The 71,294-nt window shown below is 47.5% G+C and overlaps 1 protein-coding gene across 4 annotated transcripts; it reads right to left on the reverse strand.

Moving 5' to 3' along the window:
• Positions 1-271: 271 nt before the first annotated feature.
• NLRP1 (NLR family pyrin domain containing 1) lies at positions 272-49,161 on the reverse strand. Of its 4 annotated transcripts, none has more exons than XR_009222678.1 (19): positions 48,957-49,161; positions 48,300-48,602; positions 47,217-47,390; positions 45,568-45,771; positions 34,196-35,819; positions 30,716-30,886; positions 23,817-23,987; positions 23,069-23,239; positions 20,679-20,768; positions 18,996-19,087; positions 18,226-18,388; positions 17,633-17,856; positions 9,039-9,301; positions 8,369-8,494; positions 5,629-5,770; positions 3,679-3,723; positions 2,922-3,269; positions 2,200-2,281; positions 272-489 (listed from the first exon to the last, which is right to left on the reverse strand). XR_009222678.1 is itself a non-coding variant. In XM_058560004.1 (18 exons), the coding sequence occupies exons 2-17, from the start codon at positions 48,580-48,582 to the stop codon at positions 2,938-2,940; spliced, it is 4,275 nt and encodes a 1,424-aa protein (XP_058415987.1). In that variant the 5' UTR covers positions 48,583-48,602; positions 48,957-49,161; the 3' UTR covers positions 1,749-2,281; positions 2,922-2,937. The 4 variants fall into 4 exon arrangements, 2 of the variants coding, with proteins under 2 accessions (XP_058415987.1, XP_058415988.1); XR_009222679.1 differs by lacking the exon at positions 272-489 and adding an exon at positions 1,749-2,022 and having other exon boundaries at positions 2,204-2,281; XM_058560004.1 differs by lacking the exon at positions 272-489 and having other exon boundaries at positions 1,749-2,281.
• Positions 49,162-71,294: the final 22,133 nt, after the last annotated feature.

Here is a 71,294-nt window from a genome sequence, read left to right on the forward strand (position 1 = left end):
AGAACTTGGAGGACAGTGCTGTGGGCAGGCCCTGAGCTACCGGGCTCCACCTGCAGCTTCCTGGTGGAGAGGATCAGAGATTCCCCTGGGGGGATCTGGGTTTTACCTTGACAATGGAGGAAATTAGAACCAATGAATGGGCACTGTCCTGGATGCAATGTGGTGCCCAGTGCAAGGCAATGGAAGCAAACAGTTTTGTCCTGAGAGTGTTCTTCCATGCTTCTGAGGGACTCACATGAGGGCATTAGCTACTTGGAGAAGAAACAAGCTCTAAGATGAATGCGGCATATTTTTTTTTCCCTTGAGATAGTCGAGCACATCACATTCAGAATCAAGTCATATACCTGCCACATTCAGCAGAAAACTGCCGACACAGGTAGCTGATCTGGAATCCATTCAAATCAGCAAGATCTCTTGTCCTTGGAAGTCGAGGGCCAGAGTCTTGGGTGCAGAGTCCTGATGATATCATGCCTTCTGCACAAACTTATCCTACCTGGGACCAGAAAGCAGCCACAGTCACCTGGATCTTAGGAAAAGAACATCCGTCTCAAGTATGGGTGTCCTGCTAGACTACACTTCCATCACAAGAGAGCTCCGAGAGCTGGGATACAAAAGTTCAGGAACGCCCTCATCCAGAGGAAGGTCCCGAGAGAGTCAGCCAAATTTATTGAACGTGTTAGCAATGTGGCCTGAGCAAAACAGTCACTGGGTCCAGAAGGTGGCAGCTCGGGCATGTGCTGACGAAGCAACTGGGACTGAGGCCACAGGTGTGGGCCCTTTTCTTCTCAATTTTTTTGTTTGTGCACTAACCCTATTGAATTCTCTTTTGGAGTAGTTGTGGGAGGTTGGGATATGCTGCCCTCTCTCTCACCAGTGATCAGTGAAACCAAGAGATTATCTATCACTTGCTGTGTACTTACTATGTGCTGAACGCTGATCTGAGCACATCCACGTATTATCTCATTTAACCTTCAGAACAACCCTCAGAGTCAGGAAGGCCAAAGACGAGACCCCCCAAGGCTGTGTGGTAGAGGGTAAGGGCCGGGGGTAAGGCCCAAGCAGGCTGCAGGAAGAAGTGACTGAGGGAGGAGGGTGACTGCGTGGGGAAGGAGATACAGTCCACGTGTGCTGCTGTGTCTTAGGCAGAGGTAGCAGGAGTGAAGCTTTGCTCTCATGAGTTGAGAACAACATTGGTATAAATGTTTCAGCACCGATGGGTTCAATTCTAAGATTACCGAATCACTGGGACCAAGGGGGTGGCCTACTAACTTGGGATCGTTACTAGGGTGGGCCCTGAATCACATGGATAGTGTGGTGGCCAGGGAGGGAATTAAAGGATGTGTCTAGCGAGAGTTCCTTTACCGTTTACCTATTCATAAATCCTCACTTAATACCCACCAAGTGCCAGGGAGTAAACTGATGAGCAGATCAGACACGGTTCCTGCCCTCGGGGAGCTTGCCTTCCAGTAGGGGAGACCAGCAATGAAGCAGGAGGGACAATGCCATACGCTGAGTGCTCTGATGGGGGGAAGCACACAAGGTGCTGCAGGGCCACAGGGCAGTTGTCCCTAAGCCAGGTGTGAGGGCATGGAATCACTTCTCACAGGAGAAGACATCTAAGCTAAGACCTAGACTCCATTCCCCCTGTGGCCTCCTTCTTCTCCCTTCTCCTGGCCCTAGGAATCCATCTAGACTTCAGAAACAGCAAAGCCCAATTTGGACGAATAGAAAAACCAAGCTCAACATGGACAAGTGAAAAATAAATCTGTTTTTGCCCCTATTTACAAGCCACTCAAAACCCCCAAGGTATCCATTTCCATTGTCTGTCTCCAGCCAGAGGTGGCTAGTCCCATGTTCCCCCCTGCTTCTCCTCACATCTGGATGGCACAGGAAGGGCTCTAGGTTTGGCTGCTATGGCCACCAGACCAGGCTCTTGGGTTAGGCTTCTACAAGGTGTGCAGAGGTCCGCCAGCTCCAGATGGACATTCGCTGAGATACCGTCATTCCATCTGGACAGCTGGCCTGGGAAAGCCAATGGAGGCAGTGTGGGTGCCTGTGTGGCCTTCCTGGGCGTGGACATATAATGCCCAGCAAAGACATCATCAAAGCTCCATAACTTTAGACTAGAAGGCAACTCAGATGGCACCGTGTTGTTGTTGTTGTTGTTTTTCATTTGGTCAACAAATATTTATTAAACACCTACTATGGGCCAGGCACTGTTCCAGGATAACGGGATACAGCAGTGAACAACAAAAGATCCTTGTCTTCATAAAGCGCCATTCTAGAAGAGACAAAATTGAAATCTTACTAACCTCTCAGAATTTCACTTAGTCAAAGACTTTTATCTTGATTTCCTGACTTAACTTCTTTTGATTTTTTTCACCTTGGCTTCCTGACTTAACCCTTTTTGATTGTTTTTACCTACCTTTCAAGCTTTTCCTACTTCTCTAATTCCGTTTATTGGCTTCTTTTTCTATGCTACCACTAAATGCTGAGTTTTGATAGGGGTTCTTCTCTCTTTACTGTACCTTCTCTCCCTCAGTGATGACATCCAGTGCCATTACTTTGAGTGTAATCTAGACTGAGTCAGGAAGTACAAGTAGAAAGGTAATATAACACCTAGACCAAGTTTCACATTCAAGTTCCACTTATCTTTCTTGAACTTGAACTCCTGATCTTTCTCATCAGAGCTGCTCCATCTCCAATCTTGCCCATCACTGTGAATGAAATCACCATCTAGACAATTTCCTTTTTTTTTTTGTGAGAAAGATCAGCCCTGAGCTAACATCTGTTGCCAGTCCTCCTCTTTTTTGCTAAGGAAGATTGGCCCTGGGCTAACATCCGTGCCCATCTTGATGGCACCTTGTTTTGAGATGGAGAAAGTGAGACTTGAAGAGTGGTGAGGCAGAGCCAGGACTCACCGGCAGTGGTCACACCTCAGCTGCCAAGCTTGTTGGGAATCCTCAGGTGTCCTCCATGGCCCCACTTCTCCCAGAGTTCCACAATTAGGTGAGGGTGGATCTCCCTCAGGGCTTGGTAGAATTGGTCCTTGCAGGCCCAGTCCCAGGACTTGCTGAAGTCGAACAGCTTCCGCATCTGATCCGGGTTGGTGGCCTCGGCCCGCACCCTCTCATACTGCTCCTCACTCAGCACCTGTCCATGCAGCTTGTCCAGGATAGGGTCCACCGATGTCACTCGAGCCACCAGCTGCTCCCGATACCAGTCCACGAAGTGCAGTGGGGCCGGGACATCTGGGTGTGAAGGTGAAGCTGCCAAAGAACAAAGAAGGGCTCCCACCACAGCCTCTACCTCCCATCCTCCCCCAGCTCTCTTCACTCACCTCAGCTGCATCCCTGGCTCCTTCTCCCGCTGTAACCACCAGAAAGGCACCTCTGCCCTCCCTCACGTCAGCATCTAGCCTAGCATTCTGCTTGAGCTAGGGATTCATGATGGGGGCATTTGAGGCTGTCCAGTGGGAGGTGCTAGCGCCTCCATGGGCAGGAGGAAGGGGGATGGGGAGGGACTCTGCCCCAGGGCACACACCCCTCTCCAAGGCTTGATCCCTTGTGAGGTTTGCGATGATAGAGTCCCTTCCTTTCTCTCTTCCCTCCCCTCCAGGACCAGATAGTACACTTAGAACTGCCGTGGCTCCTGTGATCTCTAACAGCTGTTACTGACCTAGCAGGGCTGGAGGGACCAGAGTAGCTGCAGGTCTGAGATCTCCTGGAGGAAAACAGATATGAGGAAGCATCTGTAACAGTGCTGGTTATTAACACAAATGATAATCTTTGACACTCCTACCTACTTCTGAGATTCTTTGATTCTGAGAACAAGCCACAGACAAATTCTGATAGAATCTGGAGTAAGGACTAGAAAGGCCTTTAGAGATTATGTAGGTGAATCCCTTCCTCATCATATGGGGAAACTGAGGCCCAGAGGCCATAATCATAGACACAGAGAGAGAGAGAGGGAAGGCATCCAAATAAGCAACAGCAATTTCTTCCTCAGCACTCCAGACATGGTTTAATCCAGTCTTGTCCTGAATGGAACCCTGGTGGAGAAATAACCAAGCCCCTTGCTAGTTAGCTTCAACTATTTGAGATCTTATTCTGAGCAGCAATCTACCTCCCTGTCCTTGTTTGGCCTAGACTCACACTGTTTGTCCTGGATTTTGACGTCAGAATCAAGATCAAGAAAATCTTAGCACTTGGGAGTAATGGATAAATTTCAACAGGAAAAACAACAGCGACAACGACAAATGAAGGGGCTTAAACAACTACTTGCGTAAGGAGAGGAAGGAGGAGTCCACAGCAGCTCATGTGGACAAGGCCTGAGATTCTGAGCAGACCCAGCTTCAGTGTCACCTGACAGCGCGGGGAGGTGGACGCAAGGAGATGGGAGCTCCGTCTGTGGGACTGGGAGCACTGGGTTCATTTGTATGAGGGAAGGAGCGTTTTCCACATTGTTCATGCTGACTGGACAGCAGGGAATCCATCCTGACTCATCTGAAAACTGGAGCATCTACTGAGGAAGCTGACTGGAATGGCAAAAGAACTTAAAACCCAAAATATGAGAGGAACGATGGAAGGAACTGGAGATGTTTAACTTGCATAAGAGGAGACTTAGGGGAGGCCACGCTCACAGGCCTCAAGTGTCTGAAGGGCTTTCCCAGGGGGAAGGAGATAGATTTTTTTCTGTCAGCTCCAAGGGACAGAACTAAGACTGAGAGGAGGAAAAGATTGGCTTAATATGAGGAAAAAGAATAATACTGCTACTATTTATTAAGGGGCACTGCATGAAACATGTACACACATCACTTTATTTAATCTTTCCAACAATCCTACAAGTTAGGCATTATGATCCTCATATACAGAGGAGGAACTCGAGACCCAAGTGAGTTTAGTAATTTTCCCAAGATCACCCAGCAAGTAAGTGCCACAGTGGGTTTCAAACCCAGGTCTGATGCTGGGGCTGGTTAGTTCTCCACCTGTGATTGCCCCCCAGCCAAGACTGAGTAAAGCCCACTCTCTTGCCACCACACCGTGTAGCCTGTTTGTAGCAGCTCAGGAGGCAGATTCACCATATTTCAATAGCTGACAAGGGCTGCTTGTCCCTAAAAGGACTGTTTAGGAGATTTTGGTTCTTGGGAGTATTGGTGCTGGACTAAGACTGTGAAGTTTCATCCATTCTTGAAAGTTCATTATTTGATTCCCTCTTGTGCACCTTGAAAATATCCAAATGATCCGGGTTACAGTATCTGATATTGCCAAAATTGGCTTAATCCATACAACCATATAACCATGTAGTTCTTATTCTTTCATCTCACATCCAAGCTACATGAGAAACTTTGCCAAAGGCCTTGTGGGTGTTGAAATCTGTTAATGCAAGTGCAGTGTGGAGACGCAATGGTGCATGGGAGAGAGCGTGGAGCTTAGAGTCAGATTAACTTGAGTTCAAATTCTGATCATATCAGCTGTTATGTAACTAGAAAAAGCCACATAACTTCTCTGGGCAATTTTTTTCCCATCAGCAAATTGTGATAATACACACACACACACACACACACTTACACTTTAATTGACTTTCTTTCTCTCACCTCTGAGTTCCCTGCACTTGTCTCAACTTTACCTGGTCTCACCAAGGCCTCCCATACCACAGTCCCATCTTTCTTGTCTCTCATTTGCAGCCTGATCCCTGACGCCAAATGGCCAACGTGGAACTCAGAGAAGAGCTGGCATTCCCTGGGGCTCCGATAGCAGAGCTCCAGTTCCTGAGGAGAGAGAGTTGTCATTTAAGAAGCCACTGATCATTGAACAAGTGAGGTCTTTCCCCACCTGACACGCACTTGGCCCTGCTCAACCCATAGGGACACTTGGATGATCGGTACTGAAATTAATCACCACCTTCGGACGCTGCTCTTTTCCTAATTTCCCACAAATCCTGACTCAGAAGGATGAGGACACAGCTGGGTACCCCACAGATGATTCAGGACTCATCTTTTTTTTTGGTGAGGAAGATTAGCCCTGAGCTAACATCTGTGCCCATCCTCCTCTACTTTATATGTGGGACGCTGCCACAGCATAGCTTGATGAGTGGTGGTCTGCGGCCGGGATCCGGACCTGCAAACCCCGGGCCACTGAAGCAGAGCGCATGAACTTAACCACTATGCCACCAGGCCAGCCCTGAGGACTCATCTTTAAATGTAGTGCTCACACATCCTAAACCGGATCCTTCTCCCTCCATCTTGAACCAGATCCTCCTTCCCCCATCTCCCCCATCTTGAATCCAAACCCTCATTTCTCCATCCCAAATCCTGTCTTCTCAATGGATCCTAAACTTGACCCACTTTCAGTCAACAGAAAATTTATATTCATCTCCTTTCCTAGATCACATCCAAGACAGAACTATTGATTCCCTACTGTCTTCCAAACATGCTCTCTCCCCACTTTCCCCAAAGTCAGTAAATGGCACTGCCACCCACTGAGCACTCAGTTTCTGGGTTTGGGCATCATCCTTAACTCCTTCCTTTCTCTCCCCATAGGCCAAGGCCTGTTGGCTCTACCTCCAAAATATGCCCTGAATCCATCAGCTTTTCTCCATTTCCACTGTGACCTCCCCAGTCAGGCCACCATCAATTCCTGCCTGCAGTATTGCAATAGCGTTTCCACTTGTCTCTGTTTCCATTCTTACCCAGCAGCTGGAGGCATCTATATGAAAGTAAATCAGGTCTTGTATTACCACGTTTAAGATCTTCTAAGAGCTTGTCATTGTACTTAGAATAAAATCCAAACTCCCACGAGGGCCAGCGGGCCCTACGAAGCCGCTGCCTCTTGTCTGGCCCATCTTCCTCCTCTCTTTGGCTACGCTCATTAAGCTCTGCCACACTGGCCTCCATTTTGTCAAGTGGAGGTATCAAGCTTGCTCCTGCCTCTATGCCTCTGCACCGGAAGCGCTCTGCCACAAGTCTCCATGTACCGGAACCCTTCTTGTCACTCAGGTCTCAGTTCAAATGTTACCTCCTCAGAAATACTTCCCCTGACCACCCAGTATAAAGTAGCCCAAATCACTCTCTTACATGGCCTGGTTGTGTTTTTCTTACAGAATTTCATGGTTCTTGGTCATTATCTCTTTAATTATTTATATAAGTCTCATCCCACCAGGATGTCAACTTCCCAAGGGCAGGGCTTTGTCCTGTTCACTGAACTCTCCCCACTGAAGACAGTGCATAGTTGGCACTGGGTAAGTGTTTGTTGAATGACTGAATCATGTCTCTCATCTCTTGTTAATGACTGATACAACAGGAAAATCCAAGGTATTCATCCTTGGATGCATGTTTCCCAACTCAAAAAATATATATCACTTCCTCCTAACTCCTGGACGTCTATTCTATCTGTCATTGTCACATGAGATGGTTCAAAGACTCATCTCACAACAGAAGGAGAAAGAAGGATTGACCCTCCTTCAACTACAGACTACCGTTCAGTGGACGCTCTGACTCTAAGCAGCAAAATCTGGGCAGGGTGAGGATTTGAATGTCATGGATGAATGTCCAGTGGCCTGAGGTCATCTGCCTTTGGCCAAAAGGAGACCCCGAGAAAGAACAAAAGGCAGCCCTGACACCCAGAAACTGATCTGATGCTCACAGCTACGCCTTGGTGTAATTACAAACTCTTCTGAGGTTGCCATCCCAGCCGTGTTGTCCTCCTGTTCCACACACACAATCTCACAGAATGTCCCCTCAGACTGGTCACCGTGCAACCCACAAAATGCCAAACATCCCCCCTCCCCACTAAATGAGTGACTGCTACGTAAGCAATTATAGCTTTATCCTTGCCCTGTCTGCCTTGCCTAGAGATAAGATTTGTTGAGGTTCCCAATCTTTGAATTGCCTCTGCCTTCTGACAACACTCAATCTAGAGCAAATCTCCATTTCCTTAGACTTTTCCCCAATTTACCCAACCAAGGCCCAAATCCTATACTGGGTTCTTTCCTACTCTCTTGTACTGAGAGTCCCCACGGTTCCCCATGGTGCCTATTCTCTTGCTGCAATGAGCCATAAACCCAGTGTGTTCAGCTCCAGGTGTGTTCCTGGTGCTTTTGCCTGGAGGGCATTGAAATGCTAGAGCCCAACACTTCTCAGTGCCCCCAAGTCAGACCCCGTCATTGTCCCCGTCCCGAATGTGACCCTCCTTCCCACTAGCTTCCTTTCTCCCAATCTTTGAAAGCATTCCTGCTCACCCCAAATCCTACTTGCTGTCTGCCCAACTCCATTTTGCCCTGTTCCTGGGAAAGCTCTGAGACTTGCCGCACGGGTATTCCCAGGCATGACCTCTGATCCCAGTGAGGGGCGAACATCTGGGCTGCTCACCTTGGGGATTATTTCTAGCGTCTCTGAACTAGACACAGTGTAGCGGGAGCCCATGTAGAGGGGGGCCAGCGGGGGCGGCTTGTGGATTCGCATGAACTGGAACTTCTTTTCTTCATCATCTACGGCCTAGGGAGCATACAGAACAAGGATCAAAGGGTGAGATGTGTCTGGTGTCTGGCGTCTGGCTCAGAGATTCTGTCCTATGGAATCTAGTCTGAATACAGTGAGGTGGTGCTTCTGTATGTTTGTGTGGGAGGAGAGGGGCTATACCACCCCTGCACCCCTCTCCCCCAATGCACTGCTACACAGAGAGCCCACCCTTGGCCTCTGCTATGTTCAGGGTGAGAATTGGGGCATTGCTGGAGAAGAAGTGAGAACTGGGGAAAGGAGACAGTTCTGGGCATAGGGCCCTCCGATCCTTTTGAGTCCTGGAAAGAGGCTGCAAAATGTTGCCCAGAGATGAGTGATGGAGCAGCAAACCCAGGCTGGGGGAGACCTTAGGGAGCCAGGAGACCAGTCCACGGCTGAGCAGGGGGCAAGATTTTCACCCACTTCAAGGTTTGTAGGAGGCCCATCTTCATTCCCAGTTGACCCATCTGGGGGCTCTTTGGCTGCATTTCGTGATTGCCTACAGCCCACCCTGGCCCAGCCTTTCTGGCTCTTACTCCACCTTCCGAATGGAGTAGTCGCTGGGGATCAGGTAGAGGTGGAAAGTGACTCCCTCAGGGTGGAGGTGATAGTAGAGCAACACGGTGGAGGTGACAGGAATGAAGCGCAGGGCAGCGTGGATCACTCTCAGTAGAACTCCCATGGGGGAGAAGCTGGGGTTTTCCAGGACCGTGTAACATGGCTCCACCCTGGCTGGCTTTTCCAGGATCATCCCCTCCTCTTTAAAGTGGGCCACTTGGAACAAGGAGGTGTCCACATGGCCCCCTGTCAAAGAATGGATTCGAGAGACGAGGATTTAGTGCCCTCACTGAGTCAGGCTTGGCTGAAGCAGTGGGGTCCCAGAGTGTAGGCTCAGTGGCCTTCCTGGGGGACCCATCCAGGGAAGGGGGCATGCCTGGGTCTGGGGCCTTTGGGAGCTGTGGGAAATACTGTCTTCAGGGTGGGAGCACTTTAGGAGCCCCCTTGAGCCAAACTCATACACAGGCCCAGGCCCTGGCCCTGAAACTGGGAAAGACACTCACCCCGTGATAACCTGTGCTGATGTGGAGTATGTCACTATGAGGGCCATTGAGTGATGCTGGCAGGTTTGTCTTGAGGCAGGTAGAGAACAAGGAGGAGGGAAGGACAGTGGGAAATGGAGTGACCAAGGGTAGTGTACATTTGTCGAGTGTTTGGCCACCCACCATGCAGACTCTTCCTTTCGGGAAGAACCTCCTTCTCCACCGCGTGTGGCTCTTGGCAGGAGACAAGCTCCCTCCCGCTCAGGAAGCTGCTACTCCTTGGCACAGGTGTGTGACCATGACTTGACTAAGTGGATGCTCCTAACCAAGACCTTGATCTTGAGGGGGTAAAGCACAGATGAAAAGACAGAGATTCTTTTGGCAGCAGCAGTGGGGTCAAGAGTCCAGTGGCCACCATGGCAGGAGGGTCCTGCAGTGGCTGTGTCCGCAACAGAAGTCTCTCCACATTTTTCTTGGTGTGACCTTGGCCACGTTCTTGGTTTCTCAGCATCTTTTGGTACTTCATTTTTTTTTTTAAAAACATGTTGCCAAATCTTTTGTTAAGTCTATAAGCTACTCAAGAATCATCCTATATATTCCTTTTCTGCCTAAATCAAACGGAATTGGTTTCTTTGATTGCAGCCAAGAACTCAGATCTATGCACCAGGTGAGGAAGTTGACACCACAAGAGAGAGCTTGAGGGATGAAGGCTGGCAGTGGGAGAGACACTGGCCTAGAGGTCAGGAGTCCCGGCTCCATCCCTGTGTTGCCAGGCAACTGCTGCAATGCAGGTGATTTCTGGGCAACAGAGGGACATCCAGGAAGCCAGGCAAGGCCCTTAGGCTGCATGGGCACCAATCAGAACATCGCTGAGTGATGTTAATGCCAGAAGGGGCCATGGAGACCATTACTTAAGTTTTCTCATTTATTAATTGCTTTTTTTGGGTGAAAAATAATACCACAGAGGTGTACATCATCTGAAAAAATGTGGAAGAATTAATCTCTGATCTCATTAAACAATACAACTATTACCATCTTTCCCTTTTCCAGTAGTCTTTCTCTGCAGCAACAGTTTTTCACGTTTCCATCGTAGTCAGTGTAGCTTTGTCTCCTGCCTTTCCCGCGTCAGTTTCAATTGTCACGAGCATCTGTCAGACCTTTCTAATGACTGCAGCATACCATGCGTGCTAGTGGATGCATCATCCTGTAATTCACTGCTCACCTCTTGTTTCAGTGCAGAGATTGCTTCCAACTTTTCGCCATGATAGATAGTACTGCAATGCACATATTCCTGCAGAGAGCTCTTCTATTTCCCTTGGGTTATTGCCTTGGAATCAATAAGTCCCAGGGGATGAGAAAAGTGCGTGAAAGGATGTGAACATTTTTATGACTTGCCAGGTTTAGCCAAATTGCTTCTTCAAGAGATGGTGCCACTTTGCACTGCTATTGGTGACACTAAGTGGTGCTCTCACCTTGCCCTCCACAGCACTGGAACGTCCTCACATGTCAGATGGGAGAACTGAAACCCTGGGGGGGGAGGGCTTTCCCCAAGGTCACCGGCCAGCCACAGCCCTAGGACCAGATCCCTGCGCTCTGACCACAGTCGTGGCTCTTACACACAGCTCCGTGCCACACTAATTTTGGCTGAATGCTGGAAGGTACTATGTGTCTCCAGCTCACCTTCCTGCTAGGGTGACCAACTGTCTCGGCTTGCCCAGGACTGAGAGGGTTCCGGGTATGAAGGGCTTTCAGACCTAAAATCAGGAAAATCCCCGGTAAATCGACATGAGTTGGTCACCCTACCATTGCACATATTGCCCTTTCCATAGATTGTAGCAGAATCCCTTTCCCCAAACCTGCTGACTGACAGTATATTTGTGCTAATAGATTGGAGAGAGGAGGGAAGCAACAGAGGAGATCCTGGTCTGAAGGGGAAGAAGCATGAGTGGTGACGGGAGCAAGTGTCACTGGCAGAAAGACCTTCTACCTGGAGCTGCCTTCAACTAGCCTCATTAGAAATATTCAGAACCAGCCACCACGGGGTAGGAGTGATTTTGTGGCAGGGTGTGGGGCCCAGGGACTCACATGCCTTTATTAAACAAAAGTGCCCAATAAACTTTTGTTTACTTATACTCAGTAAATCCAGGCCCCGTGGATGTAGCTGTGAACAGGGGTGACACGGGCCCCGCAATCCTGGAGCTCATGGCCCGACAGGGAAGACAGACAGCAAGCAGAACAATGACCCAAAGCTCATAAGAGCTGTCCTTCCTCCTTTCCAGCCTTGGGCCGCTGCCACTTTCACAGTCCAGGAGCCTGTGGGCTCTCTCTCCCTTAGACCCTGCCCTTGGCCTTGCGGCCTGATCCCACGCCCTGCCCTCCCTGCTGATGTGTCATCAGCACCTTCCAGACTCAGGTGAGCTGTTGAGGGTAAAGTGACTTTCCTGCTCAAGGAGAGACACTGGGGCCCCCACCACGTAAAGGTGGGGGCGTAGAGAGCTGTGGAGCGGAGTGGTTAATGTTATGGGCTGCAAGAATTTGACTCCCAGCAAAAGCCCTTCCTTACCAGCTCTGAGAGTCTGAGCAAGTTACTGAACCTCTCTGTGCATCACCTGCAAAGTGGAGCCAACAACAGCGTCCACCTCCCAGTGTGATGTGAAGACTAAACGAGTTTGTGTCTGTAAAGCACTTGGATAGAAGGGGTACCTGCTATGGTTATGGGTAAAAGGCAGCTCCACCAAGAACATCGTAGCCTGGCTGCTGTGGTTCTTCCTGTTTCTTCTTTAAATGACTTGGCTCACTCCTCCTTGTAACCCTTGGGGTCTGGGAAGGAAAAGATACTACAATCTTTTGAAGATGCGTTTTGCTGAACCTGACTAGTTTTGGGACTCTATTGCTGTACAATTCAGAAGGTGTTGGTTCCAGAGAAGCAACAGTTTTGAGGCATGTGGGATATCATGGTGGTTCCCAGCAATCTAGAGCAGGTGCATTCCTGGGGCAGACACGGAGGGAAGGAGGAGGAGCTGGGAACGATCCCACCCAGGTGTCTGTGTGAGCGCTCTCCTTCCCCATGGGCGGCACAGAGAGGAGTGAGCACACCAAAGTGAGTGAGCGCGCTTTCCCGGAGGAAGGGCTGCGTGGAGAGCAGGGGTCTGTGTGTGCTGGAGGAGATGGGAGGGGGGGATAAAGGACCCAAAAGCACAGGGCCAGCTTCATGGGCATGCGGGCTGTGCAGTCACACAGACCTCGGTGCTCAGAAGGGCCTTGCGCTTGGCTAGTGCTCTACCGTCGCCATCTTGAAACTCTTCCTAATTTTTTAACAAAGGGCCTCAAGTTTTCATTTTGCTCTAGGCCCCACAACTGATGGAGCCGGTCCTGCAGGAGGATGAGAATGCTCAGAGTGGTGAGGTCTGTGAGGCCCTGGGGTGAAGCTGAGATGCTAAAAGCTGTAAGCTCTAACTACAGTGGGAGAAAACTCACTGTGGAAAGAAAATAACTTGATGTAGGACATCACCAACGACAGTGAAGAAGCATCCAGTGCCCAAGTCCTATATTAGGCCCATATTAGGCAGTGAGGTCATTGTTTCCAAGACGACAAACAGTGCAGCCCAAGCAGCAGGCAGCAGGGATTCCTGGAAGGGGCTGGGTTTCCTGACTGGGCGTGGGCATGGGCATGGGCATGGCGAGCTACAAGCAGCCTTTGTGTATTTCGCCTCTTGCTCAGTGTACAGAATCCAAAGGGAACAAGTCCTGTCCGGCCACAGGTGGGGTCCAAATGTGGTCTAGAGAAGGCTGGTGGGACATGGGCTTGGGGAGGCGTGGGGTGGGTGTGGGTGTAGCTCTCATTGTGGAGTTCACAGGACCCAGGTTAGAACCCCAGCTCTGGGCGAGCATCTTCACTTTTCTTTTTTTTTTTTTTTTGTGAGGAAGAGCAGCCCTGAGCTAACATCTGCCAATCCTCCTCTTTTTGCTGAGGAAGACTGGCCGTGGGCTAACATCCGTGCCCGTCTTCCTCCACTTTATACGGGACGCCACCACAGCACGGCCTGACAAGTGGTGCATCAGTGTGCGCCCGGGATCTGAACCCGGGCCGCCAGCAGCACAGCATGCGCACTTAACCGCTACGCCACGGGGCCGGCCCCCAAGCATCGTCACCTTTCTGATCTTCAATTTCCTCATTGGTACACAGGGGAAAACCATAGTACCTAATTCACCAGGTCCTTACGAAAATTGAGATGCTGTTAATACATGTGGAACTGCCTTGCGCGGTATCAGGCACAGGAAGCTCAGTAATTGTTCGCAGTTGTTATTATCAGCCATGTCCCAGGAGCCCTCAAACAAAAGTGTCGCCAACTTGGTGACTTCGGTCCTGTCCAGATCTGGCCTTCAGCCTCGCAGGCTTGGGCCAGACTCCTGTGCACCTGGAGGGTCATCTTTTCCTCGGGCAAATCCCATTTCCCAGTCCTACCAGAAGGATGTACAAGACTGACTAGGGCACAGTTAGGGTGTCCTCACAATGGGGAGGGGCTGGCGTGTCCACCCCTGGGAGCATGGTGTGGAAGTGGAACTGGGAGCAGGAACTAAAGGCACACTCTCTTCTTGGGCCCTGCCGGTGCATCTGGCGCCAGGCCTTGGATGCAGGAGGTGTTTCCTAGGATATCTCGGCACAGCGTGGAGAACGGCAGTATAGCCTCGAGCATCCCAGGCCAAGGGCAGACCAAGTTGTCTCATTGGTGGGCAGAGCTGAACCCACTGACTCCATAGGCCAAGCCGCTCTCTCCCTGGCAGAGCATGAGGAGACCCTCGGGCAAGGTCTCACTTGGTGGAAGGGCAGGATGGCTCTCGTGGTGGCTATGTTCATCACTCTATAGATGGTCAGGTGGGAGGAAATAGCAACCCAGCTCGTGGTCTGAGCCACCAGCGCCTGCTCCCCAGCTTTTCCCCATGTGATGGGCCTCTACAGCCCCCAGAGCTATCTTGCACCTCCCTCCCCCATGCTTTGCTTCGGAATCTTCCCTAGTGACCCTGTCTGTCTGGCCAGGTGCCTCTGGACCCCCGAGTCTTTCCCCTTGGGCCTGGCCTCATTCCCTGCCCTGTGCTTTCCTGCTCGTGTACAGCTTGAATTGTTTACTAAGTCTTTGTGTTCTCAACAAATGACCTTCCCTGGTCCTGGGTGCTGGGCAGTTCCTTCTTTTTATTTTCCTCTTTCTGTATTTTTCTTTCTCCTAGTCTGTAAATTATTCTTCTTACACATATATTTTTTGATTGACGACCCTAATATTTTATTTTATTTATTATTATTTTTTTTTTGGTGAGGAAGATTAGCCCTGAGCTAACATCTGTTGCCAATCCTCCTCTTTTTGCTGAGGAAGATTGGCCCTGGGCTAACATCCATGCCCGTCCTCCTCTACTTTATAGAGGACGCCGCCACAGCATGGCTTGATAAGTGGTGCATAGGTCCGCACCCGGGATCCGAACCTGCAAACCCCAGGCCACCAAAGCGGAGTGTGTGAACTTAACCACTATGCCACCACGCCAGCCCCGATGATCCTAATATTTTAATGTGCATACTTAAAGTCTAATGTAAATCAATACCTTTGCCTAGAGCTGATACTAAATATATTTAACTACTGTGATGGCACTATAAATTAATATATCAGTCAATACATAAATTAAACATTAAAAGTATATCCCCCTTTATTATCTAACTAAACCATATATAAAAGTGCTTACAGGGGCCTGGCCCTGTGGCTTAGCGGTTAAGTGCACGTGCTCAGCTACTGGCGGCCCGGGTTCGGATCCCAGGCACGCACTGACACACCGCTTGTCTGGCCATGCTGAGGCAGCGTCCCACATACAGCAACTAGAAGGATGTGCAACTATGACATACAACTATCTACTGGGGCTTTGGAGAAAAAAAAAAAGGAGGAGGATTAGCAATAGATGTTAGGTCAGAGCCGGTCTTCCTCAGCAAAAAGAGGAGGATTAGCATGGGTGTTAGCTCAGGGCTGATCTTCCTCACACACGTACAAAAAAGTGCTTACAACTGATATAAGCTGTAACACAAATTGTTTATCAAATTGTTCTATCATAATTAAGTGAAGCTGCAGTCCGAGTCACGATCTGACATGGGGAACTGCATCAGATTCTTCTAACTTCTCATTAAATTGATAGACTCTAGGTCCCTGGCACTAGCACTGGCTGAGTGTGCCCCTGATGCTAGCTGTGCCCACATGGCCTGGTGTGGAGAGCCTGTGTGGCAGCCCCTGCCAACAATGTTGCTCCTGATGCCCCCGTCCTGTGCCCAACAGGCTCAGACACTCCTGCCTACCCTGGGCATCTACAGCGATGCTGCCTTTGCCACCCCATTGTGCTGCTCCATGCTCTCGCCCCATTACTCACCTCTATGGCCGACACTCTATGATGTTGTTAGGTCATTTGTGGTCTCAAAAAGTGGAGAATTTCTCCTTTCCTGACCAGTACAGAGGTGTTTCAGCATTTTAACCTGGACAGCACCACTGGTGCAACTTTTACGTTCCTTCTGAACAACACAGAGACCTTAGCATTCTTTAACACTCTTATTTGCTATTGTTGTTGGCATTTTAGTTCTCTCTCTCTCTCTCTTTTAAATCCCCTGTATAAGACATTATTATTGTTGCTTTATCCAGTTAATGTTTCTTAGATTTACCCATACATGTCTCAATATCTTTGCTGATCCTTCCATCTTGCACCTCACACCTTCCATGTGGGATCATTCTCCTTTTGCCTGAGATACATCCTTTAGAATTTCCTCCACTAAGGATTTGTTTGTGGAAAGCTCTCTTGGTTTTAGTTTGTTTTAAAAAATCTCTTTTATTCTCTTCTTAAAAAACCAGTTTTTCTGGGATTACAATTTTTGATTGACAGTTATTTTCTCAGTACATTGAAGATACCATTCCATCGTCTTCTGCCTTCCATTACTGCTGTTCAAAAGTCAGTTGTCCACCTAATTGAAGTACCTTGCTACATACTTTGTCTTTCTTTCTGGCTGCTGTCAAGACTTTCCCTTCAACTTTGGTATTCTGTAGTTTCATTATAATGGGTCTAGTGCTGATTTCTCTCTTTTTTGGATTTTTGAGATTTCTCATTCTGAGAAGTCACAACTTGCAGCAATTCTAGAAATTTCTTGGCAATTCTCTTTGAGTATTGCATCTTCTCCATTCTCTCTATCATATTCTTCTGGATTCCAATTAGATGTATGTTAGGGCTTCTCATGCTATCCTCCATGTCACTTAATCTTTTTTTCCCATATTTTCTGTAAATTAAGTTTGTTTCCAGACTCAATTTATCATTTTAAATATTTTATTGCTTCTTGCTCATATTTTAAGACTATTTATTTCTTTAAGCATAGGAAACATGCTTATTTTGTGTCCTGTGTCTGATAATTTCAATGTCTGTGTCTTTATGGGACTGTTTCTGCTGGTTCTCAGTTATGGTGCCTTGTTTACTGTTTGTGAGATTTTTGACTGTGAGCTTCTATTTCTTGGAACTTTATCCAATTACTTTTTATGACTACAAATCCTACTGAGAAGCCCCTCTTTCATGGCTCCAGCTCTCAAATGGAGCCTGGTGACACGGTTTCATCTCCCTGCCTACAGGAGTGGTAATGGCTTCCCCTTTGTTGCTACTCCATAGGTACCCCAACATTCCTGTTAGTTCACTTAGCCTTACTTTGTAAATAGTGCTGTCTTTGAAAAGTCTCTTCAAAAATCTCAGTTGAGTGTATCATCTGTTTCCTGCTGGGACCATGAGTGACACAAGCTATGTGAAGAGCACTTAATAAATGCTAGTTATTATTGCTATTGAGTAGACCAGTTTCTATTCAGGGAAACTTTCAAGTAATTCAGGCAAAAATAATTATGAGGCTGGGAGACAAAAGTGCTTCAAAAAAGATATGCCCAGAGCACTGTGGAATGAGGGAAAAGCTGTCTCCATTCTATAACCCTCTCAGTCTCTCTAAGGAAACCACAAGCTCCTCCCCGAGGACATTGCCATCCACAGCCCCTTTCAGGCCCATTCTTCCCATCATCACTTCCCTCCACCCTTCCCTCTTGCTTACCTTGAAGGGCCACAAAGTGAGGGAGGTGCACAGCTGCCACGGCTCCTGGCTCAGCCTTGATGTCAAACAGAGGCCCTGCCACCATCCAGCTGTGCTGTAGGACAGTCTTGTCCATGAATTGGTCCCAGGAACAGAATTCAATCTCAATGGTCACTGGCCCTCTCACCACAAAACACAGACCTGTGTTGGGCCAGTGGTAGGGGCCGGCCATGGGGAAGTGAACTCTGGGAGAAACGGGGAGAGGTACGCACTGAATTACTCTACACAAACACACTGACTGCCTACTGGATGCCAGACCCTGTGCAGGGCACTGTGGATCTAGTAGAGTGGCTCTAAGCCCAGATGTTGGAGTCAGAAGGATTTGGGTTTGAGTCCTGGCTCCTTTTTGTGTATGTTTGAAAATTTTCATAATAAAACCTCTTTTTCCGTAACAAAAGCACCGACACAGGATCTCAGTCCTGTCCCAACCTGCTGGCTTGGAAGGAGAGGGGACCCAATGAGCCGTGGGTGGGGTGCTGACTGTCTATAGGGCCCTATTGTGGGGATGGTGGGGTGGCAGAGGCCAGCCTGGGACAGCAGAGCCTCTCACTCACCGGTACAGGCTCCTCTCTTTGTCAACCACCTCGGTAGCCACAGGCCCTGTGGGGCCCTGGAAGTCATCTTCGGTCTCCAGAGGCTCCATGAGCAGGTCCTCCGGAGGAGCAGGAGAAGACAGACAGAAGGGTTTCACCTGTGACACTTGAGGGGAGCTTTCCGCTGGAACAGGCAGGGCAGTGGTCAGCTCTATGTTCTTCTGCCTGGTCTCTCTCTACTGGTCCCCAAATGCTGGACCTTGGAGGGGCCCTTCCCAAGGCTGGTCTGCGACCATGGCAGAGAGTGTGTCTGCAGGCTTGTTCCTGCTCCTGAGGCAGCCTGCCTGCTATCTGAGCAGGCCCAACCCTGCTGCCCCCTGTCCACCTCCCCTTTCCCACTGGTCCAGAAGTGTCACTTTTCCCAGCATGCCCCAGGTGGATAGCTTGTGAGAGGAACATGGTTCAAAAGATGAATGGGAAGGAATGGAGAGATGATTCCCAGGCCTCAGAAGCCCAGAGTGGGCCTTGGCAGACTGGGCCCTGGTTCAGAGTCCAAGATATGCCGCAGATGTTCTGGAGAGGAGCAGCCCCAGGCCCTGAGGCTGGGAGAGAGGGAAGCAGAAATCCCACAAGGTTCTAGGACCAGAAGACTTTACATGGGTCAGGTTCTCTTAGGTGAGTAACCCGCCCTGTCCCACACCAGGGGCAAGGGGATGGAGGAGATGACCTTCCACAGCTGCCCCGGGAGCGACCCCGATCATGATGCTCTCAGCCTGGCCCCTTCAAACTACCTGATTCTGGTCTCTGCCGCTTGAGTGAGGACATGTCAACATTCGTCTCTCCTCCATCCGGGCCCTCATTAGGGGTCATCACACATGGCTTCCTAGACACAGAGTTGTTCATTCTCTCAGATCTTGGAGGAAGCTGGGTCTGTCTACAAGGCATCCCCACTGAAATTCAACTCATCTGGATTTGAACTCATGGCCCCCATCTGAGCTTTTCCCATAGTTTCTGTTTCCTTGAATGGCTCCCCATCTGCCCAGCCATCCATGCCAGAACTGGGGTGCCATCCTGACTCCTCCCATGCCCCCTCTGAGAACTGACTGATCACCTTGTCATTACCTCCAAAATAGCTCTCCTCTCTATTATCTTCTCTCCACCTCCGTGGCCTCCACCCTAGTCCCAGCCCTGGCATCTGGGCTGGAACCACTGTAGCATCCTTCTGCTCTTATCCCTCTCCAGTCCATTTTCTACACAGCAGCTGATCTTGAAATATGAATCTGGCATATCACTTCACTGCTGAAGCCCTGAAATATCTCTTTATTGCTTTTGGGGTAAAAGTGAAAGTTCTTAACATGGCACCAAAGGCCTTACTGTGCCCCTGTGTCCTCCAGCCCCCAACCCCACCTGTGTCACTCTCCCCTGCTCACTCACCTCTAGATCAGCGGTTCTCAAACTTGGTGTTAAAAATCACCTGGAGGGCTTGTTAAAACACGGATTCCTGGGCCCACCCCAGGGATTTGGATTCAGCAGGTCTGGAGTGGGGCCTGAGAATTTGCGTTTCTAATGAGTTCCCAGGTGATGCTGATGCTGAAGCTGCTGGTCCGTGGACCATACTTTGGGTGACGCTGCTCCAGACACCTGGCCTCCTTCTATTCCTCAAGGGAGCTACTCAGAGCCTCTACCTCCACCTGGAATGGACCCCTTCTCGGCCCAGCTAACCCCTCCCATCTTTCAGAGCTCAGCACAGTGCCTTTAGACAGGGTCAAATAGGCCCATCAACACACTCACATTGACCCCAGGTGAGACAATACAGGCTGGGGGGTAACTTGTGCCTGTCTCCCTGCTGGACTAAACTCCTGGACGTTGGGCCCTTGCTCACTGTGGTGAGCCTAACACGCTGTGGGGCTGCAGGAAATGTTTCTTCAGTGATGAATGGCTCCTCTTCCTAAGCCTAGGAGCACATTCCCTTCCATTTCAGGTGAGGCACAGCAGCCAAGAACCCAGAGACAGGTGCACTTTGCAGTCACAGGCCAAATGCACCAAACTGGGAGAACATGGGGGCCATGGCAGATTCCCCAGGGGGAAGATGATTCTCCTGTCCTTGGGCTTGCCCCTCAAGCCTGGGGTGTGTGTACATGTGTGTGAGGAGGTGGTGATGGGGTGGTCTCCCCCCGGCCCCACCCCTGCCCCACGCACTCTCTCATTGTCTTTGTCTTTGTCTCCCCCTGATGGTCATTGCTTTCCAAGTTCCAAATCTCACCCACTCATGAGACTCATTGACTTTTTTTGATTTGTTCATCTCCTTATTCATCTAATGGAAGGATTCAAGCAGAGAAATGACATGATTCTACTTGCACTAAACAACCAACCAACCAAACGTCACTCTGGCTGCTGTGGTTTCTTGTTTTCTCCTGGCTCTGCCCCGAGTCTCTTCCCCATCTCTTGGCTCGTTCTGGGTCTTCCCGCCTTACCATCTGCTGGAGATGAGCAGCTGAGGCTTCTCCTTCTCCACGGCCCTCAGCATCTCTGTCACCTCCTCACTCAGCTGGGTCTGGTCCAGCCTGCAAGCACAAAGGAAGTCTGGTTCTCCTGAGATCGCCACAGGATCCTGAGGTCCTCAGGGCCCAGAAGCGGGGAATCTGCCACCTCCCTCAGGAAACTGTCATAGGTTGGGTTCCCTGGGAATCAGGCTCTGAGATGGAAAGTAGAGTGAGGAGGTTTATTAGGGAGTGTCTTGGGTCAACATACAGGGCGAGGGATGGGAGGGAAGCAGGACTGCGCAGAGGGAGAAGTTGGGCTGTGATCAGTCTCAATGGAGACCTCAGCCGACTCTGCGGGGGGTTCTGAAGTTGGGATGACCCTTCAGATCTGTCCCAAGTTGGGATGGGGGGCTGGGTCTTTATACTCCATCACTGGTCAGTCATTGGATGTCAGCCACCCCAGGAGGAGGATGCGACCTTGGGTGAGATGGCCCTCATTGGCAGGAATGCCTGTAGTTGGCTGCCAGCAGCATTCCCAGTGGCTAGGGGTTACGACTTCATTCCTGAAGGGCATGGGGGCAGCTCTTCACAGCGTCCACCACAGAACAGCCGCTCCCCAAGGCCTCAAAATGACCATCTAGGAGTAGATCCTGCGATTTCCTTCCCAGAGGATAGAAATTTGTTGGAATGAGGGCTCCCTGTTTCCATTCTCACAGGCCTTGCGTTCTGGGGTTTCTGTTGGATTTGGGATAGCTGTTGCCCTCTCTGGGCCTCTGTGTCCTCATCTCTAACACTGATGGACCTGTTCTGTCTGTTGTGAGCCATGGACAAGGCAGGTGAAAAGACCCTGCACCCTATAAAGGGCGGTGCACACCTCACTCATTACTGCTATCAGAGCTATTCCCCGCCCTGGGGAGAGGATGGAGCCCACGGTGTGAAAGGTTGTCCCTCTCAACCAAGTCCCCGGGCTCCAGGAAGGAAGGAGGCAGAAAACTTCACAGGAGCAAGCTCCTCTGAGCAACCAAGATTTGACCAGTTACTGGTCAGCTGGGGCATGAATCTAGATCTGCCTGCAGAGTCCAAGCTCTGGATAGGTCCTTCAACATGTAGGAGATGGCAAGAGCCAAAAATGCTCAGTGGGGAGTGGGCTGGGGAGTGAAGGTGCCGTCCTCTGGGGAGGGAGTTCCCCGGTTGTACAGGGTCCGAGTCAGCATTGCGGGAATCCACAGGCAGACTGGTTAACCCCTGTTACCCTGCTCTGAGTACTCCTTCAGGTTTGAGAGTTGACGAGGGAGGCCTGGCTGAGGAAAGCCAGGGCCCGGGACTTGCAGACTGGAGCCTCAGTGCAGGACCAGAGGGGTTGGGACACGGAGAGTCTGGAGCCCCTGTCAGCTCTCTGAGTGGGTGACAGGGCCCCAGCCAGGAGCCGCACAGAGTGTTAAGCCAGAAACAGCCTGTAGACTTGTTTTCAGGGTGTGAAGGAAAGAGGAAGTGGCTGAGAGATGGCGTGGGGAGTGGCTGCTCAGAGAAGGACATGACTCTCGGGGCTTGCAGGGTGGGAGATGAGGGCTGGGGCTCCCTGCACTCCTGCCACATCGGTTTCCCATGCTCTGAGCCTGTTTCTGTCCTGGGGCCTCCCCCATGCATTCCCTTCACCCGGACTGCCCCCTCTGACTGGGTCTGGTCAACTACTTCCGTCTCAGGTCTCGGCCTGACATCACTTCCTCAGAGAAGCCCTCGCTGGCCCCTCAATCTAATTCCGTCCTCCGCCCATGTTACACTCACATGACACACTGCACTTTCCCTCACAGCACTCCGTGGAGCTTAGAAACACGTATCTGTGTGTTAGTATGTGATGAAAGTCTATCTCGTTCCTTCAGGAGGGCAGGGCCCTCATCTGTGTGCTCACTATTGCATCCTCAGGGCCCGGCCCAGTGCTTGGATAGGAGGCATGCCATGAAGGAATGAATGAAGGAATGAAGAAATGAAGGAAGGGAGGAAGCACTGCCCTGAGGTGGAGAAGTGAACCTGAGAGTCCCCTTAGAACATGCAGCCTCACTAAGTGGTATCACCTGATGCTGCTCAGCTCTCTTCCCAGCACTGTCCTAGCTTTTACATGCATTTATTTCATTACAGTCTATGGGGTGGATATGATAGTCCTGTTATACAGATGAAAAAACCGAGTCTCAGATGAAGACCTGCCTGAGTCACACGGCCTGAGTAAGTGGTGGAGCTGGTAAGGAACCTAGGCTAGGCTGACCAACAGTGCATTTATTTGTCCCTTTTCCTTGCCCTGTCCAATTCCATGGCACCTGCATCCCTTGCCACCTCCTCCCTCCCCTTCCCTGCCCTCTGCCCAGAAGGCACCCACAGCGCCTTACCACAGGAGCGTGAGTTGGCAGGTAGGATGCCTGAGCCCTTCACAGAGCAGCTTCACGCCGAGGTCGCACAGCTCATTCTGCTGCAGGTCCAGCTCTGTCAGGCTGGAGCCAGCACTGAGCACAGAGGCCAGTTCCTGGCAGCAGCCGCATGTGAGGTCACAACTGACCAGCCTGCAGGAGAGACGCACACAGGCCCACAGTCATTGTCCTGAGGGCCCTCTCCTTGGGGTAGCTGGAGTCTGGCTTCCTTTTTTAGTACCTCTGGCCTTTTGAGGGTCCTTGGTGACATTAAAGGAAGATAAAGACATGTCTGGCTTGCAGTAACCTGGGAGACTTTAATCTCCTGCAGCCAAGGAGCCACTCGGGATGCAGGCAACCTCCCTTCCTCACTCCTGCGTGCTTCCCACGAATCCTGCCCACTCACCAGATCACCTTGTGTGAGTAATTTCCCCAGCGTTCCCCTTGCCTAAGCGTTAACTACATCGCCCTGCCAAATGCCCAGAGTTAGCTGACGTGGGATGCTTTGGTGGGTTTCAACATTAAGGGCATCTACCATACAGGAGAAAAAAAAGTGAGCTTCTAGTATGAGAACAAGAGTTAGGAGGAGGATGATGGCTTTAGTCGGAATTGAGGGCCTATCCTAGCCGCCCCCTGAGCTCTCACCTTCTCTCTGCCCCATGGTGGAAAGGCAGCTCCCTCCACCTCCCTGTGCCCACCCCTCAAAGTAGTGTCAGTGAGGAGCAATTACAGCAGTCGCTGCAGCTTGCAGCCTGGCTGTCTCAGCCCCTGGCAGAGGTGCTCGGCTCCAGCGTCCTCGAGCACGTTGAAGCTCAGCTCCAGCTCCGTCAGGGTCTGGCTGGCGCTCAGCCCAGAGGCGAGGTCCTTGCACTCGTCAGCTGTGAGGCCGCAGCTGGCCAACCTGTGGGAGACACACACTGGTGGCCTTGAGTTGACTCACCTGTTGATTCCACAAACACCCACAAACACCCATTGAGCACCTACTCTGGGCCAGGTCTGGGGGCCAGGCAGAGGTCAGCAAGACCCCCCGGCCCCCAGAAATGCATAGATACTGGGGGATAGACATAGAAACAAATAACAGTAAGTCAGTTTTTGGCTGTCTTTTGATCAAAACCCTCCCATGTCTTCCAATGTCATCAGAATTAAAACCAAGGTCTTTGTCGTTGTCTATGGGACACTGGAGATCTGACTCCTTGTCATCTCTGTCCTCATCTCATATCCCTTTTAGCTGCATCCTCATTGTTCCTTAAACAGTCCAGGCACAGTCCCACCTCAGGGCCTTTGCACCTGCTGTTTCTTCTGCTTAGAACAATTTTCTCATCTGATATCTCATAGCTTGTTCTCTCACCTGCTTCAAGTCTTTGCTCAAAAGTCACCTTGGTGAAGTCTTGTTTCACTACTCTTCCTATTTAAAATTGCACACCCAGCCCCACCCCCTACTCCTTTCTGCTTTACTTTTCTCTATAACCCAAACCACATACAATATATTTTACTTATTGATTTGGCTTTTTGTCCCTCCCTGCTCCAGAATGTAAGCTTCATGAAGGGAGGGGTTTTGTCTGTTTTCATCATTAGTTGTAGCCCAGTGCCTGGGGCAGTGTCTGGCACATAGCAGGCATTTAATAAGTGTGTGGTGAATGAATGAATGAAATAGTGTCAAGAGGGGCAAGTCAGGTGCTGCTGAAGGCAGAGGAATGTGCGACTAATTTTGAGAAGGGAAAGAGGAGAAGACGTATAAGGGGTCCTTGAATGATGAGTAGTCCACCAAACTAAGGGTGGAGGGAGGGGACACTCCCGGCTGGCAGAGTGGATGTGAAATTATAGCACGTGTTTAGTTTAGTGACGTTGGCATAAAGGTTACTTGAGGGGAGATGAGGTTTGAGGGTAAAGCTAGAAAATATCAAGATAGTGGTAGGTCTTCAATGTCATTATTAGATGTGTGGACCTTGTTCAAGCGGCAGTGATGAGCCAGGGAAAGTTCTTGAGGAGGGTAGTGGTGTGTTCTTTGCATTGCTTTGGAAAGATCCCTGACAGCGAGTGGAGGATGGTTGGAAGGGGCGAGGCAGGTGCAGAGGGGCGAGGATGAGCACCAGGCTCAGAGCCGTGGCTGCGGGAGATGTTTCTGGTGTACCCAACAGCACATGGTGTCTCTCTAGATGTGGGGGCCAGGGAGCCTTCTAGATCAGACACAGAGTTGATGCTGCTGCCACTTACTGAGAGTCAATGTGAGAGGAGGTAGAGTCAGCTTCATGGACGTACAACCAGCGCATGCCCCGTGGTTGGGGTTTAGTGCTCTGTGGTTGCCATCTTGAATTTCTTAATAATTTTGTCTTTGAATTTGTGTTTTGTAAGTGAAGTCTGATGGGACAGTGGAGCCTCGGCTCATGTGTGTCCCCATCTCCTGCCACCTCCCTCCCTCTGCCTGAAGAGTTCTTGGCTACCCACTTCCCTGCCCCCTGATATGGTGGGACCCACGCCAGCCTCCCCCTCTGCCCATTGACCATTGTCCCCATGGGGCCCAGATCAGGCATGGTGAGGATCTGACCTTTCATCACATCCATCTGGTTAACCCCAAACTCTGCCATTCACCTGCTCCCCCATGCTCATTCCCACCTGAGTAACAGGGCTGATGGCTGACATCAAGAATCACGACCACGACCCTCACGTGGGCCTCAACAATGCCTGGCAGGCAGAAATCTCCCACGCTACTATGGCCACTTCAAGACTTTACCTTCCCCAAACCTTTATAACCCCAGCCCTCACACTCTCAGCAGACAACTCAATTCCTACTTCACAGAGAAAAATGAAGCCATCAGATGGGAACTCATCAGCTTCCCACAGTCAAACCTATGTGCCTATATATCTACCTCCTTCACCCCATCTTCACCTGCCCTTTTGTTACAGCAGAGGAGGTGTTCCTCCTCTCCTCCCAGGCCAGTCTTTCTCCTATCTCCTCCCTCTGAGGAAAAGGAGACCATCAATTACTCTTCCTTTTTGTATCTTTCATCATCTATTCTCTGCTGATATTCAGATACTCAGGTCTTTTCCTTCTTAAATGCAAGAAAGGAGACACACACACACACACAAGTGTGTGCGCACATGCACACACACACACACACACACACACACACCCCTCTAGTTTGGTCTCACATTCCCCAAAGCCTTTGAAAAAAGTGCTTGTATTTGTGTTCTCATTTTTCACTTCTCTCTCCCTCTTCAATTCATTCCAATCTGGACTCTGGCCCCCTCACATCACAAAAGCTGTTTCTACTGAGGTCATCCATGACTTTCCTATCACTATTTAGACAGACAACTTTCAGTCCTTATTTTACTTGACCTCCCAGCAGCAATGGCCCCTGTGACCACAGCCTCCTTGAAATCCTCTGCTCACTTGGATTCTATGAAACCACACTCTCCCGGTGTTCTTCCCACCTCCCTGGCTGCTCCTTCTCAGGCATCTTTGTTGACTACTCTTTTCTGGTCATTAAACATTGGGGGGTTCCCCAAGGCTTGACGTGCAATCTTATCTTTGCATATAAGTTTTAGGATCAGCTTGACTATTTCTGCAAAAAACGTAGCTGGGATTTTGATAGGGATTGAGTTGAATCTATAGACCAATTTGGGGAGTATTGCTATCTTAACAATATTGTTTTCCAGTCCATGAACATGGGATATCTTTCCATTTATTTAGGTCTTATGTAATTTCTTCAACCATGTTTTGTAGATTTCTGTGTACAGGTCTTGCTCTTCTTTTATTGAATTTATTCCTAAGTATTTTATTCTTTTTGATGCTAAGCGTAGAGTTGTTTTCTTAATTTCATTTTTGGATTGTTCATTGTTAGTGTATAGAAGTACGATTGATTTTCACGTATTGACCTTGTATCCTGAAACCTTGCTGAATTTGTTTATTAATTCTAATAGGTATCTTTGTGAACTCTTTAAGATTTTCTACATACAAGATCATGTCAGCTTAAAACATAGTTTTACTTCTTCCTTTATATTCCGGAGGCCTTTTATTTCGTTCTCTTGCCTAATTGCCCTAGTTAGAACCTTTAGGACAATGTTGAATAGAAGTGATAGGAGTGGACATCTTTGTCTTGTTCCTGACCTTAGCATAAAACATTCAATCTTTCACCATTAAGTATGATGTTAGCTGTGGGTTTTTCATAGGTGCTCTTTATCAGGCTGAGAAAGTTCCCTTCTATCCCTAGTTTGTTGAATTTTTTTTTTTCTGCTGAGGAAGATCGGCCCTGGGCTGACATCCGTGCCCATATTCCTCTACTTTATATGGGACGCCGCCACAGCATGGCTTGACAAGTGGTGCATCAGTGTGTGCCTGGGATCTGAACCTGTGAACCCTGGTCAGCCGAAGTGGAGCGCGTGTACTTAACTGCTGTGCCACCGGGCCGGCCCCTGTTGAATGTTTTTAATGTGAAAAGTGTTGGATTTTGTCAAATGCTTTTTCTATATCTATCGAGATGTCATGTGGTTTTTGTCCTCCATTCTGTTAATGTGATGTATTATATTGATTGATTTTCGTAGGTTAAACCAACTTTGCATTCCTGGGATAAGTCCCACTTGGTAATGATGTACAATCTTTTTTATATGTTTTTAGTATTTTGTTAGGATTTTTGCATCTATATTCAGAGAGACACTGGTCTGTAGTTTTTTTTTCTGGTAATGTCTTTGCTTATCTTTGTTTAAGTTTGGTATCAGGGTACGGCTGGCCTCATAGAATGGTTGGCAAGTATTATCTCTTCTATTTTTTGAAGAATTTGAGAATATTGGTGTTAATTCTTCTTTAAATGTTTGGTAGAATTCATCAGTGAAGCCACCTGGGCCTGGGCTTTTCTTTGTAAGAAGGTTTTGTGTGCTAATTCAATCTCTTTACTTGTTATAGGTCTATTCAGACTTTCTATTTCTTCATGAGTCAATTTCAGTAGTTTGTGTTTTTCTAGAAAATGGTCCATTTCATCAAGGTTATCTAATTTGTTGGCTTACAATGTTTCATAATATTCCCTTAAAGTTCTTTTAAAATTTTTTCTGTGGGGTCAATTGTGATGTCCCCTCTTTCCTTCTTGATTTTAGTAATTTGAGTCTTCTCTCCTTTTATCCTAGGTTGTCTAGCTAAGAATTTGTCAATTTTTTTGATCTTTTCAAAGAACCAACTTTTAGTTTCATTATTTTCTATATTGTTTTTGTACTTTCTATTTTATTTATTTCCACTCTAGTCTTCATTGTTCCTTCCTTCTGCTTTTGGTTATGCTTGCTCTTTTTTTTTTTTTAAATTTTCTTAAGGTGAAAGGTTAAGTTATTGATTTTCTCCTCCTCCTTCTCCTTCTTCTCCTCATCTTCCTCCTCCTCTTTTTCTTAAATAGACTTTATTTGTTAGAACAGTTTTAGGTTCACAGCAAAATTGAGCCAAAAGCATGCAGAGTTCCTATATATCCCTTGTCCCCACATGCACAGCCTCCCCTATTATCAACATCTGGCACCAGAGTGGTACATTTGTTTGCAATCAGTGAACCTACGTTGACATATCATAATCACCCAAAGTCCATAGTTTACATTAGGGTTCACTTTTGGTATTGTACATTCTATGGTTTTTGACAAATAGGTAATGACATGTATCCGCCACTATTGTGTGATACAGAATAGTTTCCCTGACCTAAAAATTCTCCACACTCTGCCTATTCATCCTTCTCTCCCTCCTAACCCCTGGCAACCACTGATCTTTTTACTGTCTCCATAGTTTTGCCTTTTCCAGAATGTCACATTGTTGGAATCATACAGTATGTAGCCTTTTCAGATTGGCTTCTTTCACCTAATAATATTCATTTAATGTTCCTCCATGTCTTTTCATAGCTTGATGGCTCATTTTTTTTTTGAGCTGAATAGTATTCCTTGTATGAATGTACCACAATTTATTCATCAGCTCACCTACTGAAGGACATCTTTGTTGCTTCCAAGTTTTGGAAATTATGAATAAAGCTGTTATAAACATCTGTGTGCAGGTTTTTGTGTGCATATAGGTTTTCAACTCATTTGGGTAAATACCAAGGAGCATGATTGCTGGATTGTATGGTAAGAGCATATTTAGTTTTGTAAGAAACTGTGAAATTGTCTTTTAACATGGCTGTACCATTTTGCATTCCCACCAGTAATGTATGAGAGTTCCTGTTGCTCCACATTCTCACCAGCATTTTGTTTTGGCAGTGTTCTGGATTTTAACCATTTTAATAGGTGTGTAGTGGTATCCTTTCTTCTTTTTTTAACATAGACATTGATGGCTATAAATTTCCTTCTAAGCATTGCTTTAACTGTATCAAATAAGTTTTGGTATGTTGTGTTTTTGTTTTCTTTCATCTCAAAGTATTTTCTAATTTCTCTTGTGATTTATTCTTTGACCCATTGGTTATTTAGGAGTATGTTATTCCATTTCCGTATAGTTGTGAATTCTCCAAATTTCCTTCTGCTATTGAATTCTAATTTCATTCCATTATGGTCAGAGAATATAATTTGTATGATTTCAATCTTTTTAAATTTGTTGAGATTTGTTTTACGGTGCAATCCTATTTTTGCGTAGAACTTATTTGATACCTGCTTGACATCTCCACTTGGATACTTAAAGGAACTTAAAAGAAACATGCACAAAATCACACTCATGACATCCCATCCACCAGCCACTCCTCTTCCAGTATTTTCCATCTTAGTGAAGGTGCCACAATCCCATGAATTCTTCTGGTCAGAAACCTAAGATCATCCTTGATATCTCTATCTCCTTTTTTCCATAAATCCAATCCATTATTGAGTCTAGTTGACTTACTTTTATGGGTCTCTTGAATCCATTCACTTCTTTCCATCTCCATGGCCAACACTGTAGGCCAAGCTATCACCACTTCTTACTGAAGCTATAGTAATTTTCCTTAGTCTAAGCTCTCATTATCTTTACAGGAACTACTGAAATTTTCCTATGAACTGGTCCTCTATCTCTACTTTTGCACTCCTCCAATCCATTTTTCACAGTGAAGTCTGTTTCTACTTTGAAAATGTATACATCTTGCCATCCTTCTGCTTATAATCCCTTGCATTAGGAAAAAAACCCCCAAATTTCAACAGGGTCCACAAGGCCTTGTGTGGTCTGGATCCTGTTGATTTCTGTAGCCTCATTTCACCACTTTGCTCTCCCCTCCAGCCACACTGGCCTGCTTTCAATGCCTTGACTGCCCATCCTCCCTCCTGCCACAGGGCCTTTGTACATGCTGTTCCCTCTGCCTGGAACTTTCTTCCTCCCTGTTTCACTTAGGTAAATCCTCTGTATTCTTAGATCTCCTTCAAGCTTCACTTCCTTAAGGAAGTTTTCCACTGGAGCCCTTATCTGGGCCTGTAATTACACATTTGTTAGTGTGGTTCATTGATTAATGTCAGTCTCTTGCAAGCTCTGTGATAAAAGAATCCTGTCTGTATTTGTTTACCATAGTAGCCCTGGCACCTGACACAGTGCATGGCCAGAGAGGGGCTCAATGAATATTTGTTGAGTACAAAGACCAGTCTGCCTTCCTAGACCCAGCTTCCATCTTAGATCGCCTGTCCGTCCCTGTTTCAGAACAGAATGCAGGCCAGACTCACCGCAGGGTTTCCAGGTGGCAGTGAGGGCATCCCAGGGCCTCACGAAGACTCTGCACTGCAGAAAGGCTCAGGAAGTTTCCACTCAGGTCCAGCTCCTTCAGGCTTCCGGTGACCTGGAGAACGGAGAAGAGAACCTGCCAGCCGGCGTCTGTAATGGGGATCCAGCTGAACCTGAGGGAGGGAGAGGGATAGGAGAGATGTGACCTGTGTGTGCGGGATCTCAGCTGCACAGCCCTACACAACACAGTGGGGCTCTGCCCTCTGAGCGCCAGGCCACCATGGGCAGTGCTGTCCCTAGGACTGCCCAGCCTCCCCTACTGCCCCTGCCACTCTGGGCTAGGTGCCCCTCCTCTCTGTGGCTCCTTGTTCTATAGCCCTTGCCGTGTAATACTGAAGTGTTCATTTTGTGTGTCTGTGTCTGCCTCAGCCTGGGAGTTCCTTGAGGGCAGGGGCAGATATTTTCCATCTTTTGTATCTGCAGTGCCCAGCATAGGGCCTGGCATAGAGAAGGAGCGCTGGGATCCAGACCGCCTTACTCCCTTCAATGCAGACATACCTGTCTTCCTTGCGCACAGACATTCTGGAGTCCCAGTGTCCAGAAAGGAAAAGAGGAGATGGGAGGGGGGAACAGAGCCTGGGATTGGTGGTTTAAGGATGACTTTGTGATGGGAATGTGGTAAATGACCATATATACTGCTGCCTAGTATATTATGCTCTCGTGGGACCCTATCCCCTTCCAAGGATAGCAAGACCACAGAGAGGGTCCCCAGGAGAGAGATGACAGAGGGGAATGTCCCAGGAGAGAACAGTAGCTGTCTGAGGTGGGGAGGATGATAGGCTTCGTCTGGGAGTGATAGAGGAGGCTTCCTCATGTAATTGCCACCCATTTAAATTCTCCTTCACACACTACTTTAGAAATCTCACCTACTTCGAGGACTTCAATGACTCAAACTCTGTGTCAAGTTCCAGACTGGCATCTCTATTTTCTTGCCTGATATCTCCACCTTGACACCCCAGTGGCACCTTGACCTAATATGTCCCAACATGTCCCCAGCTCAATTCATCTTCCCCCCAAGGGTGCAGAACCCTGTAGAGGCCAGGAGCAGAGGCTCTGAGCCAGCTGCCTGCACGTGAATTCCGCTTCTCTCTGCCTCGCTCAGTGTCCTCAGCTGCAAAAACAGGCAAGAGCACCCACTGCAGAGGGTTTTGTGAAGATTAAAAGATATTAGAGGGGCTGGCCCGGTGGCGCAAGTGGTTAAGTGTGTGCGCTCCGCTGCGGTGGCCTGGGGTTCACCGGTTGGGATCCCGGGCGCACACTGACACACCGCTTGTCAAGCCATGCTGTGGTGGCGTCCCATATAAAGTGGAGGAAGATGGGCACGGATGTTAGCCCAGGGCCAGTCTTCCTCAGCAAAAAAAGAGGAGGATTGGCAGATGTTAGCACAGGGCTGATCTTCCTCACAAAAAAAAAAAAAAAAGATATTAGAGAGTATCCCAAAAGTCTTAGTGCACTTTTAAGCTTTAACAGCTCCAGATGTATAAATGCTACAAAGGTACCCCAAAACCCCATCATTTGAAAGTTTAATTATTTGAATTTCTTTCACATTTATTTAGTTTTGGGAAATTTGAATAATACATTTTTAAATTTTTTGTTTCCTCAACATTTGCTATCTTTAATCAGAGGGACTGAAAGAGAAAATTAAAAATGTATTATTCAAAATATACAATGATTAATTACAAGCCAAATACCGGGAAGCCGCCCCTTCTTGCTGTCTCAGGTTGGTCCTTCTCTCCCTTCCCACAGCCTTTGGCCCGTCTGAATCATTTCTTCTTGGGCTTTTTTGTTTGTTTACAGCAGCCTCCATGCTGTTCTCTCTGCCTTGCCTGGCTGACTCAATGCCCCTAACATCTCCCTCCTCAATGTAGCTGTAGCCTCTGACTTCCCATGGGACTCTCTCCAGGCTCAATTGCCACCGTCCATTCCAAACTCTCTTGCTCTGGCCCAGTGTCGCTGGTTCCTCTTACTTCCCACCTGGCCATGTCTCTGTGCCTGCTTGGGACACTTCTGAAGGTCCCCACGTCGCGCCACCACCACTTGCAACACCCGTACCCAGGTCCAAGGCTCAGTTCACATTTATAACCATGAACAACTAACTAGAAACAACCTAAGTATGCAAAATAGAGGAATGGTCACATCAGTCATGGCACCTTCCCTAGGGAATACCACACGGGTCATTCAAAATGATGTATCGGGCTACTTAATAACACGACAAGATAGCCTTGATATAAAAATAAAGAAAGACTGTGGAATAAAATGTACAGTGCGGATCAATTTTGCCGTAGAAATGTGCATAGAGAAAAGACTAGAGGCTACACCTCAATTCTTAATGGTGGTCATCTCTGAGTGATGGAATTCTGGTTGGCATTAATTTTTATCATCTTGCTTGTCTACATATCCTTATTTTTCTATGATGAACATGGGTTTTATTGTGAGAAAAAAACTTTAAAAATCTGAAAATAAAAGACCCAAATCCAACACTTCTTCCTCTGAGACCCTTTCCTTTTCTGGTCCATTGGCGTGGTCAGTCCCTTCCTCCAGCCACCATCGTGTCATGTCCATGCCTCTGTTACCGTGGGCATCACGTTCTCTTGCAATTATTGGATGGATGGCTCTCTTCTCCCCCGTATTCTGAGTTCCCTGAGGGCAGGGATTGCGCTTTGTTAACCTGTGATCTCTAGGGCCTGGTGTAAAATCAGCGCTTAATGAATATTTATGGAATGAATCATCTAAAGGGGGAGATAGACACGTACAGTACTAAATGATCAATACTGTAGCTGAGGTGGGGGAATCTGAATGGAGAAGTCAGCAGCGTTGCTGGGTTGGAGGGTGGTTAGACAAAGCTACTGCCATGCTCAGATGGGGGGTTTCAGGCGGAGTGCTCAGGGTAGTAGTGTGTCATTGACAGAAACAAGGAAGTCAGTTTTGCAAGGGAAAATAGAGACTCCATTTCAGACACATGCATTCTGAGGTGATGGGGGAGACCTCAGGGCCAATGTCACTGCCAATAGCCATCCAGGGGGTGCCTGAAGCAGCTGAGTGAGCAGTTGCTCAGAGACGAACATGTCAAGAGAGGGAAACAGAGGCAAGTAGGCTGCGTGGAGGGGAACTCAAGTCAGCATTGGGGTGGAGGCGTGCCCAGAAGGCAAGGTGGCGGTGATCACAGAAGCAGGGTGAGAAGCAGTATTACAAGGCGGGGCCACAGCGGCTCTGCCAGGAAGCAGGCAGGCACGTCTCACGACTGGACGCTGCTGCAGGGGGCCTTAGGTAGATGGAGAATAGCAGTCAGATTTGGCGGTTAGAAGTCACTGGTGACCTTGATCTTTTAGCCCCCAGGGCCGGGCTTAGTGAGAGTGCCTCCAGTGCCCAGGATGGTGGAACTGACGGAGGAACTGGACAGAGGGGAGGGTGTGTGTACTCACAGAACTACACCGGGGCGCCTCCACGCTTCCCTGTGCAGTCCCCTGTCATTCACTTGAAGCGTCTTCACACGGTGGCAGAATCTAACACAGAAAGTGAACACCAGGACCTCCATGTCAGTTTGCACGTACATCCTTGTTCCTTGGAAATGGGCCATTGCCGCCGTCAGGAAGTCCTTGTCCTGAATCTCATACAAACAGTGGAGCAACTGCAGAGAATATGGCTGCAGGGAGGGCTGCTCTCGCTGGACCTCCGCCTCCACCCATGACAGCAGGTCCCACTTTCTCTTTGGAGACAGCTTGCAGTCGAAGACGTTCTCCATCTCTCTCATCCCCTGCTCACTCAAAAGGCCGAATAGGAAACGTGTCGTTGGTGCCCCAAACAGGTCACGCGTCTCATACACTTCTAGCAACTTTTTCATACCGCTGGTGCTCTTAGGCTTATCATTTTTCTCCTCCTTATCCTCCAGTGCACAGAACATTGCTGCAAAGAACTCCTGGAAACAGAGGTGACTGAAGTTGTACCTCTGAGACTTGCGCTGCTTTTGAAGAACACCGCTCTTTAAGAGAGTGGAGATGATGGCCCCATCTAACCCGTGCTGGCTGAGGTCCTCCTGACTGAACAGGGTCTTTCCTTGCCAGATGCCCTCAGCAGCCAGAGAGCAGAAGCCCCTCAGGTGAGTCCTGAGGGGCTGAGCTGGCAGAACCTGGGAAAGGTAGTGCAGATAGAGGGCCGTGGTGGTCTGGGACGTCAGTGAGAGATTTTCCCCCTGCATCATCTGCCGCTGCAGGCAAGTGCAGACCAGCCAGGACACGAAGGGCACAAGACACATGGTCCAGAGTGCTCGGTTTGATTCAACCAAGTTAAAAGCTTGAATTGCTTGGCTTTCATCTGTGAAATACTTGTAGAAATATTCCTTCCTGGTAGACTCGGAGAACCCCAGGACCTCCACCCAACGTGGCTGCTCCCAAGAAGGAATGAACTTCTGCAGAGCTGTGGTCCGAGCTGTGATCAGCAAGGACGCCTTGGGAAGTATGGTTTTCACTAGCAAACTGCCCAGTAGTGTGCGCACTGGCTGCTGGCGGCTCCAGTGCTGACAATGAGACCCCTGCTTCTCCACCCATTTTGGCTCATCTAAACCATCGAGGATGAAGAGCAGCTGCTCCGGCTGAGACACGATCTGTGTAATGGGAACCACGGAGGAAGCCCGGTCTTTTTTGATGAGATCAGCAAGACTCATTGCCTTGGACTGGTCCAGCTTTGTGCAGTCGAAGTAGAAGATGTGCTGGAAGCGGTCCCTATACAGCCGACCGTCCTTCCAGGCTCCCCTCACATGCCTGGCCAGTGTCGACTTCCCGATTCCAGTCACCCCATGCAGTATGACTGTGTGAGGCTTTCTCTGGGTACCCAGGTGTGGGCCAAATAAGTCTCTGACCTCAATCAAATGTCCTTGCTCCTCTATCACTCCATGATACCAGCTTCCCCTGACCGGAGACTCATGGCTTCTGGGGTGAGATCTGTGTAGAAGTAGCAGCTGCATGAATTTTTGGCGCAAATCTTCAATTTCCCTTGAGTTTATGAGACAGATCATCTCTCTTTTTTCCTTCTGGGATTTTTCTCTGATTCCTAAGGAAGGGAGGGAAGGATGGAACATAAAGGTATAGAAGATTTGTTCATTAGTTCCTTCATTCATTCATTCAACAACTGTTTTATGCACCTACTCCAAGTCACACACTGTATCTTGCCATGTCAGTGGAAGGAACACGGGCTTTGGGGGAGAAGATCCCAGCTCAAGTCATGACTTCTCCAAATCATACTCCTTGTGTGACTTTCCCTCATTTTGCAAATATTAGTCAAGGGCTTACTACGTGCCAGACACTGCTCTAGAGGTGGGAGATAAAGAGTGGACAAAACAGACATGACTCTGCTCTTGTTAAGCCCATGACCTGAGCTATTAGCTCCACTGACCTCAGTTTTCTCATCTGCAAATTGGGGATTGTGACATCTCCTTGTAGGAGGTCATGGAGGAGTGAAGGAGATAATGGATGGTGTAGCAGATACTATTGGTTCCTGACAGTACCCCCTCTGCACGCACCATTGAAGAAAATGCCAAAGATGTCCTTCTGCAAGCACCTGTGTTTGTCTGTGTGAAGGCTCTCTCTCAGCCCACAAGTGGGGCGGGCCAGAAACACTGGGGGGTTAATGCTCCAGGAGGAGCCCTCAACCAGCGACAAATGGCAGTACGTTGGCCCCCAGGAGAGACAACTCTGAAGTGTGTTCTACACCGTCTCCTAGAGATCCCCAGCACGTCGAGCCTCAGTTGCTCAGAGGTAACGTGCTCCACAATGCAGGTTACACTGGTTTCCCACCTTCCCTGTCTCACTTCTCTCTCCTTCTGGTGCTTCCAGGGAATCACTTTCCCAGTAAACCACCTGCACTCAAATCCTGTATCAGGGTCTGCTTCTGGGGAACCCATCTGAGACAGACAGGAAAGTGCTTTGTGAACTGTGAGGAGCTGAGCACATGTCAGGGATTGTCCCCCAGGGAGGGGCCTTGGGCTCATATCTTAGTCAGATTCCAAATAGAATAATTGTTACAACTCCTTCCTTTCTTCCCTTCAGAATATTTTGAGTGCCTCTCACTTCTCTCCTTAGGTGAATTTTGAAGATGATTCAAGTAACTCATCTGGAATCCTGAATCCCAGTTCATCTTGGGAAACCTGTTGGACCCCCAGAGTTCAAGGTTACCTGTACTACCTTTGTGGGTGTACTGGGAAAAATCTGGGGGAGAGTGGGGCATGTGGGGTCAATTTATAGCTTCAGCATTGGTGAGATAAATGTGACCGAGGGCCACCCTCAACCCCTGAAATCATGATCTATAGGTCCACTTTTATTGTCTCTTGTGAGAACTTTCTGTCAATTTGAAAATCTTCTAAGAGCATCAGGATGGCCACTCTGAGTCATGGCTATGGCCCACCCCACTCAGGGTCCCATGTCTGCCTGAGGTGCCAAGAGACAGCTTAGCTCTTCTGGTGCCATGGTCTCCAAAGCATCCTAGTTTTAATGAATCTGTTAGCATGCCACATCTCTAAAACTTGAAAAACCCTCCCCCTACCACCAAAACCTCTAACAAGTTACATTTTAGTATTGTGCTTTTGACCAGGGATTGGCAAACTCCGGCTAAATCCAGCTGGCCATCTGTTGTACAACCTGTGACTTAAGGATGGTTGTTACATTTTTAAATGGTTGGAAAAAAATCAAAATCAAAAGAAGAATAATATTTTATGACAGGTGAGAATTACGTAAAATTCAAAGTTTTGTGTCGTAAACGCAGTTTCATTGTGATACAGCCATGCCTATTTACTTATGGTAGGTATTATATGTTGTTTGTTTATGTATTACAGCCTATTTTTATATGACTGCTTTCAGGCTACAATGGAGAGTTGAATGTTTGCAACAGAGACTGTACTGCCCACAAAGCCTGAACTATTTACTATCTTGTCTTTTACACAAAAAAATTTTGCCTATCTTTGCTCTTCATATATCAAAATGCACACCATGTGGTTTTCGTACTTGCTATGAAACTGCTTTCTTGGATATTATTTTGTTCAAATTTCGCACTTGAAGAATTTGCTTAGAATTTAGAATCAGGGGAGAGTGGAATCTGTAAGATGGCAGAGAAGGAGATACTAATCTTTGTCCCCTCACAAAAAGCAACAATTAGATGGCTATCCATGAGCAAAAATAGCCCTGGGAAGGCTCAAGAGTCCAATTAAGAACTTACAGCAATGCAGTGGAGCAAAAATGAAGAATAACTGCACAGAAAGGATTTCTGGGGCGATTGGCTTAGTGGAGACATCTGGAGATAGGTAGGAACAAAGAAGAAGGGTGGGGGCTACCAGTATCAGCCATGTAGCAGGTACCATCGTGGTCCCCTACTCTGTGGAGGAACCCAGCAGTCTTTGCTGCAGAGGCTTCAACAGCCCCCACAACAGCCACAGACTGCCCCAGCTTTCATAGAAAAGGGCCCAGAAGTGTTTATTGGTGTCAACCCCAGTGGGCTGCTTTGCAGTGGACACTGGCAGCTTTTGCCACTGAGGTAACCAACAGCCAGTGCCACTATGGACTCCCTAGGGAGGGAGACACTGCTGCGCCCCCTCCAGAAGGAGCTGCCGTTGGGCTGCCCTTGGACCAGCACCCTTTTCCCCCAACTCTATGCACGCCCTGGACCCCAGAGTCCTGGATACCCCATTTGTGCCTGTGCTTTAGACCCTGGCTCTATAGCCACTCGGTGTGCATCTGCATATCAGACACCAGTGCCATCAACACTGTAAGGGTGCCTGCAAGTTGGATCTAGTGCCAAGAGGAATCCCCTCAGCCGTGGTATCCCCTGTGGAAGAAAGAAATATCAAGGGGTCTCCAGCACCTTGGCCATTGAGGACCCCTGCAATCTTTGCCAACACTGACCTCAGCTGATGGAGCTGCACAAGGACTACACTGGAACCTTCTTTGGAACCAGAACTGCCACACCCCACCCAGCCGGCACCCTTGCATCTACCCACAAGTAAAGGTCTTTCCCCACCAAAACCAGTCTGTAAAGTCCGGAAGAGGTGAATGCTCCATCAAATGCACAGACATCAACGTAAGGCTATAAGAAACACAAAAAATCAAGGACATGACACCACCAAAGGAACACAATAATTTTCCAGTAACCGACCCCAAAGAAATGGAGATTTACAAATTGCTGGACAAATAATTCAAAAGAATTATTCTAAGGAAGCTCAGCTACAAGAGAATGCAGATAGACAACTCAGTGAAATAAGGAAAACAGTACATGAACAAAATGAGAAGTTCAGAACAAGAAGTTCAAAAGGAGAAATCATAAAAAAGAACCAAGCAGAAATTCTGGAACTGAAGAATACAATGAATGAAATGAAAATTGCAATAGAGAGCATCAATATCAGACTTGATCAAGTAGAAGAAAGAATCTGTGACTTTGAAGACAGGTGATTTGAAATTATCCAGTCAGAGGAGAAAAAAGAAGGAAGAATAAAAAAGAGTGAAGAAAGCCTACATGAATTATGGAACTCCATCAAACAAAATAATATTCACGTCATGGGAGTCCCAGAAAGAGAAGAGAGAGAGAAAGGGGAAGAAAGCTTATTTAAAGACACAATGGCTAAACAATGGCTAAATCTGGGGAGAGATATGGACATCCAAGTATATGAAACTCATAGGTCCCTACACAGAGTCAACCCAAAAAGGCCTTCACTTATACACATTATAATAAAACGGTCACAAATCAAAGACAAAGAGAGAATTTTGAAAGCAGCAAGAGAAAATGACTAATCACATACAAGGGAACCCCCATAAGGCTATGAGCAGATTTCTCAGAAGAAACTTCACAAGCCAGGAGAAAGTGGGATGATATTTTCAAAGTGCTGAATGAAAAAAACTGTCAACCAAAGTACTTTACCTGGCAAAACTTCAGAAATGAAGGAGCAATAAAGAATTTCCCAGGTAAATAAAAGCTGAGGGAGTTCATCACCACTAGACCTGACTTATAAGAAATGCTAAAGGGAGTTCTTCAAGCTGAAATGAAAGGATGCTAATTAGTAACATGAAAACATATGAAAGTATAAAACTCACTGGTAAAGGTAAATATATAGTCAAAGTCATTATACTCTGATACTTAATGGTAGCGTGTAAATCACTTAACTGCAGTAGAAACGTTAAAAGACAAAAATATTAAAAATAACTATAGTTACAATAGTTAATGGATACACAATATAAAAAGATGTAAATTGTGACATCAAAAACATAAAATGTGAGGGGGAAAGTCAAAGGGTAGAGTTTTTGTATGTGATTAAAATTAAGTTGTTATTAGCTTAAAATAGACTGTTATAACTATAAGATGTTTTATGTAAGCTTCATGGTAGCCACAAAGCAAAAACCTATAATAGATACACAAAAGACAAAGGGAAAGGAATCAAAGCATATGACTATGGAAAATCATCAATTCAAAAAAGCAGACAGAAAGAGAGGAAGAAAGGGATAAAGGAATTATAAAACAGCCAGAAAAATAATTAACGAAATAGCAGTAGTCACTCCTAACCTATCAATAGTTACTTTAAATGTAAATGGATTAAATTCTCCAATCACAAGACATAGAGGAGCTGAATGGATAAAACAAACAAACAAAGACCTGACTATATGCTGCCTACAGGAGACTCACTTCAGCTTTAAAGACAGACATAGGCTAAAGTGAAGGGATGGAAAAAGATAGTCCATGAAAATGGAAACCAAAAGAAAGCAGGGGTAGCTATAATTACATCAGACAAAACAGACTTTAGGTAAAAAACTGTCCCAAGAGACAAAAACAGGCATTATACAATGATGAAGGGGTCAATTCATCAAGAGGCTATACCAATTATAAATATATATGCACCCAGCATTGGAGCACCTAAATATATTAAACAAATATTAACAGATCTGAAGACAGATATAGACAGCAACACAATAATAGTAGGGGACTTCAATACCCCACTTTCAACAATGGATAGATCATCCAGACGGAAAATCAACATGGAAATATTGGACTTGAATTACACTTTAGACTAAATGGACCTAACAGACATATAGAGAACATTCCATCTAATAGTAGCAGAATATACGTTCTTCTCAAGTTCACACAAAACATTCTCCAGTATAGATCATATGTTGGGTCACAAAACAAGTCTTAACAAACTTAAGAAGATTGAAATATATCAAGTACCTTTTCCAACCACAATGGTATGAAACTAGAAATCAGTAACAGGAGGAAAGCAGGAAAATTCACAAATATGTGGAAATTAAACAACATACTACTGGACAATCAATGAGTCAAAGAAGAAATCAAAAGGGAAACAAAAAAAATCTTGAGACAAATGAAAATGGAAACACAACATACCAAAGCATAAGGAATGCAGCTAAATCAGTTCTAAGAGGGAAGTTCATAGTGAGATATGACTACATTAAGAAAAAAGAGAGCTCTAAAGTAAACAGCCTAAATTTACACCTCAAGGAACTAGAAAAAGAGGAACAAATTAAGTCCAAAGTTAGCAGAGGAAGGAAATAACAAAGATCAGAGCAGAAATAGATGAAACAGAGACTAGAAAAACAATAGAAAAGCCCAATGAAATGAAGAGCTGATTTTTTAAAAAGATAAACAAAATTGACAAAAATTCAGGTAGACTAAGAAAAAAAGAGAGAAGACTCAAATAAAATAAAAAAGAGGAGACATTACAACCGAAACTATAGAAAAACAAAGGATCATAAGAGACTAATATGAAAAACTATAGGCCAAAAAATTGGATAACCTAGCAGAAATGGATAAACTCCCAGAAACATACAACCTGCTAAGACTGAATCATGAAGAAGTAGAAAAACTGAATAGACCTATAACTACTAAGGAGACTGAATCAGTAATTAAATATCTCCCATAAAGGAAAGCCCAGGACCAAATGTCTTCACTGGTGAATTCTATGAAACATTTAAAGAAGAATTAATTACAATCCCTTCTCAAACTCTTCCAACAAATAGAAGAGGGGACACTTCCAAAGTCATTTTTCGAGGCCAGCTTTAACTTGATACCAAACCCAGAGAAGGACACTACAAGAAAAGAAAATTACAGGCCAATATCCCTGATGAACATAGATGTAAAAATCCTCAACAAAACCCTAACAAACCAAATTTAACGGCACATTAAAAGGATCATACACCATGATCAAGTGGGATTCATCCCTGGGATACAAGCGTGGTTCAACATACACAAATCCATAAATGTGATACATCACATTAATGGAATGAAAGATAAAAATCACATGATCATCTCAGATGCAGAAAAGCATTTGGCAAAATACAACATCCTTTCATGATAAAAACTATTAAATTGGGAATAGAAGGAACGTTCTCAACATAATAAAGGTCATATAAAGTTCATATATGACAAACACACAGCTAACATCATACTCAGTTGTGAAAGGTTGAAAGCTTTTCCTTTAAGATAGGAACAAAACAAGGGTGTCCACTCTCATCACTCGTATTCAACACAGTACTAGAAGTCCTAACCAGAGCAATTAGGCGATAAAAAGACATAAAAGCATCCAAATCAGAAAGGAAAAAGAAAAATTGTCTCTGTTTGCAGATGATGTGATCTTATATATAGAAAACCCTAAAGACTCCACCAAAAAACTGTTAAAACTAATTAATGAATTCAGTAAAGCTGCAGGATACAAAATCAATGTATTAAAATCACTTGCATTTCTTTACATTAATAATGAACTATCTGAAAAAGAAATAAAGAAAACAGTCGCACAATCCCATTCACGATAGCATCAAAAACAATGAAATACTTAGGAATAAATTTAACCAAGGAGGTGAAAGACCTGTACACAGAAAACTATAAGATACTGATGAAAGAAATTGAAGAAGACACAAATAAATGGAAAGATATTCATGTTCTTGGATTGGAAGAATTAAATTGTTAAAATGTCAAACTACCCAAAGTGATCTATAGATTCAATACAATCTCTATCAAAATTCCAATGGCGTTTTTCAGAGAAATAGAAAAAACAATCCCAAAATTCTTATGGAAACACAAAAGATCTCAAAAAGCCAAAGCAATCTTGAGATAAAAAGAACAAAGCTGGAGGCATCACACTTCCTGATTTCAAATGTTATTGCAAAGCTATAGTAATCAAGACAGTATGGTATTGGCATAAAAACAGACACATAGACAAATGGAACAGAATCGAGAGCCCAGAAATAAACCCACACGTATGGTCAACTATTTGACTCGGTATTTGACAAGCGAGCCAAGAATACTGAATGGGGAAAGGATGCTTTCTTTAATAAATGGTGTTGGGATATCCACATGCAAAAGAATGAAACTGGACTTCTATCTTACACCACTCACAAAAATTAACTCAAAATGGATTGAAGACTTAAATGTAAGCTCTGAAACCATAAAACTCCTAGAAGAAAACATGGGGAAAAAGCTCCTTATCATTGGTTTTGACAATGACTTTTTTGGATGTGATACCAAAAGCACAAACACCGAAAGCAAAAATAAACAAGTGGGACTACATCAAATTAAAAGGCCTCTGCACAACAAAGGAAATGATCAACAAAATGAAAAGACAACCTACGGAATGGGAGAAAATATTTGTAAACCATATATCAGATATGGGGTTAATATCTAAAATATACAAGGAACTCATACAACTCAATAGTAAAAAAAACCCAAATAATCCAATTAAAAAATGGGCAAAGGACCTGAATAGACAGTTTTACAAAGAAGACATACAAATGGCCAACAGGTACATGAAAAGGTGCTCGACATCACTAATCATCAGGGAAATGCAAATCAAAACCACAGTGAGATATCACCTCACACCTGTCTGGAAGGCTATTATCAAAAAGACAAGCGATAACAAATGCTGGTGAGGGGGTGGAGAAAAGGGAATTCTTGTGCACTGTTGGTGAAAATGTAAACTGGTGCAGCCACTATGGAAAAAAGTATGGAGGTTCCTCAAAAAATTAAAAATAAAAACTACCATATGATCCAACAATCCCACTTCTGGGTATGTAGAGATATCTGTACCCCCATATTCATTGCAGCATTATTCACAATAGCCGCGATATGGAAACAACCTAAATATCTATCAATGGATAAACGGATAAAGAAGATGTGGTGCAGATTTACAATGGAATATATTTCAGCCATAACAATGAAGGAAATCCTGCCATTTGTCATAACATGGATGAGCCTGGAGGGCATTATGCTAAGTGAAATAAGCCGGGCAGAGAAAGACAAATACTGTATAGTATCACTTATATGTGGAATCTAAAATAAATAATAAAAAAAAAAACCAACCAAAATTTAAACATAGAAACAGAGGAATGTTGGTTGCCAGGGCCTGGGGTGGGTAGAGAAAATGGGGAGATGTTGGTCAAAGGGTACAAATTTTCAGTCATAAGATACATAAGTTTTGAGCATCTAATGTACAGCATAGTGACTACGATTAGTAATACTGTGTTGTATGTTTGCAATTTGCTTAGATAGTAAATCTTAAGCATTCTCACCACACACACACACACACACACACACAGATATGCGAGGTGATGGATGTGTGAATTAATTTGATTGTAGTAATCATTTCACAACGTATATGTATATCAAATCATCATATTGTACTCTTTGAACATAATACAATTTTATTTGTCAATTATACCTCAAATCTGGAAAAAAACAAACAAAAAAGAATTTAGAATCAGGGAAAAACGTATTTCTCTTGAATTGGTATTTTCTTTTCTAAAGAGTAATACGTATCACGTAACCCATTATATTTCCCTTTTGGCCCTGGTTGCTAGGATGCTCAGAATTAATGGATGTTTAATCATAGCAACTAACTAGTCCTCATGACTTTCATATTTACTTTTTCAATTTTAATGTTCTTGCATTTGTCTATTTCTGTAAGATGCCTCTTACAACTTACGTAAATCTTTCTTCTTTCCTTTCTTCCTTTTCTGAAAGGAAGGTATAGTGTGACTAATTAAGCCAATTGATTCATTTTGAGCCTGGACTGCATTTTAGAACCATGAATTCTATAAATTTACTCCTATCTGGTTGCAGAAAAAATCCTTTAAACTTAACATCTCTCCGATTTCAAAGGAGGCATCTCTTAGCATTGGGATCAGTGCTAAGGAGGTGCCTTAGCAGAGGCTAAGACCAGGGCATCAGGAGCCTGTGTCCCCGTGACTGTCCTTGTTGCCCGAGGGGCAGAGGGAGTAGGCTGTAGGGGTTAAAGGTGGGGATTATGGCATCAGAGAGAGCAAAGGTTGAATTCCATCTCTGCCACTACTAACTGAAATTTTACCTTTTTGATCCTGTTTCCTCATCTCCAAGGTGGGATAATAACAATATCCATCTCATGGAGTGGTGGTGAAATTTCAGTAGACCGTGCAGGTGAAGCACTGGGCCCAGAGCCTGACACAGAGAGTGTCCGGCAAACTGGTACATCCACGTGACTTGCTCTAGGTCACGTGGAGAGTGAGAAGCTCAGTGGAAAACAAATCTTTCTCTTCTGACCCCAGACCAGTGCGCTGTCCACTAAACCAGGCGATGTGTTTTCTGTTCTGGATAATGCACCTGCATTTTAATTTCCATGGGCTTCCCTGAAACAGTGCCTTAGCCAGATGGAGAGAGTCCAGACAGGATTTCTGGAGAGATGTTTTGGATGTTTGCGAAACCCTCTGTGCTCAGCCTGCCAACCTGGTCCCCATCCACGTCTCTGCCTCACCCAGCCCTCTCCAGAAGCTCGGCAGGGCCTCACCTGTGTGGTATTTTCCAGATGTTTCAGCTGGAGGCCACACAGTCCCAGGAGCCTCCCGCTGTCTGCACCCTGGGCTGGGCTGCAATGGGCGTTCCCAGCCCCCTAGCACCGCTGTGGACGTGGGGGCATTGGGTGACTTGTGGCTTGGTGACTCGTAGTCTGGGGAGACTGGAAAAGCTCCGAAAGAGAGTGAGGGTGAGTCTCCTGGGGGGAACGACAGGAAAGCAATTACCATTTACTGAGTATCCATTTGATTTCAGGCTCATACATTTCGAACTCTTAGAACAATCTTGTGAGAAGGGCGTTGGTAATCCAATTTTTAAAATCATAAAGATGGAGATACAACTTTATTCTCTCAGTGGGTGGTCTGAAACTTCCTGTTGGTGAAAACTTCCTCTCTTAGGTAGGAAGATTTTGCTAAGCCACTTGGGGGAATAAACTCCCCATTTCAAGTAACAACAAATAGTTACTAAGTGGCCTTCTAAGGAGGTGGGTCCTTTGTATTGCCAGGCATTGAAACTCGAGGCATGCGAGTTGTGAGTAGAGCAGAACTGCTCCACGTCATCGACAAGGGAAGAGCCCGTGAGACTTGGGCGCTGCAAGGATGAAGAGCAAGAGAGAAGAATGCTGGTGGGCGCACAAGAGGGGACTTTTGTGGGGAGAGAGATGTGAACGGTCTGACCCTCTCTTCCTACAGTATCCTCAGTAGAGTCTATATCATGACCTTGGTCTTCCGTGCAAATGGATTTTTTAGTGGGGAGTTCAGAGACATGCAAACTGTGTACTGTGGAGTGGGACGTGGTGTGCAGAGTGAAAACTGAGTAGCGTGAAGGCTCACAGAGGAAACTGAGACACAGGGATGAAGCAACTGGTTTCATGTCACACAGCAAGTGGGTGAAAGGGTGAAAACTGAGGGCAAGGGAACCTGAGCTGTGACCGTCACTGCCAGGGCTTGCGAGGGGGAGGGGTGAGAGTGGGCACAGAAGGAAGGGAAAGAGAAAAGGGGGACAGGGAAGCTGGGGTGGGACCGTCACAAAGCAGCAGCAGAGGGGAGGGAGAAATCACTGCACCAGGAATGGCTGGTGCTAGGCTCCAGCCTTGGCTCTGTCTCCAAGTGCTGTGTGAGCGTGGATTTTGTGCTGGGATGAGAAGAGGAAGAGGCAAGGGGGTAGCTGTGGGTGACTCAGGATGGTGGAAGCAGAAATAAGAGAATTCAAGAGAGGAAACTGGCTTGGGCTGAGGAATGAGCCTACCCTCTTCTTGGGGTTCATCTGGAGAACAGAGTCCTCCTTGGAACTTTCTGGACCACCCTGACCCCAAGGATCTTCAGCGTCCACCGAGACTATGAGCTGCGCTCTGCCTGGGTGAGGACCATGTCTCACAAGGCACCCTGTTGGGTAAGACTCACTGCCTGGCATGTGTGGGTCTCAGTTTCCCCATCTGTCAAATCGGAGGGGGTGTACTTTCAGCACTGGAATGTTCTTGAAAGATCATTTCTAGGCCTACTGCTCCCTCTGCCCCATGCTGGTTCCTCCATCCTTCTTCTGTAGCCCCCCTGCCCAGGTCCCCATGCAGCTATAGGCCCACCCAGCCTGCCAGCTGCCTCGCAGCCCCTCCCGGGGCCCTCGGGCCAGCTCAGCGAGCCTCACCTTTCCAGGTGTGTCCACGTGTGTCAAGCAGGTGTCTCAAATTCTTTTTCTCTGAGTCCTGGAGGAGCTTCAGGGGCTTAGGGCCTTGAAACCTCACCACCGCGGTGGAGGTGGGCCGGGTAGGGGACTCCAGGTTGGGTGCATGTGGGGAGAGGGTGAATGAGGGAGACTGGGCTGTGGAAAGCAGACAAAGAGGTTGGGGGCTTGCGAGAGGGGAGGGGCAGGAGCCAGGGGACTGAGGCTGGGCTTCTGCACATGAAGCATAAGAACCAAGAGAGGTCAGGAGAAACCAGTGGACCCACTGCAGCCTGCCCCAACCTCTCCAGAGGGTCATTGGAGACTGATGCCTTGACGCTGCCGGGCAAAACGTCCTGATCTGGGGTCCATGAAATTTGCATCTCTGCCCCGGTTCTGTCTCTAACTCCCCACATAAGTCACGACTCCTCTCAGGGCCTCAGCTCTCCCACGTGGGCCTAAGAGCCTCTGCCTCCCAGGGCTGCTGATGGTGACAACAACAGCAGCAGCAGCAACAGTAGCAACAGAGTTCCGAAGTACTGAGCACTTGCTAGATGTTAGACTCTGTGCTAAACGTTTCCCCCGGATGGTCTCTTGAACTCGCACAGTCCGTGGAGGCAGGCACTTACTCCCCCATCTTACAGGCGGAGAAGCAGAGGTGGAGAGCAGTGAGGCCGCTTGCCCAGTGTGGTAGTGCGGGGACCGGAACCTGCTTTCCCCCGACTCCCAAGTCTGTGCTGGTAACACAAGGCCAGGCAAGTGCCCGCTTGGGAGCTGGGCGTGAAACCCATACCTCTCCTTCCCAGTGCCCTTCTGAATGTCAGCCTCCCTCTCTGGCCCTCTGAGCACTCTCTCCCAGGCGCTGTGAGGTCCTGGGAATGCACTTGGCTACAAGAGGGGCCCAGCAAGCCCCCTCAGTGAGCCTCTTAGCTCCAGCCTAGTCTGAGCATGGATCCCCTCATTGACAGAGCTGTCCCAAGTCACTGCCCAGAGGAAGGTCTGGGGGCCGGGTTCAGTGGTGGGGGGCTAGGAGATTGACAGCAGGCAGAGGGTGCTTTGTCTGCTCACCTGACATCAAGGCTGCCTCTGTGCGGGCCTGGGTGCACAGCCTGCTCAGGCCCATCTGCTCCCAGGTGCGGAGGGCCAGGTCCCAGGCCTGCTGCTCCCCGTACTGAGCCACCAGGCACGAGGCCACCTCCTTGCCGCTGGCCTTCTCTGGTCGAGCCAGGGCCACACCGGGAGAGTGCCCGCTGAGTTCCTTATCACGCAGCCGAAGCTGGAACTCCATCAGTTCCTCCTTCCTCATTATGTCCAAGTACCAGGCCAGCCGCAACTGCGTGCCACTGGCCATCTCTGCCCTGGCGAGGCGACCTTGGGGATGTTAACAGGGGAGGGGGTGGGTGGTGCGGGGCATTAGGCAGGCAGAGAATAGTGGCCTCCCTTGACCCCTACCTCTCCCAACACAAGAATCTCACTGGGATCATTTCTCTTAGCCTGGTAAACTCCTATTCAGCATTCAGAACCCAGTTTTGTAAACCCTGGAGCATCTGCCTATAGATGGTGTTGGGAGAAGGGAAGGGAAGGGGAGTGGTAGGAAAAGCTACAGGAAGGAGGAGCCCAGAGAGGGCTGGGAGATGCTGGAAGAGGTCAGGTTACTTGGAGGTGCTGCAGTGGGCATCATGAGTGAAGGGGTGGGGATGGAGGCTGGGGTGTTGGGACACTCACTGTTCCGTGCTCCTACGAGTCCTCCCTCTCCTGGGACTTCTGGGACCAGGCCTTGAGCTGCGCTGCTGACAGGAGGAGGAGTGAGGGAAGAAGCAGAGCAGAGGGTAGGCTTTCGAAGCCCAGGGTGGAGCTCAGGGCTGCCCACTCCCAGGCCTCAGACCTCTCCTGGCCCTAGGACACCGACTAGGGAGAACAGCTCTGGCTTAGCCAGGGCAGGAACAAGAGTCACCCAGAGAAAACCACAAGGGGGTGTGGCCAGGGGAGGGAGGGGCCGACAGGCCTGGGCAGAGCGGGAACTCAAGCCAGACACCTAGACAGGCGGCATCCACAGGAAGGCCAGGGCCTGGGCTTGGGCAGGCCGCTGTGCCAGGCACAGACCCACAGGATCTATAGCTGCACGTGTCTCCACATGAGCGCCCGCCAGCCCACCCCCCAAGAGCCTGCCTGCAGAGTGGGAGCAGCCTCTCCAGGCAGGTGGGTGTGGGGTCTGGCCTGGCTCTCAGGATGGGTAGGGGCCCCTGAGTCTGCCAACTCCCTGCTCCCTGCCAAGTTAGGGAGTATCTTTTCCAGCTTCTTCTGGTTTTTGGGGCTGCCTGAGCCCCACTGCATATCCTGCTACTCTACGGGGGGCACCAGGCTGTGTGTTCCAGGCCCAAGGGGCTGTTTGCTTTGTGGGCTGCTCAGCGCTCAGCTAGTAAACATTCTCTGAAAGAGGAACAGCCTCTGCCTCCTGGACGCAAAGCCAGGCCTCTGGGCAGCTAGGCAGAGGCTTTCTTCCTCTTTTGCAGAATTGGCAGAGGCCAAGGACTCTAGGACGGGGAGTGGCCTTCCTTAACTCATTTCCTGTTGTGTAATAGCTTCTAGAGTTGTTTTGATTTGACCTGGACTGGAGGATCCCAGGCCTAAGGAGCTTCAGCCCACTGTTCACCTGGACGCTGGGTCCTTGTGTGGCGGATTCATTTTTCTGAGCCTCAGTTTGATCGTCTATTAAATGGGACATTGTAGGTTTACAAAGGGCCTCAAATTAAGCATTGTTCTTAGTAACCTTTAAAATGTTATATATATATATATTTTTTTTAATGGCCAGTAAGCACACTGGAGGACATTCTTTTTTTTTTCTTTTTAAAGATTTTTTTATTTATTTATTTTTCCCCCAAAGCCCCAGTAGATAGTTGTATGTCGTAGTTGCACATCCTTCTAGTTGCTGTATGTGGGACGCGGCCTCAGCGTGGCCAGAGAAGCGGTGCGTCGGTGCACGCCCGGGATCCGAACCCGGGCCACCAGCATCGGAGCGTGCGCACTTAACCGCTAAGCCACCGGGCCGGCCCTGGAGGACATTCTAACAGCCAGACTTACCAGGAGCGGAAAGTGCTGTCCTAAAAGGTGGTGTGATCAGAGGGATTTGAGCCCTCCACAAAGGACCCTGAGACCCCGTGAGGTGGGAGGTGTGGCCTAGAAGAGGGATGTGGGGGTTTTTTTCCTCCTGACACCAACTCTCCGGACACCAGCAGGGTACCCTACAACTGAATTCAATTCTGACAGGAACTTCCCGGAGTTAGTGCAGACCCCACAGGTGGAGGGGCTCAGTCCCATGAGACTGCTCCCCACTTCAGATGCCAGTTGCAAATGGGGTGCCCAGGTTACCCACCTTTCTATCTAACTTGGTGACAAATTCAGAGGTTCCCATGAAACCCCCTCAGGTTCAATAATTTGCTAGAACCACTCACAAGACTCAGGAAAACACTTTACTTACTGGTTATTGTAAAGGATACAACTCGGGAACAGCCAGACGGAAGAGTTGCACAGGGCAAGGTTTAGAGGCTTTTATGGAGGGTTCGTTACGGAGGCGTGGTTGATTAAACCATGGGCCTTGGTGATTAACTTACTCTCCAGCTCCTCTCCCTGGAGGTCGAGGTTGTGCCTTGGTTTTTCTGGCCCGTTGTGAAGGTCCCTAGGGGCCCCTGGCCACCAGTCATCTCACTAGTGTACAAAAGACTCTCTTCTCACTCCAGAGATCTCAAGCTGTGTGCCAGGAACTGGGGACAGAAACCAAACGTTTATTTTTGATTATATCACCAGGGGCCCCTAGAATTCTGGGTAATATGGGAGACCCCAGGTTTTGGAGGCCAAGGCCAGGCAGAGAGAGGCTGATAGAACAGAACAGTAGCAGAGAAAGGTGCTTCCCCAGTACCGGTCTCCAGCCAAGCAAAATTTGTGGTGCCCAGTCACTGGTCCCCGTCTCTCCTGGGGTGTGTCTGACCTGTGGACGTGAGCATGTGAGCTTCAGGGGCCCTAAGCTATCAGACATGGAGTTTGGGAACCCTGGACTAATCATTGAATTTGGGGCATGCCAAGAAGGCCAGTGGAAGGGGGTGTGGAGGCCCAGAGAAGCAAGTGGATGTGCTCAGATCACATAGCAGGTCAGTGGCTAAGCTGGGGCTGGGAGCCACATCTCTGGATACCCAGGCCAAGGATTTTTCCTCTTCCAGTTCATTCTATTTAATTCTAGGTCAGCAGGGTTTGGAGAAAGGACACGGGGTTTGGAGTCAGAAGGCCCAGCTCTGCCCCTAGCGGTTTTATAATCTTGGACAAGTTACTTAACTTGCCGGACCTCAGTGTCTACATCTGTAAAATGGGGTAATAATGCCTGCTTCATAGGGTCTAAAACCAAATAATGCACATGAATGCAGTCAGCACAGCTGCTGGAGCACTTGGTCGGTGCTTGATACAAGTTCACCTCTCCTTTTTTCTTCTTATTTCGCCTGCCATAATCCTACTCATTTTTTTTCTACTCATTTTTTAAGGGCCAACACAAATAGCACTTCTCCCATGAAGACTTTTCTGCTTCAATCTTTCACCCTAGAGTTCATTTAGCATATCCCAGGATGCCTTGCAGTTCAGCCATCTGAATGGCTGGGTAGTGCAATGGGAAGTGCAGGGGAGGTCTGGGTTCCGAGGCTGGCTCTGCTACCAGTTGACTGTGACCTTGGGCAACACCTGCCTCTGTCTCTTGTCTGTAAAGTGAGGAAATGACAGCCAAGTCCCAAAGCACCTGTGACGGTTAAATGAATAAATATGAACGTGCCTAGCGCAGGACCTGGGACATAGCGGAGGGTCAGAAAATCCCGTTACCTTCTCCTTCTTCTTAAGATCGTGGGTTCCTTGAAGACAGGTAACTGAGTCTTGTCTTTTTTGTATCTAGAAAAGTACCTCAATGTTTTGCCTGGCATTGGTGTTCAGATAATATAGTTGATGCAGAAGTAATTTAAAATATTACTTTTATTTAATGTTAATTTCCAAGTGTGGCATGAATACAGTTCCATCATGAAAACTGCAAGCAATACAAACATTGCTCCACAGAGGTTACCACTGTTCCGAGTATGTTCTGTGACCTTCCAGACAGACAGACACACAGACACACTCCTTTATAAAATATACAGCTTAGTTTTGTAACACAGTGTATGTTTTATTCTATAACATGCCTAATTTTTGTGTTACATAGTGTTTGATGCATATAGAAGAACGCTGCAGGGAACGTCCTCGCATGTGCCTTCTGGGATAATGCTGATGTCTCCTGGGATTCAGGCCTAGAAGCAGAACCCAGAGGTTATGCACCTTTTACACCTTAGTCAAAACCATCAAACCACCTTCCAAATGACCGTGACCATATTCCCGTCCAGCCGCTAGGGGCGCACCGCTCCCCCCCACCCTTGCGGACAGGGAGGAAGTGTAATTTACCTGTGCCGATCTCCCACGTGGGGAAAGGAGGCTTCCTGTTGTTGGAACCTGGATTTCCCTGATGACGAGGGGGCTAGAGCTGAACGTGGCGGGGATTTGATTGCGGATGGTGCACTAGATGCTCGGAGCCTCAGGCTTTCTTCCCAGACCCCTCCTCTTCTCCAGCCGAGCGCACTCCCCTCGCGGCCTCATCCAGACTTTAAATGCCCTCCATGGGTGGATGACTCCCACGTTTGTATCTCCAGCCCCAATCATTCCTCTGGATTCCAGAGCCTTATCCAGCAGCCTCCTCCACCTCTTCACTTGGGCGAATCACAGCGTCCCCAACTGAACACTCCGATTGGAGCCCCCAATTTCACTCTCTCCCCTCCAGCCTTCCCTGCTCACAGGCTCTTCATTTCAGGAAATGACTGCTCGGCCCCAAAACATTGGGGTCATCTTTGACCCCTCTCTTTCTCTCAAACCTCACATCCAATCTGTCATCAAGTCCCGCTGATGCTGTCTTTTAAATAGATCTGGAACCTGATTCTTCTCACCATGCCCACTCATATCACCCCGATCCAGCCCGCCATCATCTTGTACCCAGATCACTGCCATCGCCTCCTAACTGCTCCCCGTGACCCTAACGGTGCCCCTTTACTGTCTATTCTCAGTCCAGCAGCCAGAATTACCCATTTAAAACATAACTCAGGTCAGGTCACTTCTCTGCTCAAAATCTTCCAAGACACCCCATTTCACTCTGAGTAAAAGGCAAAGTCCTCCCAATGGCTCATGAGGCCCCGCATAATCTGGTCCCTGATATCTCCTACCTCTGTCTCCCTCCCTCTCTCCCTCTGCTCCGGCCCCTCTACTCTCCTTTCTGTTCCTGAACCCACCAAGAATACTCTCACCTCAGGGCCTTGGCACTGGCTTGTCCATCCTCTTGGAGTGATTTTCCCCAGATAGCCAGAAGGCTTGTTACCTCGTCTCCTAGAAAGCAGCAGCCCCGCATCCTCTAGACCCTTACCGTTTTATTTTTCTGCCCAGCACTTTCCACCACCTGACCTTATAGATTTATTGATTTGTTTACTTTCTGTCACCTCCATGTGCCAATAGAATGTTAGGCTCCTGAGGACAGAGGCTTAGACTATTTTGTTCACTGTTGTGCTGCTCGTGCCTCAAACAGTGCTTGGCCCACAATATTAGCTCAATAAAAGCTGCATACATTGAATACCTTTTCAACTATTTCCTTTTTATCCTTGTAAACAGCTACTCACTGTGGCCACTAGATGGCACCCAAGTACTTTCTGTGCAATGAAACAGCATTGTCAGTTTGGTCAACAGAGGACCCTTAGGTGCTCTCCCTCTGAGGTCTGAAATTTTAAAGTTATGTTTCTGGTGCTTGGGGTCTTTGCGCTCTTCCTGATGCTTCAGGGCCTTTTAGGAGTACATGAAAACCCCACATTTATTCAAATAATGCTAGTTTCTATGAAACATTAACGTGAGGATAGTCCATATGGCCCACCTCCTGCCAGAGTAAAGTGATACTTTCCTTTTATATTCAAACGATTATGACTTGAATCCAAACCTGAAAACTTCTGGAAATTGGCCTCCTTAAAATTTCCCTCCCCCGAGCTGTGTCTGAGAGTGCCCCAGGTGTTGTCTCAGGGGGGTGGACACGGCAGCCCCAACAGTTTGACAGTTCATTTCCCCAAAGTCTGTATATTTCAGGCTTAGATAAAACTGTGCACTGAACACCAATAGTTGAAATCTTTTGTTAAAAAACATAGGGGCCGGCCCTGTGGTGTAGTGGTTAAGTGCACGTGCTCTGCTGCAGCGGCCTGGGGTTTGCAGGTTCGGATCCCGGGTGTGCACCAACGCACCGCTTGTGAAGCCATGCTGTGGTGGCGTCCCATATAAAGTAGAGGAAGATGGCCATGTATGTTCGCTCAGGGCCAATCTTTCTCAAGAAAAAAGGGGAGGATTAGCATCAGATGTAGCTCAGGGCTAGTCCTCCTCACACACACACACACAAATATATATATATATATATATATATATATATATATATATATATATATATAATCTAGTCCATCCAATTCCTCCCTCTTCCTCATTCTTCTAATCCTTTTCCCAGCATGAAGTGAAGAAAATATCAGGACTCGGTGTCCCCCATACCATTGTCTGCTTTTAATCCATAAACTTTGACAAGAATACATACACCCACGTTGCCATCTTCCAAGAACCCACAATACTCTGTACGTGCAATGTAGTCCCAATATAGATTAAGGGAAAAAAACCCAACCCACTAGCTCTTCCAAAGGACACAGTCAATTTATGTCCTTTACCACGGAACACACCTTCTACTCTCACTATTCTCATTTGACTGTCTTAATTGCATTTGTCTCACCCAAGAACAATGATTGGTGCCTGCCTTACATGTGTAAAAGGACCCACTATTGGGGTCTTCCTAGAACCCAGGAAAGATACACCAAAGTGTCCGCCCTGGAAGGAAGAAATCATGCCTAACTTTTTAGAAACGCTCTTTACTTTGAAAACATTTCAAACATACAGAAAAGTTGCAAGAGTGGCACAGTGAACTCCCGTATAACCTTTGCCTAGATCCTCCACTTATTAACATTATGACACACTGGCTTTCTAACTCTCCCTGTACACTTACTATTATTTTATTTTATTTATTATTATTTCTTTTTGGCGATTATTTGAGAATAAGTTGTAGATGTCACAACCTTTCACCTCTAAGGACTTTGGCAAGTATATACTAAGAAAAGGACATCTTCTTACATCACCATAGTACAATGATCAAATTCAGAAAAATTAACATGGATACAATACTACTATCCAATTACATGTCAATTTCAAAATGATATATCCCTGTTTTCCTTTAGATTAAATTATTAGGGTTACAAAAATAAAACGTAGAAATAAGTAGAGTAAAAAGTAAAAAAATCCCTTTAACTTCCACCATCATCCCATCCAGTCCCCAGGGGTAACCAGTGTTAACATTTTTACATGAATGAAGTTATACTTCTCTACAAAAGACATATACAAGGCGTAATTTTTTTGCAAGTTGAGTCTTTTTCTCTTAAAGTATTTTGCAGATCTTTTCATGTTAGTGTGTGTGGATCTGTCATTTTTATCTTTTCTGTGGTGGTACAGTATTCCATAGTTTGGATATACTAGAATTTACTCAATCAGCCCAATCTGATGGAAATTTAGCTTGTTTTCATTTGTATTTTGCTGTTACCAACCACTCTGCAATGCCCCACTCTGCACACACGTACGTCTTTGTGCACACGTGTCAGTACCTCTAAGGGACTAATTCCCAGAAATGGAATTTCTGCGCTGAAGGGAACACACATTTAAAAATTTTGGTTCAGAAATGTGCTTCTCTTGGGAACTCTCTTATTTTTCTCTTTCAAGATCCTCATCAAGCAACTGGTCATTGTGCCTCTTTAGTTTGTCCTCTAGGAAGTTTTTACGTCAAGCATTTGGCCCATCTCTTAAAAATGAATACGAAATACAATCTTAGAGCACATGCTTCGTGTACCACCTTAACTTTTGGTTTCGTCTCATCTCCCTACTCTCATTTTGATTTTGCATGATATATGTAACAACTGAATACAATTTTATTTTACTTTATATCTTTATATGTATGTAAATTTGTATACCCATTCCTTCCAGAACAAAATGGGCCGTGAATACATAAAACGGTTGAATTGAGGTTTTTAATGACAGTCCTGGGTGTGGGGGAGGGGCAGATGACAGCCCCTATTGGGTGGGATCTGCTTCATGCCAGGCACTTTGCAGAGCTAGTTCACTCCATCTTCCCAACACTTTTCTAAGATGGGGGTCATCGTCCCTGGTTTGGAGATGAGACCAGACCTGGAGCCTCCAAAGCCCGTGTGCCTCCTGTTGCCTCGAGTGTGCCAAAAGGCGTGCTCTCAGGGTGACCAGTGAGTGTATCCACCTGCAACAAGTTTATCCCTCGTCACTCCCAAGGCTGCATCTATAAGGCAGTTGGGATGCAGTTCGAATGTGCACCTTGATCTTGCTCTGGCCCTTGCTGCTGTGGGATGCCTGAGCCTCTCAGAACACACCTGTGTCCATTGCGTTAAGTGGACTGTCACCCACTGTCTCCCCCTGGAGTCTTTGAGCTGGAAAACACAGCAGTCAGATGATGACCTCTGAGTGTATGTGTCCAGCTCCACTGATGTCAATCAAAGAAAAGTGCTTTGGCTGCAGCAGGAGGAACTGGGATTAGCTCTGGGGTAGGACTTCTGCCCAGTGAGAGGTGCTAAGTGCAAAAATGAGTTAAGCACAGAGGTAAACATGGAATTCCCTTCTAGGAGCCTTTAAGAACAGGCCAAATCTTCAGCTGTCTGGAGCTAAGCATGGAGAATTAATGAGGCCCCATGTTACAGCCAACTAAACCTCCTTAGAAAACTACAAATCCGCAGTGTCAACTAGTCATTAAACTCCATTACTCAAGACTCTCTTTTCTTGACAAAATTCAGCTTAGCCCACCAGGTGGTGATAGTTCAACAGAAATCAGACTTGGCAGCTATTTCTTTGAGACGTGAGAGAACACATCAAAAGCACTCTGCCAGGCTCTGGGACCAAGAAGGGGGAACCTTTCTTTGAACCCAGTGGGCCCATAGGGTGAGCTTGTTGAGGCACAATTTGGAGGTCCAAGTCTCTGGTGATTCTTGTTCAGGCCCTCAAGAGAAACTCTGAGTGATGAAAGCTCTGAGGAGGAAGCAGATGCCACCCATGAGATGTCTCTTCTGCCTCTCAAGGATCTCCTGGGATCCCATTCTGATCACTTTTGGTCAGATCAAACCCAAGGCCCTGCTGCCTGATGAATCTTGGGTGGGTCTAATTTCTCAAGGAGGCATGGCCTGGAACAATGAAGGCCTTTTGATCTGCAGAGTTTCTCCCAGACCAGGGAAGTCTATGGCTATGGAGATAAAGCCTGCTGCTCTTTTATTCTTGCCTGTCTACTCCCTGGACTGTACCTTCTTTGAGGGCAGGAATCATGTCTATCTTGCATAGAACCATACTTCCAGCACCTAGCACAGTGTATGAGTTGTATGTAGTGGAAGCTCAATATGTATTGTTGGACAAACCAATGAATAAATATGTTTTAGGGCAAGAGCCAGTTTTCATGGAGCTGTCCAGGGTCCTTACTGGCACCTGGCTTCCTTTGGCAAATTGGTCCTTCGCCTTCTTGTCTTTGCCACAAAATCTGCTCCTAATACATATTTGCTGAATTATGTACTCCCTTGACAGTATTACTGTGCCCCTGGGGCCACCAAGGATCCTGCTGAGTTAGGTCGGAAATGGTTCTCTTTGCATAGAGCCAAATGTGTTAAATGCTTAAATCTTCATGTGCATCTATGGAGTTTTAAGTTCTCAATTCCAGTCGCTCCCATGTCACTACAGTGAAGGGTGTGTAGTGGGAAAGTGGCAAGTGATGGTGCTGGGGAAGTGAGCTGGGCTCAGATTGTGAAGGACTTAAGGCATGAATTCATGGGGCAGGGAGTGGGTTTTGTCCATCTCTGAGTGCTCACAGTGTCCTGCACAATTCCAGCTGCAAAGTAAGTGCTCAATAAAAGATGCAAAAATTCTAATTGTGCAGAACTGTTCAGAAGATATGGAAATTGCAGATCTGGCTCTAAGCTTAGAGCCCTGGAATGGCTCAGCTAATGCCCTCTGGGGAGTAGGAGGCGAAGGATCCCTATTTCTTTTTTTTTTTTTTTTTGTGAGGAAGATCAGCCCTGAGCTAACATCTGATGCCAATCCTCCTCTTTTTTTGGGGAAGACTGGCCCTGGCTAACATCCGTGCCCATCTTCCTCTACTTGATTTGGGATGCCGCCACAGCATGGCTTGACAAGCAGTGTGTCGGTGCGTGCCTGGGATCCAAACCGGCGAACCCCGGGCCACCATAGCGGAGCGCGCACACTTAACCACTTGTGCCACCGGGCCGGCCCCAGGATCCCTATTTCCATTGATTTCTTACTTGTATTTGTTTATTCACATCTGGATTGACTAAAGGAGCCAGTTCTTGATTCTTCTGTATGGCTCCACACTGTCTCAGATCCTCATATAATACAAGATTAAGATAGAGAGAAAAGGTGAGAATCAAGAACAAAAGGTAGACCTGGGGAATGAACCTAAGACCAGAGACTGCAGTTTGGCAAACAGGCTCTGGGGAAAGTAGTTTTCTGCTGGCCAGAAACTGGGAGTGATTTGAGGAAAATGACCCAAACCTTGCAAGCCCTGGTGTGATGCAGGGAACCCTGATGTCAATGCCCAAGATGCATCAGCAGCAAAAAGTGTCCCCAGGAGAGCAGTGGGCATCAAAGGAAAGCCTCTCCCTCTTTGCATAACTCTGGGGCACCCATGCTCAGGACTCTGTGCTCAGCTCTGGGCTCCTCATCACCTCGGAAATAGCTGAGACTGCAGAAGCCCAGTGAAAGGCCTGTGTCAGGCGCCCTGCATCTCTCCATCTTCACTCACACTAATCTGTCCCCAAACCATCCCTATTTCCTGCAACTGCCCCTTCTCTCCATCCCCTCTGCTCCTCATCATTTCTTCGCTGGATTCCTGTGATAGTCACCTCTCAAACTCTCCTCCCTGCCTCTGATCTCACCACCTCCAATCCATCCTCCATGTAGACAGCCAGAGAGATCTTTCTAGAACACAAACTTAATCATGCCACACGCCTGGATAAACCTGTTCCATCGCTCCCCACTGCTGTGTGGCATTCAAGGTTCTCTGACCTCAGTCTACCTTTCAGGCCTTATCTGTAGCCCTGTCCCCATGCGCTCTCCACTCCAGCTTTATCTTCTCAGTGCTCCCCGAGCCACCATGTTCTGTCACCCACTTGGTGCTGTGAGGCAGACTCTTCCCTCTATCTGGGTTGCCTTTCCCCTACTTGGTGAACTCTTTCTCATCTGAGGTCCAGTTCAGATGTCACTTCTTGCCGGCAGCCTTTTCCCATTTCTCCAGGCACAGTTTCATCTTTGGCCTAACATAAATTGTCTATTTCTTGTTATAGATAGCTGTGCCTTATCTCTGAGCTGCCTGACCATGAGCTCCTCGAGAACAAGAATTGTATCTTCTTTCTTTTTGTATTCCCTTCCTCCCACTGCCCAGCAGAGTGCCCGGCGTGTATTTGGTGCATAATAAGTATTTGGAGAACTTTAAAATTAATTGAGCCCATAGGATGGACACAGAGACTGCCCTGTGGGGACAGATTCTTCAGTCTAGAAGGATGGAAGTTGAGAAAGGACACAATTGAAAGATATGAAACTCTAAGGAGCACAGAGGGGGGCACATGAACTAACGGAGCGTGTCTGTTCCTTGGTCTCTGGATTTGTCGTTGTCTCTTGCTTTCAGATCCCTCCCTGCCTTTCTCCTGCAAGCTGTGTTTCTTAGGCCCCTTGCCACTGATTTCTGTCTAGGTTTGGCAGGAGGTTGGAGCTTGGGAGGAGAGGGAAAAGTCAGGGCATTTCCCCTTCTCTCTCTGCTCTGGGTGGAGGAGAGCTTTTTCTGGCTGCAGCTGCATCTGCATGGCTGTTCTGGATCCTTATAAGACACCCCTCCCTCCATGGTCTCACCTTCCGCTGTGGTCCTAGCTTGGGCTGGACCGCCCTGGCTTCCGGGTTTTGGTAATACCATCACTCCCCTGTGTCCTGCAGCCTTGGATGGATGCTGGCTTCCTGCTGTTGCTAATTTTTGGGTTGCTTCACCATCCTTGTTTGGCTTTTTATCCCCACTGTGGCCCATCTTCTGTATTAAATTCCCTGTGATTGAAATACTGAAGAGGTTTCAGTTTTCCTAACTGGACCCTGACTGTTACAGTCTTCTTGCTTAGGCCAGCTGAAGGTTCAGCCCTGGGGTTCCTGGACCAGCCTCTGTCCTTGCTTCTACTCATAGGGGTTCCTTGCCTTGACCACAGTGTTCCTTCAATCCAGCCATTAGTGGCCCATATAAGAGCTAGAGTAGTCCTCTGCCATCATATGCCTTATGATTCCCTTTGGGTGATTTTGGAGATCTGAATCCTTGGCTGAGCCAATCCTCCCATGCCCCTCGGTTCTTATGAAGGAGGATCTTGGATCCTGGCAGAGTGAGGTAGGGGTGGTGGTATGAGACCACAACCCACATGTAGCCACTACTTCCAGGATGTTAATTATCTTCTGTGCCTTGACACTTGGAAAAGGAATGTTTGAAACACATTCAGAGGGTAGTAAACTTCAGGAATTCATTAAGCCAGAAGCTGGTGCCAATAGGAAATATACAACCCTTCCTGAGAGGCCTGGCTGAACTCAACAATTGATCTGTATAGGATTATTACGGGGAATGGGTCTGTCATGTGGCCATCCCTGCTATGGGGCAGTGATAACGTACCTTAGGGGACTCCGTTGGAGCCAGAACCTGGGCTGGGTGGACCTGAGGCTGACCCCACAGATGGTTCTCATACTCCCCTGCAGGATGGCAGGAGGTAAAGAGACTCTTCCCAACCTCTGGTGGAGGTAAAGGTGTAAGGATTGGGATGGGGGGGTGGGGCTGGAGAGGTGAATGGACCACTCGAAGGAAGCGGATGACACCAGGTGCAAGCTTCCCTGGAGCAGAGAAATAAAAATATTTAAACCTTCAGTTTGATGAGTCCATATGACTCTCATTGAGCAAGGAGAGAGGAGGAGAGAAAGAGCTAAGAGAGGGCGAGGAAAAGAGATCCGGGAACCAGAAAAGAGAAGGGTGTTTCTACACAATTCCCTGAGGAAATATGATGTCAGGAAAGACAAGAACTCAGCATGCAGGGCGCTGATGACCATGCTACCAGACAGGATCTTTTGGCTTCATTGATTTAGTACCTCCACGTGCTAGGTACGTGGGGACGCAGAGGTGAAAAAGTCACGGTTCCTGGTGTGGGAACTATGGGCACTCATGCTCTGGTTGTGGAGACAGATAATAAAGCAGAAGATCACGATTCCATGCGGTAAGTGTTCTTGTGCATGGGCATGCCTGTTGCTATGGAAGCTCCAAGAAGAAGCATCTACTCAGGCCAACGTGGGAGGTCAGGGAAAGCTTCCAGGAGGAAGGGACTTCTGGGTGGAGTCTTGAAGGATGAGTTGCAGTTATCCAGGAAGAGAGGAAGCAGTGGGGGTGTGGAAAGGTGTCGGAAGCATCTGGAGAGTGGTACCAAAGGCCCGGAGTGAGAGAGAGAGCAGGGCCTGTTTTGGGAGCTGGAGTGTGGGGTAGGGAGGTGGGTGGGTGAGTGGTGATGGGTAAACTGGAGAGGGAAGTGATGGTGGAGGGCCCCTCAAACGCCTGATGCTGCCTTAGCAGTTTGGGGGACTGGTGTCCTGTGAGCAATGGGGAGCTCATAAAGGAGTACGGCAGAGGTGTGATAGAATCAGATTTATGGTCTGGAAAGATTACCCTGGCTGCGAAGGGGAAGCATGATCAGAGAGGGGTAAGACTGAGGTGGGAGACTACACAGGTGGCTGTTGTGATGGTTCGTCTGACAACTGCTTCCTGCCACCGCAGGCTATGCTTAGAATCTGAACTATCCAACTGTGACACCTGGGCGGATAGATGGGGCCTGTCCCGTCCACGACCAGGACTGTGGGGCTCCCATGGGGCTCACTCGGGCTTGGAGAGAGAGGGGCCTTGGGGCGCTGCTTTGGGAGCAGAAGTGGAAGAGGAGGCAGGCTGGCTGGCATGGCGTGCTCAGTCCTCCGCAGCTGACGCGGGGGCCCGTGCTGTGAGCCGGTGGGGCGAGTGCTTTGCAGGTGGAGGCAGAGGTTTAATGGCTGCTGATGAGTTGTGAGAGTGCGGATTTTTCGGGAATGTATGTGAAGGAGCCATCTCTATACAGCTAAATTCCTTTATTAACTTAATGAGTTTGGCTGCTTTCCTGGAAATGTAAGTGCCATTTGGCACCATCGCTGCTGCTTCAGAAAGGGTGTCATTAAACTAAGAATCCGTAGGAACGCACAATAGCGATAAACGAAGCTGCCTGGGAGATTACAGAGCATCGTGCAGACTTCGCAAGGACCTTCAGAATGGTGAACGCTGGGGGCTGAGGTCAGTATGCAGTTAGGGGCTTGGGACGGGGGTGGTGGAGACTCAAGCAATTATCCTGATAATCCAATCCATGCAGTAACGATGAGTAATATTTAGAGGACTGAAATTAAAGTCATATTAAAGTTAAATTGAAGCAGAGACTTCAAAGGGGTCAAAACACCTCCCAGCCCTTCTCTGTCCCCCATTTGCTGATGCAACCTCTAGTCTGGATGTCTAAAGGCAGGACCCACGTGTTGTGGCTTGTTCTTTCCGTGTCCCAGCCCTGTGTCAGATTGTCCCGGTGGTTCCCAGACCCACTGAGAGAGAACCTTGAGGCAAGTGACTTCTCCCAAACACTGGAACCTCAAGGGCTGAGACTAGATGATTGGGTAGGATGGGAGCAGAAATCTCTCTTCCTGTCCCTCTGGTTCTTTAGAACGAGAAGGGGCTTGAAATTAGGGGGGACTTGGGAAGTCAGTGGGCTTTTGAATTCATAATATTGCCCTGAAACCCTCTCTCTCTGAGTTGAGTTTGGACCTGAGAGTTGGATGTGGACACCGTGGGACAATGAAACCTTCCCAGATGATGTCAGCCAAAGAGTTCATCTTAATTTACATGATGCCAGGTCCCCAGGAGCCCCACTGCAGAGATCGTGGGATGGAGTAACCACAGCAGCCACTTCTCACCAACCTCCTGCTGTCTGCTAGCCACTCTCTCTCTGACTCCCACAGCAAGCCAGTAATGGTGGTCATAGTACTTTACAGCTGAGAAGCAGAGGCTCAGAGAGGTGAAGATACTTGGCAAAGGCCGCCCAAGTGGTAGGTGGTGGAATAGGGATTGAACTTAGATTGTTTTATGCTAGAGTTGGGCCCTTTCCCCTGTTCCTTTCCTTGCTCATGAGGAAGGTGTGTACTGGGGGATCTGTGTAAAGCCAGCTTTGCACTCAGCCCAGCCTGAGAAAGTGTCTGTGGTTCCCTCCACGCCCCCTTGGCTCCCATCCCAGGCAAGGATTCCACATGGTTGGGCGCTTTTATAAAATTTTTATTTTTCAATTACATGTTCATTGTAACAAATCCAAACAACACAAAAGTGGATAAAGCGGGTGGAGAAAGGCCCTGCCTCCCCCTCCCAGTTCCAGACATCTTCCTTTGCTTGGGACACGTGGAGTAGTGCTCGAAGGTGCTGCATCGGGGGTCAGAGCGCCAGACTTCGTTCTGGGCTCCACCAACTCCACGGCTCTGGGAAAATTACTTAACTTCTCTGTGCCTCAGTTTCTTCATCTGACAAATGGGATAATAGTACTCACATCACGAGATTGTTGTAGGATTAAATATTTAGATAAGTGCCTGGCGAAGAATCAGTATTCAATAAATCATTAGCTATTTTTATTATCTATGGCTGTTAAAATCCAAAACGAGTATTAACACGATACATATTGTGCTGCAACTTCCTTTTTCACTTTACAATATGTTGTCAACTTCTTTCCAAGTCTGTACATATGGCACTTTTTAAAATGGTCGTGTAGAATTTTATTTGTATGGAGAAACTATAATTCATTCATTCAGATATGGACAGACATTTCTCTTATTTTTTTATTTTTATTATTATTATTTTTTTTTTGTGAGGAAGATTGGCCTTGGGCTAATATCCGTGCCCATCTTCCTCTACTTTATATGGGACGCCGCCACAGCGTGGCTTGCCAAGCGGTGCCTCGGTGTGCGCCCGGGATCCAAACCTGTGAACCCCGGGCACCCGTAGCAGAGCGCGCGCACTTAACTGCTACGCCACTGGTCTGGCCCCTGGACAGACATTTAAATTATTCCCTCCCTCCCTTTTTTACAAACAATGTTGCAACATTGTGCTTGGTAAGATAGGAGTTCTAAAAATGGGATCATAGGATTTTAGGTTATACATATTTTAAATTTGATTATATATTTACAAATTTTTGCCAAAATATGGTATGAATTATATTCTCACTGGCAGTGTAATACGAAAGCCTGCTTACTCAACCTTAACCAACTAGATTGACTCCTCTCATAACTGCTGGATGAAAGAAATATCCTTGGAAATTTGTACATAATAGAGATGTTCACACAAAAGTAAGTTAGGTCCCTACTTTACGCCAGAGATATGCACATACAACAGAAAAGGGTCCAACAACCCATGGAAAAAGATGGCAAATGACATAAAACAATTTTGAACTGAAGATGAGCATGTATAGGGAGGAATATTCAGACATTCTCTAATCCTATGACGCCTACACATCATTACCCCATTTTAGAGATGAGAAAACTGAGGTGTAGAGCGATTAAGTCGCTTGCCTAAGATCAGGCAGCTGGTGAGTGGCAGAACTTAGAAGCAAAACTCATACTTCCCTGATGTCAGCGTGTGTTCTGTTTGTTCAGCCAGGCTGCCTCCATGTAGAGGTCCACAGAAGCAAATTCTTTGGATTTGAAGACACCGGTGAAGCTCAAAGAAGTGGAAACTGTGCTAGGCCGGGGTGCAGAGCTCTGATTCTGCCACGCTTCCTGTATGGCTTTAGAGAATTTTCCATCTGTGAAGCAGACGGGCCGAGTTATAACAGGGAAGCTTTGGGGCCCATAGAAAGCACGCTTGTTCCTCTCTGCCCCTTGGGATGGAGGGGCTGGGGCGCAAGTGGCAAGATAGCTCCTCTCCAGATGGACCACGCTAGCATCCCTGTATATTTCCATCAGATAGCCCACAGTGCCTTCTTGTTCTCATTTTCTGTGCAGGCCCATCAGTGTGGTAAATCCTGAGAGCTTCTGTTTTTTTTTTTTAAGCAAAATAGAATCAGAGCCTTTTGTGTTCAAAAGCTGTGTCCATGAATCAGTGCTCCTTGAATGAGAAGACGTGTGTGGACCCATGAAGACAGGGCTTTGAATTATTTATCAAGAAGCAATGCTACTTGGAGCCTCAGGCACACTCAGCCCTACAAAGAAACTGGGTGGCTTCTCAAGAGGTTTTTGTGGCCCTGCCGGATGATGACATGTTTTAAAGAACCAGGCACGGGGCCCCTTACCATTTGGTCCCTACCCACCTCTCCAATCCCCGTATGCCCTAAGCTGCAGCCACACCCAGGTGCTCCCAGATTCCTGGGTGCATCATGCTTTGCACATACTGTTCCTTCCACTTGGATGTCCTTTTCCACTTGTTCACCCTGCAGACTCCTCTGTGTCTGCTAAGAGCCAGCCTAAAAATCCCCTTCTTTCAGAAATGTTTCTTTCCTTCCCCTGTCGGGGTTAGTAGCTGCCTCTTTGTATGTCTGGCTAGATACCCAACACTTCAGGGGCAGAGGTAGTTATGTCTGCTTATCTAGCTGTAAAACTCTGTCAAGCACACAATCGGAGTTTGGGATTGCTCAGTGAGGGAATGGTCTGGTGTCAGTGGAGGTCATCTGTTCTCAGTCAGCACAACATGTCTGGCACATGATGCTTATTTAATTTTCAGCACAATATGTTTAATACTTCTGTAAGGGGCTTGGATAAAGATGCCAGGGGCAGATGCGTTCCTGACTGCAGGTAATACAAACCTGGATGTGATAGCAAAAGTACTGAATGATGATTCAGTATTTGAAACAATCTTGATAGGTTGGCAGAATTGCCCGAAATTAACAAGATGACACTGAACATGGACACATTTGAAGGGTTACTAATATAAAGGTCTGTGCATCAATGGCTCTCAGCGGCTGGGGGAGGCAGAAGGCAGATTCACAGGTGACTACGGTGTTAAAGAGCCCTCGACATGGGCTGTGGATTTTCATACCCCAGTTGAGGGGAAGCTTAGAGGTGTGTCTGGGAAGGGGCGTTCACTGTCCTCGTGCTTGCAGTGACACCTGAACTTAGTAGGGGCTCAACAAATGTTTGTTGAATTATGAGTGGCTACTTTAGTGACTTCGTATTTACCCTCAGCTTAGAATATCCTCTGCCTCCAAGTTCTTATTAATTCTTCAAGACTAAACTCAGGAGACGCCAACTCTAGGGCACTTACCCTAGTGGGTGCTTCTCCACTGGGCTATTGTAATACTCTGTTTTTAAACATAGGACTATAATACTGTGTTGATGTTATTTGCTTGTGGGATGGATCCCCCATTAGACTAAGAGGTTGGCAAAAGCAGGAAGTGGGTTAGATTAATCTCTGATCCACTAGTGCATTCCGTATCATTGATGCTCAATAAATGTTAGTGGAATGAATGACTGAGAAATGCTGCACATGATGCTTACTTAATTTCTAGCAAAGCTCAGTGGTCTGAAGCTAGAGATCGGTCAAAGGGCAAGGTCCTTGACCATGGAGGGCAAGACCCCAGGGTGTCACTAAGAACAGCACTTGGTTCAGAATTTGTAGGGAGATGAGTGAACTAGGAGATGGGCTGGTCGTCCTGTGAAAAGAGGTAGGTTTGATTTCCAAGCTCAAATCATCCTTTAAGAACTTGATTGTGAATCAGGTGTTCTGACTCTAACTCTGTGCCTTGTGCACTACATCACGGCTGTGTCTGGGGCATTGGAGGAGGAGGATTGCAGAGTTGTGGCGGGGTCCCAGGCTTGGGAGGCAGTGGAATAGAGGGGAATGTCACTGGAGTTGAGGTGGCTGGAGAACTGTAAGCCCAGGATGTTAGAGGGGCATCATCTTGGATGTTCAAGGATGATATCAGGGAACAGGACGCAGAGCACACTTTAAAGAATTCTACAGACTGAAAATTACAGAAACCAACTTCTAACAAGCTTAAGGAAAAAAGGATAATTTATTAGTTTCTAGTATCCTAGGAAGGGCAGATCAGTTAAGCTGTGGGGAAGAGGATGAGTCTTAAGAACAGTTAGAACCGAGGACTTTAAAGCCGATATGCCTCTCCTCCATCTCTGTCTCTCTCTCCATACCTTTCCTCTTGGGCATGTCTGTTTCATTTGCTGTTTCCATGATGAATAACTTTCTTCATGTGGTAGGACACACGGCAGTTCTGAGTCTTATTTCTCATAGCTTTAAACACCAAAGAGACTGATTCTCTAGGACACAAATTAAAAAATTCCCAGGGTAGGGGTCCATTGGTTCAGAAGGATTGAGGTGCTTATTCCCTGACCAGGGTCCTGAACTGGCCGTCTGGTGGGATGGGAGAAGAGCTTGCAGAGTGGAGAAGGTCGGGTGGGAAGCATAGCTATTTGGGACACACTCTTCATTGTATGAGAGGAGATATATCAGGATGACTTTGGCTGCAAAGAGGATAAAATCTGACTCAAACTGGCTTAAACAATAAGGAAATGTATTGGCTCATATAATGTGAAGTCCAATGGTGTTGGGGTTGGCTTACTCTAATGCCCCCTGTGTCCACCTTTCTGAAATTCCCTTATTCATGTTCTCCTCTTGCTTTGTCTTCAGGCTACTTCTCTTATGGAGGCAAAAAAGAGGGAGCAGTTTCTGGCTTCCCATTCACACATTATAAAATCCAGAAGAAGAGAAAGCTTCTGGAAGATTTTTCGTAAGAACAAGGAAACTTTATTCTTAGAGTCTTCCAGCAAACCCCTCCCCGTGTTTCACTGGCTCTAGTTGGGTCACATAGCTTTTCCTGGACAAGTTGATGGCCAGGGGGTTCTATGTGCCGATTAGCTTAGCCATCTGCGTCTCTGAGCTCGTGGCAAGGAGACTGGGATGCCCTGGTTGAATAGACTAAATAGAGCCCCTCCAAACACCTGAGTATTGCACAGGGGAGAGGGTGTATCAGTTGTAACAAATCGCCTAAAATGTAGTGGTTTAAAATATCATCTATTGATTTAGTTCAGATTCTGTGGGTCAGCACTTTGAGCTGTGCTTAGCATGATGGCTCCTCTGCTGGGCCAGGTTCTCTCACCAGCTGCCGGGCGAGCTGGGGCTGAGCGGTTTATGACATCTGTGCTGAGATGGCTGGGATGGCTGGGGGTTGTCATCCTCCCGCAGGCTAGGCTGGGCTTGCATACGTGATTGTCTCAGAGTCCAAGAGCAGACAGAGAGGACAAGCCCCAGGGCATGAACATTTCTCCAATGTCTTCTCCCCGCACATTTACTACTCTCCCATTGGCCGGAGCCAGTCACCTGGCAAGCTCAGAATCAGCTTGAGGGAAGACGACCCGAGGGCGTGGATACAGGAATGAATAAACTTGGAGCCATAAATGCAACAATTGACCACAGCGAGGAGGACTGATGTTGGGAGAGAGCCACGATTTCTACAGAGGATGCAAATGGAAAGGGTGACTCTAGAGAAAGTGCAGGATGTAGGGTACTTTGATTCCAATACAACAGGGGCTAAATAAGACATATTGGAGGAAATGCTCAGATGCAGTATAAATCTGGAGACGAGAAGGGTTAATTAAGCCCATTCGGTGGGGAGAAAGCGGTTTGCTTTTAACGAACAAGGGAACTTAATACCTGTGCAGCTTTTAAACAGTGCCGGGCTCGGGACTAGGCATGTTGCGTGCATTGTCTCATTTAACCCTTACAGTTGCAGGTGAGGAAACGAGCTCAGAGAGGTTAAGCAACTTGCCCAAGGTCACAGAGTGAGTAAGGGTGGGTTCAAGGCCAATTCTCTCCTGCTCCCAGGCCTGAAGGAACCAGAATCTGGCTGGAGCAGGATGGCAGCAGAGGAGGAGGAGGGGAATGGAGTAAAGGAGGCTGAATTGCAGGGATCTGTAGCATCCACTCACCTCAGCGTTGCACAGCCTGAGCCTGGAAGAAGATGCCTCCTGCCAGCATGGAGTCCTGGACCGTGAGGCGGTGAGCACGTTTCTGCTCTCGCCCTCCTGCCCCGCAGTGTCTGGCAGGGTACTAATACCTCGCACTGAGTGGGTGCGTCCTGTGTGCCAGGTGCTGTGCTGCGGGCTTTCCAGCCATCGTCTCTGTCCCCACCATGTACCCATGCGTGAGGTGCTCTATTGTCCCCATTCTACGCACGGGACAACTGAGAATCAGGTAGCACGTTCAATGCTCACACGGTGAGTGGAGGGGCAGGGCTTGACGGCAGGGCTGCGGGCCCGAAGCTCCTGCTCTCAAATGCCCGGCTGCATTGCCTTGCAGAGGGAACGTGTGAGCCAAGGGTAAGGGCGGTGGGAGGTGGAGAGTTTGGTTGTGGAGACCCTCACAGTGAGGAATTTGAAGCGTCACCATCATAAGCATGTGGGGGTTATTACTACTGGCCAAGGATTGGACGGTTTTATATACTTTAGTTAATCCTCAAAAGTGCTTGGGGGTAGATACTCTTAGTTTGCCCCTTTTAGAGATGAGGAAACTGTGGATCAGAGAGGTAAATCTATTTGTAAAAACCACTAACAAGTGCCAGAGCCACAGGCAAGACTGGTCCTGGCTGACCTCAAAGCCCACACTTAGCCACTGAGCTATCCAGTACCGCGTTTTCAATCAAATTGTGGCTCCTCCTGGCCGAGTCCGACAGTTACACCCAGATGCCCTTCAGGTGTGCATAAAGGAGGACTGAGGTCCCAGACATCCAAGGACTCAGGACTTAGTCTGGCTTGAGAAGTCCAGAAGCAGTGTCTCTGCAGGTGGGGCACGGCGAGCTCCAGACCTCCCCGTTCGGGGAGGAGAGTTCTTGCGAGCTCAGATAAACCAGATCAGGTCCTATGCACGTACTTTTCTGCTTTTCACACCGTGCTGTAAACCTCCAGTGCTGTGCCAGCCAAGCAGGCAGGAGTTGAGCAAGAGCTATGTGTTCTTTATGGATCAAACATCCCCACAAACCGTTTTCTCCCCAAAGTCATTAATAACAATCTTCATCCCCACAGCATCTGCTAACGATTTACTATTACACGGGTAGTATAACATTTTCGTATACACAATATTTTTCATCCCAGGTTGAGTTAATTACAAATGACTCACAAGCAAGAAGCATTTCCTCCAGCAATCCACTAACAATGGCGAATTGTTCTCCCCTCCACCTGAAGCAAGAATTTGCCATCTTTCTCCAGCTTCCACAACCTTCCTCATTTATCACCATTGCTCTGAGTCGCACAAACCAATAGAAAAGGCCTCTGAAACTTTTGACTCAGTAGCTTCTTCCTGCTAAATGCAGGTTCTAAAAATATGTGGGCATTTCTTGAAAATTGAGTCCTAGTTTCTCATTGAATGGACAAAGAAAGCCAGGGGTCTCTCTCACCACCTACGTCCATACAAGAAATTGTGGTGTCTTGGACATGACTGAGGGACCTTAAAGTTCATTTAGTCAGTAACAGAATGCTGCTGGGTGGGAGCAGGGCTGCCCTGAGCACGGCTCTCTAAATTGATGCATTTTCCACAATTTTAAGGTAATAAAATTATAATAGCTAATAGCAAATGTTTATATGGTTCTACTATGTGCCAGGCTCTGTTCTAAGTCATATATATTTTACATAGCATCCTCATAACCATTCTGAAGTATCTACTGTTAGTATTCCCATTTTACCGATGAAGAAACTGAGGCACAGATTGCAAGTGACTTGTGAGTTGCCTCACATCATAGACCTGTTAAGGGGTGGAGTCAAGATTTAAAT

Source organism: Diceros bicornis, chromosome 18 (assembly GCF_020826845.1).
Source record: "Diceros bicornis minor isolate mBicDic1 chromosome 18, mDicBic1.mat.cur, whole genome shotgun sequence".
Lineage (NCBI taxonomy): Eukaryota > Metazoa > Chordata > Mammalia > Perissodactyla > Rhinocerotidae > Diceros > Diceros bicornis.

What these genes read in the sequence shown, in the direction of transcription:
- NLRP1 (XM_058560004.1), bottom strand. Translation starts at nt 48,582, where the DNA reads ATGGCCAGTGGCACGCAGTTGCGGCTGGCCTGGTACTTGGACATAATG. An exon ending in ATCTGGAAAATACCACACAG is followed by an intron (nt 35,820 to 45,567) that starts GTGAGGCCCTGC and finishes TCCCTTCCTTAG; the next exon opens with GAATCAGAGAAAAATCCCAG. An exon ending in TGCCACCTGGAAACCCTGCG is followed by an intron (nt 23,988 to 30,715) that starts GTGAGTCTGGCC and finishes TGTCTCCCACAG; the next exon opens with GTTGGCCAGCTGCGGCCTCA.